Genomic DNA, 72,089 nt, shown 5'->3' with positions numbered 1-72,089 from the left:
GCCCCATAAACAATTTTGTAATAATAGATGTATTCGTATATAATTATTTTTCTTTTTGCATATTATAATATAAGTTTTAACCTCTCAGGCCTCTTGCATTTTCTTTCCGAGTGTATATGAATATATTTCTGTTTTGCAATAAAATCCTAATAATGAATAAAACATATTCGAAAACTGTTGAAAAGTGATGAAATGCACTTCCGAATTTTATAAGATTAGAAAACAATCAAAAAATTGAATTCATAAAATAAAACAGGACATCTTACATCAACATTGGTCATCTTACGTTTTTCATCTTAAAAACGTAAATCACTGACAACGAAAAACAAAAAACACTTATTCAGACAAATGTATTTTTTAACAAAATAGTCACAATCACTTTATTTCGTTTCATATAAAAATAATTAATAACAGTAAAGTTTTATATTTTTTTCTCAAATTGTGGTTGGAACCTTTGGTTTCATAGAGTTGTACATTCTAATTCGTCCCTGGTTAAGATTTTAATACAAAATGTAAATGTATTTACTGTTCTACATTTTAATTCGTGCACTATTCATATAAATACATTTTTTTATTAAAATATGTTGTTTTTGTCGTTTGTTCGTTTCAGTAATTTTAATTTAGTGTTTTGACGAAAAAACGTAAGATTGACCATGTTAATTTTTTTTCGTTTGTTTTCAAAAAGTATGTCTATTCCTAACTAGCCAACGTGTACCCGGCTTGCTGGGGGTTATCTTTAGGAGATAGACATAAACCAAAACGGACTTTTCTGTAGGCATTTTTAAGATATACAATTCCGCGGTACATTAATTTGTTATATTTCATAAGGTTTAGCCAGCGTTAACAATGTAAAATATATTTTTTACGACTTTTCTATACTTTTTTATAAATATAATACCCATGCATGTATTGTATATATAAACATTCCGGAAGAAATTCTCTAAATGTTAGTGAAAACCCTATAAAAATCCGTTGCGTAGTTTAGAAGAAATAAGCGCAGAAACAGACAGACGCGAATAGCGACTTTATTTTATACTATTTAGAGATAATAAAAATTAAACTCCTCTTTCATCACCTTTCAAAAACAGATTTTAGTTGTTGGATACGTTTAGAAATATTAAATTTATTTCGGTCTTTAGGAAATATAACGTTCAATATTCCAGAGGACTGAGGGGTTAACGAACATAAATAAGAATTCAAAACATACAAATCTACAGGAAAATGTATTTAGTTTAGTGTAACGGACGTAGTTGACCATATTATTTAATTTCATAAAATTGTTTTACTTTTATAAAATGTCCCTACTCCACGCCACTGGCAAAATCACCACTCCCCGCCACTGGTCATTTTGTCCAATTTTCGGCCCAAGCGGCTTGAAAACTTTGACTCCGAATGGCTTCGATACCACATCGCCGGCTTACCTGCCGCGTGGATCAATGTCCAGCATTTTTTCTATGTAAATTTTACATAGAAAAATCAATTTTTAAACATTGCAAATATGTATATTTTACTTGTTCATCCCCTCGGCGGTAGTCAAATAAACACTATTTTCGATATACTACCGCTGAGGAGATATTAAAAAAGCTGTTTTTCACCCATATGTAAACCCATTTTTGAACAATATTTTTTACCCTTTTTGCGTGTACAAAAATCCAGGAACCTCGTAGCATAGTGAATCTTATCTCTTTCTGAGCGCTATGTTACGGGGGACCTCGGAAAAATACTAACTTAACATGTTTTACAAATTTGATCGCTTGAGATCATTTTTACACATTTATTTTACAAACATTTCTTATTTTTTGTCGTATCTTGACAAACAAAAAATCTAGTTGTCAAGATACACATTCCTATAACTACTATGCATTTAAACTATGTAATTGTCATTCATGTAAGCGCTCAAAATCTTTTCTAACTCTCAAATTTAAGCGACTACTATCACCATTGCTACCGACAAAATGAATATGCAGCATTTTGTCGGAGGCTATAAACGCATTGTTGGCGCGGGTACAACCCCCCACCACTTTTGGGCTCCTAGCCCAATGTCGGGCGCGAGTCAGGCTAATTAAATATAAGCAGCCCCATAATTCAAAATAAATCAGTTCATCTTTACCACCAAAACCAAGCGTTTTATTTATCAACAAGTGACTCCTGCTCAACATCTGCCTCACCTCGCCGAGTCTTCTGCTCCAAGATCTTCTGGTGTTACCTCTTCGAGACCAGCCGGCCCTCCTTTGGAAAACCGCCAACACCAGAAGCGAGCAGAGACGAAAGCACACCCAGTGCCCACCATTCACCAAGCCTGGGTGCGGGAGGCAGATTTCATCACCAATATACAACTATCATCATCATCATCGGCCGTAAAGGAGTATTCTCATCGGTTGAAGACACGGTTTGGACCCGGCGCCTAAATCTACAGTCTTGTGCGGACTCCCGTCCAGTACAAGTGGTCCTCCGAGCCGGATTCTCACACGCCTTCAACCAGGATGTCTCCAACTTTACGGTCGAGCCGGATCCAAGACGATGGATCCTCAACACCATCTGCAGATGCCCTGGACGCTGGGTCTCAGGCCACGGCTGCGGTTCACGTCACGCCTGACGTAACCCCCATGCCCACGCCCAGCACTACTCCTGACATGGCACCACCCGCACATCATGACTCACCGCCCTCCACATCTCAAGAGGATGCGATGGAGTCATTGCGACAACAGCTTCGCAGTCAAACCGAGCACATTGAGAGACTTAAAGCAGCTCTTCAATCAGCTCCAACAGCAGCAGCCCCTGCCCCTCCTGGACCTTCGAAGCTCCTGGAGAGGTCACCACCATCATGGACGCAGCCCGGCCAATCGAGCCCGGTGCCTCTGGTGGACCAGAGGTACGAGGAACCAGCAGCAGCAGTGCCTGCCCGATCTGGACCCGTACTCCTGGAAGGGTATCCTGCCCAAGGAGGACCCTGGCGCTTCCAAGGGTACAGCCCTGGATGGGTGCAGCCCGGCCAACCGAACCTGGTGCCTCTGGTGGACCAGAGGTACTCAGCAGCGGCGCAGCCAAGGCCAGCCGGTCCCCCGCCCTCGTCACCCTGGCCCAATGCGGGGTGGCCAAACATGATGCAGCCCGGCCAACCGAGCCCGGTGCCTCTGGTGGACCAGAGGTACTCAGCAGCGGCGCAGCCCAGGCCAGCCGGTCCCCCACCCTCGTCACCCTGGCCCAATGCAGGGTGGCCAAACATGATGCAGCCTGGACCCTCTGGCCCCGTACCGCCCGCCCCTCTGATAGAACAGAGGCAAGCCGTACCTGAAGTGCCAGCCGGACCTGTACCTCTGGTGGACCAGAGGTACGCATCACGAGCGCAGCAAGAGCCAGCAGGCCCTGCGCAACCAGCACCCTGGACCATTCAGGGATGCCCAGTACTGGTGCAGCCTGGACCTCATGGCCCTGTGCTGCCCGTACCTCTGCCCCACCCGGGGTACCCAGCGCCGACGCCAGGATCACCTACCGGACTGCTGGAGCAGTGGGACGTGCCATGGACACAGCCTGGACCACCTGGACCCTCTGGACCATCTGGACATGTGCCGCCCGTACCACTGCGCGAATAGGAGTATGGCGTGCCGGCACGGCCAGATGGCCCGCCCACAGCCAGTACCAGCTCCATGCCGAGATTCCCGCCCCAACCTACGGCGGATGAGACGGCCCAACATACCAGAGCCTGGGTTCAGCATGATGGCAGTCCCATGGCTCAGCTGGCCTCCGCCCTGACAGAAGCCATCAGAGCTTCAAGGGCTCAGGACAGCCCCCGTCCCACAATCGAGGACGATCCACGAATGACGGCCCTTATTGCCAGACAATCTATGGCCAAGGACCTGCCCCCATTCTCTGGAGATCCACTGGAGTGGCCCACCTGGAGGGCACAGTTTAACCAGTCTACCTCCACATGTCGGATGACCTCCAGCGAAAACTTGATCCGCCTACAGCGGGCCCTCAAGGGGAAAGCCCGAGAAGCCGTCGGCCCCCTTCTGATGGACCCTGCTCAGGTTCCGGAGATCCTGGCAGTCCTGGAGCAGAGATTTGGAGGGACTACTTCACTCGCTGCTCTGATGCTGGACAAAGTGAAGAAGCTGCCCCACCTCACAATTGAGGCCTCTCTGGAGGACATCGCAGACTTCTCTGGCACAGTTCAAAACCTGGTGGCATCACTCCGCTCCCTCAACAATGATGGGGCTACCTGACGAATCCAGCGCTGCTCAGTGACATCGCGGGGAAGATGCCGCCCACCTTGCGGTTGGCGTGGCTGATGGAAGTGCGGCACTACGAGGCCTCCGCTACCATCTGCCAGTTTGCCGCCTTCCTGAAAACCGTCGCGAACGCCATCCCAAAGTCCGGTTTGGTTGACCCCGCGAGGTCCCGCCCACGCCGTGAACATTCGTTCTCAATAACGGAACAGTTTTCGCGAAAAAACAGTGCTCAAAATCGTGAAACATGTGACGAAAACCGTTTAGAGAACACGTCTGCCGCGTCAGAACAGTTTTGGCGAAAAAACAGTGCGCGCCAACGTGATACCCGTGAAAGTTTCATAAATACGTCTGCCGCGTCAGAAAAGTTTTCGCGAAAAAACAATTCGAACAAAAGTGACACTTGTGACAACAGTTTAAACACGTCTGCCGCGTCAGAACGGTTTTTATCGCGGGAAAACAATGTTTATAACAACAATTCTAGTGAAAAACAACAGTTCGCGAAAATTAATCGAAAGCCCCAAATTTTGTCTGGTAATAATCGAATACCCCAAATTTTGTCTGGTAATAATCGAGAAAATAATCGAAGCGGGGAAAAAGTGCAAAACAGTTACGGTGAAGTTCGCGAGTTCGATAACCGCGCCGGGTGTGTCGAGTGTGGTAAAAATGGCCACCAACTCAGCGAATGTCGCACTTTCGCCGCGAAAGACTTGAAATATCGTTTTGAAACAGTGAACGACGCCGGTTTGTGCCGATTGTGCCTCAATGGCAAACATTATACAAAACAGTGCAAAGTTAGTGAATGGTGCGGCGTGGGGGAGTGCAGATCCCCCCACCACCGACTTCTTCACAACTATAATAACAATCGTGATAATGACATTACTGTGGCAGATGTTCACAATATGTGACGCCACACCGAAAGTGCCGTGTTAAAAGTGGTGGGAGTCATATTGTCGGGCCCGAAGCGGCAGATTAAAACCTTTGCGCTTCTGGACGAGGGCTCAACAGTCACCCTTATTGACGCCACCACAGCACAAAAACTCGGCACAACCGGACCTACCCGTGAGCTACGACTACACGGAGCAAAAAACATGTGCTCAACAGACATGACGTCCCGCCGCGTGCCAATCACCCTACGCGGCGCCGGAATCTCTGATGAGTACGTCATCAAAGCCAATACCATCAAGCAGCTCAGCCTTCCTGTACAGAGGTACCACGGTCGCTTCATCACCCCCACACTTCTCATCGGGCAAGACAATGCTCACCTTATTGTCTCGAGGGAAGTGCGCGACGTTCGTGATTCTACGCGAATATTATCACGAACGGCGTTGGGGTGGACCACCCATGGCGGAGGGACCTCTGAACATGTGAATGAAGCTACCACATTGGCCATACGTGCCACAATGTCACCCAGGCGCACTGCCGGGAGGCATCATACAGTGCACCATGGACCATCTGGCCCCGTACCGCGAGCACCTCTGATACAGGCGGCCGTACGAGGAGTACCAGCTGGATCTGTGCCAGCACCTTTGCAGAGAAGACCACCCAGGCACCATGCCCGGTGGCATTCTACCATGCCCCATGGACCATCTGGCCCCGTACCGCGAGCACCTCTGATACAGGCGGCCGTACGAGGAGTACCAGCTGGATCTGTGCCAGCACCTATGCAGAGAAGACCACCCAGGCACCATGCCCGGTGGCATTCTACCATGCCCCATGGACCATCTGGACCCGTACCGCGAGCACCTCTGATACAGGCGGCCGTACGAGGAGTACCAGCTGGATCTGTGCCAGCATTTTTGCAGAGAAAGCCACCCAGGCACCATGCCCGGTGGCATTCTACCACGCCCCATGGACCATCTGGCCCCGTACCGCGAGCACCTCTGATACAGGCGGCCGTACGAGGAGTACCAGCTGGATCTGTGCCTGCAAATGGTACGAGAGAATCAGTCGGCCCCGCGAAAGGGTCTCCCAGGCACATTGAAGTAAGGCGCCAAAACGTTGGCTTTTCTTCAACTGTGGCAGAAACACTGCCCGACATCAAGAAATTCTCCTCATTTAATCATCTTATTCAAACTACCTGCCGAATACATCGTTCTATTAAAAGGTGTCGTGGAAAAAGCCACGAAAAACCTGATAATCATTTAAGAACCGATGAAATCAAGGAAGCAGAGGCCCGATGGGCAAGAAAATGTCAAGAAGAGACATTTTATCATGACATAAATGCGCTCCAGAAAGGAGATCCACTACCAAGTGACAGTAGGCTCAAAGCCTTGAGCCCCTTCCTTGGACCTGACGGCCTACTGAGGATGAACTCAAGAATACGAGCCTTCAGTAACGTGCCCCAAGCAGTGCGGACACCAATAATTTTGGATGGTGATCATGCATATGCACGACTTCTGGTGAGACGTCATCACCAGGAAGCCGATCATCCAAATAAGGAGAGAACAATGGCTGAGGTGCGAGGCAGCTACCATGTGCTGCGACTGCGAACAAATATTCGCAAGATCGCCCACAACTGCCCCACCTGCAAGATGCGCAGGAGCAAGCCAGCCCCCCCTCTGATGGGGCCCTTGCCGCCATCAAGGCTAGCCCACCATGTTCCTCCATTCACCCTTGCTGCAGACGGCCGAGTGAGGACCGCCCGGATCCAGACGAGCACCGGATTTTACGTCCACCCCGATGTGAAGCTCGCTGTAATCCTGCTGGCCCCGCCTACCGATGCAACATCAACAGTACCACCAGCCCAGCACCATCCCAGAGGGACTGGCCGCCGCGAGCTGCAACGTACCAACAAACGTCCTATTTTTTTAGTTCAGCATAGCTAAACGGGGGGAGTGTAACGGACGTAGTTGACCATATTATTTAATTTCATAAAATTGTTTTACTTTTATAAAATGTCCCTACTCCACGCCACTGGCAAAATCACCACTCCCCGCCACTGGTCATTTTGTCCAATTTTCGGCCCAAGCGGCTTGAAAACTTTGACTCCGAATGGCTTCGATACCACATCGCCGGCTTACCTGCCGCGTGGATCAATGTCCAGCATTTTTTCTATGTAAATTTTACATAGAAAAATCAATTTTTAAACATTGCAAATATGTATATTTTACTTGTTCATCCCCTCGGCGGTAGTCAAATAAACACTATTTTCGATATACTACCGCTGAGGAGATATTAAAAAAGCTGTTTTTCACCCATATGTAAACCCATTTTTGAACAATATTTTTTACCCTTTTTGCGTGTACAAAAATCCAGGAACCTCGTAGCATAGTGAATCTTATCTCTTTCTGAGCGCTATGTTACGGGGGACCTCGGAAAAATACTAACTTAACATGTTTTACAAATTTGATCGCTTGAGATCATTTTTACACATTTATTTTACAAACATTTCTTATTTTTTGTCGTATCTTGACAAACAAAAAATCTAGTTGTCAAGATACACATTCCTATAACTACTATGCATTTAAACTATGTAATTGTCATTCATGTAAGCGCTCAAAATCTTTTCTAACTCTCAAATTTAAGCGACTACTCTCACCATTGCTACCGACAAAATGAATATGCAGCATTTTGTCGGAGGCTATAAACGCATTGTTGGCGCGGGTACAACCCCCCACCACTTTTGGGCTCCTAGCCCAATGTCGGGCGCGAGTCAGGCTAATTAAATATAAGCAGCCCCATAATTCAAAATAAATCAGTTCATCTTTACCACCAAAACCAAGCGTTTTATTTATCAACAAGTGACTCCTGCTCAACATCTGCCTCACCTCGCCGAGTCTTCTGCTCCAAGATCTTCTGGTGTTACCTCTTCGAGACCAGCCGGCCCTCCTTTGGAAAACCGCCAACACCAGAAGCGAGCAGAGACGAAAGCACACCCAGTGCCCACCATTCACCAAGCCTGGGTGCGGGAGGCAGATTTCATCACCAATATACAACTATCATCATCATCATCGGCCGTAAAGGAGCATTCTCATCGGTTGAAGACACGGTTTGGACCCGGCGCCTAAATCTACAGTCTTGTGCGGACTCCCGTCCAGTACATTTAGTTTAGAATTATATTTTCGATTTGTTTATTTTTAATCTTCGTTTGCTTGTAGGGCAAGTAAAGTAATTGTGGAAGTGACTCATCCTAATATTGGATTTTCACAAAATAATTATGATTATGTAGTTCACATTAACAGTGGCCATTAAATTGCAGTAAAACCCATGGCTTTCGTTAAGTAGGTACCAACCTTTTGTGGGTTTTGTTATGGTTATAATATCTTTCGGCGAAATTTGGTTCCTACCTAATTAGTATTGGACGCATTGCAGTTACCGAGTACTTACGTGCATAAATAAAACCCACCATTTTATAATTACGCATGTATTTAAGGAAATTCAAAAAATTAAGTGCATTCGTTTGGTAAATCACTTTCATAAAAGTACCTATTTTAAGCCTACATTATTATTAAGTACTTACCTGAAATTAATATATTTTTAAGATTATTAGCATTAAGATGAAGCTTAATGCCAAATCACTATTTTGATTAATCTTTGTAACGAATTGGTGTACATTATGAATACCATACGTATTCAAACTACTAAAAAACATATTTTTTCAATAGAAATGTATGAACGCACAAAGGAAACAACTTTAAAAAATACAGTATTATAGCTAAGATTATCTGTGACAGTTTCACTTGATTAACTTTTTTTCTTTCTTATAAAATTATTTACAAAAAGAATTAAAACTAGTTTTGTGCTTGAAATCGAACGTTTCTAGACTCCTTTTGTCAAGCGATTGTGATGCCTTATTACCTACAATATAAGGTATACCAAGAATATACACATTTTTGCTTGTAGCTTCCTCTTAACTCCGCAAAGAAGACCCCGAGGAAAGTAATTTCCCTCAGGGCCTATGTCATCTCTGGGATGCTGTGTGGAGGGTGTTTTTAGGGGAAAGGACCCTTCCTTTAGAGAAAGGATTAAATTATTGTAAATAGCTGTCATCCCATACAACGAAATCGAATTTTCATTTTACTTAATTGAAAATTAAAATTAAAAATTCCCAAATGTATATAGTTGCCTTTTATAGTAATTACGGTGCATCATAAAGTTTTATTATTTATTATTTTATTAGGAGCCAGTGAGACTGTGACATTCCCAATTGGGGTATGTTTTGAAGGGTGATCGGGTATCTCATGAAAATGACAGTTCATCACTTTTAATGACTATATCACTTTTTAAAGGTGTGTTGTCATTCTGATGAAATATCATTGAACCCTTTTGAAGATGAGGGGGTAGGGATGGGAAGGAGTTAGAGAAGTGGAAGATTGTGAAGCATTTTGTTACTAAACATTGCTTAAGGCGATGCACTACGTCGTGTAATATTTTAAATTGAGCCACTATCAATAATAACCCCTAAGTAGATGGCGATAAAGTTTAAATTCCCGCTTAACACCATCCGCCTGTTTTGATTTATGCAAGAAAAAATATGGACAAAAAGTGCCTTTTATTTTATTTTGTGGATGTTCAGGCATAAATTTATTTTTTCCGATCATTTTATATAAATAACTTAATTCGCCACATTGTACAATAAAATCATAACCGAAAATGGGTTCGTAAGTAGGAGATTTTAACTTTAAAGCAGTTTTCAAAGGCCTTATACATTTTTTTTTCTGGACTTATAAAAAGACTTATCTAAAAAATACTCGACTGTTTCAAAGGCCAAGATGTATTTTACTCGCAGTATTTAATTAAAGCATCTGAAACATTTCTAGGCGACTAAATTTCCAAACAAAAAACATATGATTTTGCATTACTACGTATGGCATCTCCTTAAGTCATTGCCACTCACCAGGGGGATGCTAAGAGTATCACTCTGGAACTCGATACATAAATATTTCGTACACTATATTATTGATAATATAACAAAAACAAACACGAAAACAAAAACAAAAAAAATCTAACGCCGGGATTCGAACCCGTGACCTCTGGGTCAAAGACCAAGGAGCTATATCGGATAATATTTTCATCGGAATATATATTTTTTCATACGAATTATTTGAATACTACATTTTTGCAATTCCGATCGCAAATATGCGTGTTCGCCGTCAATGCGACATGTAACGTCATCAAAATGTAACATTTTTTACTAGCGATTTTATGGGCAAACATATAACTTTCAAAATCTCAATATAAAATATTATCAAACAATCAAATTCGTTGAATGTAGTTTACAAGTTTCACCGCCGCGGCGCTCGAAACGGGATTAGGGCTGTCATTGGCACACCTTTCCAGAAATATCATTAGGGCTGTCTCCTGAGTTTACCTCAGAAGGTTCGCGCCCTTACAAAATCAGATTGAACACAAAGCTCGTGTAGTGAACAACTAAACATCTCAGTCTTATATTCAGTGCTTAATATCACAATTTAATATCGTAAACACGTGTTGTTTGTTTTAAGAAACAAAATAATGGTAAGTCAAAATTATTATTTTCTAGTAATTATTTCAATCAGTGTTGTATATTTTTCGTAAATTCATTTCTCTTTTCTACCCTTTGAATAGAATCTATTACATTTATAAATACTTTGATGAATTATCTAGTATTTTGAGTTGTTTTGGTTTATTTTTTCGTTTAAAAATACGTATTATTATGATTTTATAATTTTTTTTATATATTTTTGAAATCCTTTGTTGCCGGTATAGATTTCCTTTCCGGTCAATTTCACATATTTTTAAAAGAAATTTACAGTTTTAGTTTAATTGTTTAAAATTGTGTTATTTCTTTTATCTAAAATCGTTATAATTAATCAAATTATTCCCTCAACGGAATATTTTAAGGAATAATTATTAGAACCAGGCTCTAATAAATTAAAAAATAAAATAAACTTTACTACCTTAAATAATTTGGCTAATTTGAATCACGGTGACATCTCATAATTTTATTTTATATATTATTACATAAAAAACAAAAATGTTTTCACTTACATGCATATATATGTATGTTAAGTTTTAATTTTTTTTCCCTTTACACTCGAGTGTTAGACTCTCGTAATGGTAAACATGTTTAATTAATATTTGAAATACATATATTCGTATTATGTAAAGTTAAATAATTATATTGTATTTTATAAAATAAATTTAAAAAAATCCAAAATTGTTAATTTGTTTACGTGGAAAAAAAAAATATTCAATTAATTGATGTAGTGATAAACTGAGAAGTAAATGATGAGATTAGTGTTCCAATTTTGTTTTTAAACATTTTGACACTTAAGTTTTAACGTATTTTAATCATTTAGACAAAATTGCCCCATAAACAATTTTGTAATAATAGATGTATTCGTATATAATTATTTTTCTTTTTGCATATTATAATATAAGTTTTAACCTCTCAGGCCTCTTGCATTTTCTTTCCGAGTGTATATGAATATATTTCTGTTTTGCAATAAAATCCTAATAATGAATAAAACATATTCGAAAACTGTTGAAAAGTGATGAAATGCACTTTCGAATTTTTAAGATTAGAAAACAATCAAAAAATTGAATTCATAAAATAAAACAGGACATCTTACATCAACATTGGTCATCTTACGTTTTTCATCTTAAAAACGTAAATCACTGACAACGAAAAACAAAAAACACTTATTCAGACAAATGTATTTTTTAACAAAATAGTCACAATCACTTTATTTCGTTTCATATAAAAATAATTAATAACAGTAAAGTTTTATATTTTTTTCTCAAATTGTGGTTGGAACCTTTGGTTTCATAGAGTTGTACATTCTAATTCGTCCCTGGTTAAGATTTTAATACAAAATGTAAATGTATTTACTGTTCTACATTTTAATTCGTGCACTATTCATATAAATACATTTTTTTATTAAAATATGTTGTTTTTGTCGTTTGTTCGTTTCAGTAATTTTAATTTAGTGTTTTGACGAAAAAACGTAAGATTGACCATGTTAATTTTTTTTCGTTTGTTTTCAAAAAGTATGTCTATTCCTAACTAGCCAACGTGTACCCGGCTTGCTGGGGGTTATCTTTAGGAGATAGACATAAACCAAAACGGACTTTTCTGTAGGCATTTTTAAGATATACAATTCCGCGGTACATTATTTTGTTATATTTCATAAGGTTTAGCCAGCGTTAACAATGTAAAATATATTTTTTACGACTTTTCTATACTTTTTTATAAATATAATACCCATGCATGTATTGTATATATAAACATTCCGGAAGAAATTCTCTAAATGTTAGTGAAAACCCTATAAAAATCCGTTGCGTAGTTTAGAAGAAATAAGCGCAGAAACAGACAGACGCGAATAGCGACTTTATTTTATACTATTTAGAGATAATAAAAATTAAACTCCTCTTTCATCACCTTTCAAAAACAGATTTTAGTTGTTGGATACGTTTAGAAATATTAAATTTATTTCGGTCTTTAGGAAATATAACGTTCAATATTCCAGAGGACTGAGGGGTTAACGAACATAAATAAGAATTCAAAACATACAAATCTACAGGAAAATGTATTTAGTTTAGTTTAGAATTATATTTTCGATTTGTTTATTTTTAATCTTCGTTTGCTTGTAGGGCAGGTAAAGTAATTGTGGAAGTGACTCATCCTAATATTGGATTTTCACAAAATAATTATGATTATGTAGTTCACATTAACAGTGGCCATTAAATTGCAGTAAAACCCATGGCTTTCGTTAAGTAGGTACCAACCTTTTGTGGGTTTTGTTATGGTTATAATATCTTTCGGCGAAATTTGGTTCCTACCTAATTAGTATTGGACGCATTGCAGTTACCGAGTACTTACGTGCATAAATAAAACCCACCATTTTATAATTACGCATGTATTTAAGGAAATTCAAAAAATTAAGTGCATTCGTTTGGTAAATCACTTTCATAAAAGTACCTATTTTAAGCCTACATTATTATTAAGTACTTACCTGAAATTAATATATTTTTAAGATTATTAGCATTAAGATGAAGCTTAATGCCAAATCACTATTTTGATTAATCTTTGTAACGAATTGGTGTACATTATGAATACCATACGTATTCAAACTACTAAAAAACATATTTTTTCAATAGAAATGTATGAACGCACAAAGGAAACAACTTTAAAAAATACAGTATTATAGCTAAGATTATCTGTGACAGTTTCACTTGATTAACTTTTTTTCTTTCTTATAAAATTATTTACAAAAAGAATTAAAACTAGTTTTGTGCTTGAAATCGAACGTTTCTAGACTCCTTTTGTCAAGCGATTGTGATGCCTTATTACCTACGATATAAGGTATACCAAGAATATACACATTTTTGCTTGTAGCTTCCTCTTAACTCCGCAAAGAAGACCCCGAGGAAAGTAATTTCCCTCAGGGCCTATGTCATCTCTGGGATGCTGTGTGGAGGGTGTTTTTAGTGGAAAGGACCCTTCCTTTAGAGAAAGGATTAAATTATTGTAAATAGCTGTCATCCCATACAACGAAATCGAATTTTCATTTTACTTAATTGAAAATTAAAATTAAAAATTCCCAAATGTATTGTAAAGTGCGCAATTTCCCTGTGAGAGGTCCATTGCAAAAAGGGTGCCTTAGTACATATCGGCGTTAGCTCAGGTGGTAGAGGTTGAGGTCATGATCATCAGGCGTCAGGTCAGCTACGGCTTTTACGCGGGGAACTGATTGCCAAACAAACCACTTCGAATTCGTCAAAGGAAACGCATTAATGGGGTATGATAGTATATTCACAAAGCACAATTACAAACAGGTACACAAATGAGATGGGTCAATTACATCCTAAATATTCCTAGCGTTTCGTTAGGAACAATCTCTCTTGATAATTTAGGTTCTGGCTGGCAAGCGTGTGTGTAGGCATAATTCAAGTCACAAAAGGCACATAAAAGGTAAAGATAGTTAATCCGCTTACATGAATTAGTAGTAGGTTTCGCGTACATGTTGAACCACAAAAGGAGGGTTATCTTCCGTTCTGTACGCGCTATTACGCGTACATTGCTCCATGGTGAGTAGGCACAGCAATTAGGTACAGGCTTCAATAATACTTGTACAAAGCGGCCGTTAATTTAGGCGCGCAAACATGGCGTCCTGGTTGATAGCGGAACAGACATGTTGACAGGGCCCAGGCTAGATTGTGAGTGTGCGCGGTTGGTGATTTGAATGGCCGGCGTGTTGTGCGTAGAGCAGTTTTACCAACTGGGCCGTGCAAGGCAGGCGCGCGCGCATAGCGACAATGGTAACAACTCACCGCTTACTTATTTGAATTCGCGGGAGTTTTGAACGTGTCCGATTTGTTACGTGACACATCCCCGCCCGCCCGAGAAAAAGCGACGTGGCAATGAAGCAATAGGCTTAAGAATCCTCTTTTACTTTAAACATGCCACTGGCTTGCGAGAGAGAGAGAGAGAGAGATTGTTGGGTGTGCTAGCTAATTGATGACAACCATAAAACACATAGTGACATGACAAGACAAGACAAAATACAGTGACATGACAAGACAAGACAGAACACAATAACATATGACATGACATGACAAGACAAGACAAAACATAGTAACATATGACATGACATGACAAGACAAGACAAAACACAGTGACATATGACATGACAAGACAAGACAGAACATAGTAACATATGACATGACATGACAAGACAAGACAAAACACAGTGACATTTTGAAAGAGAGAAAAAAAATAAATGACTCTAAGTTTATCATTGGTCCGGGAAGCTAAGATTTGCGAAGCGTAGTTTGTTTGCGTAGTGGGTCGGAGTTTGCGTAGCACTTGTTATTTTCACTTACACATGACCCTTTGAGATTACACTCAAATGGACACTAGGGTCTTGGAAAAGAACACGGTGTGGAGCTTTGTTGTTGCGGAGGGGTTCTACTATCACAGAGGTCAAAATAGGTGCTTCAGGTTTGTAGAGATGCCAGAGTGGATTCATGCTGGTAGTAAGCAAGGTTGTACTGGTTATTAAAGCGTGCAGGGCTGCGAGTAACATGGGTTGGTGCCAAATGGAGGTTGGTGGTGAGTATGCACAAACGGCATTTGGTGAGTCTGCATGAACGGCGACTGGTTGGTCTGCGAGTTTTAGTATTTGCAAGACAGTGCTTGTGTCAGTGCTTGGTGGAGCAAAAGACAACTGTTGATTTGGCAGGAACGGACAACTAACCTGGAGCTGACATGCTCGGAGGTTGTTGTTTGGGAAGTGTCATTATATTGTGAGACAACTTGTTCGCAACTGCACAAACGGCTCACACTTGATTGAGTTGAGTGTGTTCGGGTGCTTTTTATATAACGAGGCTGAAGAGAGGGGACCTCCGTGATAATAGTGAAGGCGGCAATGAAGAGGGCTCAGCTGGTGATGAGAGAGGCTGCTGCTTTTAGTCCAGGGGTGAATTATTATTAGAACAAAATTCTTGAAGTTTACCTGCCTGGTAGACCAATGATACAAAAATGGTTGGAGAGAAACAAATGTGCCTTGGGTAGAAGAAAGAGATTTGCTTGCCAGAAACCAGAGAAAGAGAAAGATAGAGATGTTCCTAACTAGTTGATATTTTACAAATGTGAAAAAAAAAATGTTTTCGTATCAAGAGGTGACTCTGTATAGTCCATTCAGTGCAATAGTACTGAATACAAATCCACTGATACAAGAACATGTTTGTGCAGTGAGACAAAAAAATAACTTCTTTGAAAGCAATTGACCTTTCATGGTCAATGTCATCGCTAAAGCGGTAACAATGTAAGGCTTTCAAGGAAGAAAACATAGTGAATATATTTCATTGAAGGGTGAAGGGATGATGGAAGAAGGGGTGAGAAAAAAGGATTCGTGGATGAGGTTTGTCCTATTTGACAGACGATAAGCCAATGCTTATCGTACTATTTCCAAATCCGTGAATAATTTTTAACAATATGTACATGGTGAAAGTGATGACGAAAGAAGATGTTTGAGTACAGAAATCTGCTGAAAACTGGCTAGAGTCCGGATTCGATCTTCAGGAGAGAGCGAAATATATTTGACAGCAGGTTTCCCGACTCATTACATTTACAAGAAGGTGTGATGAAACATAACATACAACATAATACAATTCTAGTCTTTCATGTGTATTGGATGAAAGACTAGGGGTCGATTTAATCTTCTGCAAATTTGTGAGAAAATGACAGACCCTTGTTCAAATTTCACAAACCTGGGAGTTTTCTTATTCGTTTCCCAGCCGACGAGTTAGGTGTTTTTGTGTCATGTCCCGATTGACCTCCTACGACACGATACCTCATAATCAAAAGTGAAGCCGATGATTAGTCCATGGTCAATGGATAGTAGATAGTTCTTGGGTTTAGTTACAAGAAGTCTACAGGCATCAGTTCAACCAAAATTTTGCTGAATGCACAGCTTCAATGTTATTTAAAAAAAAAAAAAATTGTTCCAAGAGGGAAATTTCCTGCTGTTTGGCAAGTTAAACAAAAGTGTCAAATGTTTTTAAAATGACAAGACACATCCGGGTAAAATGATCTACGTCAGGTAGTTCAAGTATAAACAGGTGGCAATCTTAATTAAGAAAGACCAATTGATATTATATCGTTCACACGAATCACGGTAAGTATTATGACGTCTTCACGTATCATGTAAGAATTTGAACGATTTTGAAAAAAAAGGTCGAGCCTAGTATTGCAAGGGTGTACGACAGTAGGTATTTATATCAAAACATTGAGACAAATTACCTATTCGCTGCATTGGCGAAAAAATTAAGTGATTATGACGAGCTTCTCGTATAGCGTTGGATTTTATAACGTTCGCACGTATCATGGTGGATTTTATAACGATCTCTCGTATCATGGTGGATTTTATAACGATCTCTCGTATCATGGTGGATTTTATAACGATCTCTCGTATCATGGTGGGAGACAAATTTACGTTTAAGTTGATAAAGAAGTTTCCCTTTCAATACAGACGGCATATGAACAAGATACACAATAAACATACTCGGTGATGTCGATAGTTATTGGTAACAGCATAATACAAAAGTAACATGACAAGCAGATACAATTGTACAAGACATGTGGTGTGATGGTAGTAATTACTTACACAGCGCACAAATATAGCGAAAGAGACCTATTGGTTTTACTTACTCTTTGCTTACAATATACTGTGATGACACAACCAAAAGTTGAGTTTACACGGTAAGTGATGACATAATACAAGACATGTGTCAACAAGAATTTTTTATACAAGACAAAAAAAAAATATATATATAGCAAAGGAGGCCTATTTGGCTTTACATATTCTTTGCTTATAATATAAAGGTTTGTAGTGGTTTATTTAAGACCTGATTGGGTTTTACTTACTTAAAATGACCAAACAAAATGAGTAAGGAAACACGCTTGGTGTTGCCAATTGCCACAAACACGAATGTTGTGAACTTTACATGTTATACATTTTTATATACAAAAAGGAGGGCACCTTGAGACACAGGATAACTTAATATGAGTGACCTGGCTTGGTGTATTTTAACAAGGCAAATTAATGTCATTCAAGACAAAATAAAGTGCGAAAAAATAACAGATTTGGGTCAGGAAGTTGAGATCCTATGATTTTACATACTCAATGTGACCGAAAGGTGTTATGCATGGTACAATGTTATTGATTAGGAAGACAAATTGCAATTTGTTTTTCTTTACAACAACTATTTTCAGAAATGACGTGTCAATATCAAATTCTGAAAAAAGACAAGAGCAAATGGGATAGTTGAGCGCCATTCAATTTTGGGAAAACTGAAAAAACTTTAACAGGTAATTGTAACTTATATTTGTTACACCTGTGTAACTTGAATCAAATGACGATACCGCACTGGAATTACACACGCATTTTGATTACAAATTACAGGGGTAGAACATTCACCTCAATTGGGTGTATGTTGCAAAAGGGTCATTGTTTTTATACGATGGAACCCATTAGAACAAATATGAAGGACAATAGGAAGAACAAGAGCAAAAAAAAATAAAATGATATGTCAAGAAAACTTGGTGTGTTGGGAACAGGGAATGGAGAACATTTTCGAGTATCGCGCGTACCCAAAAATACAAACCGACATTGAGGAGGTGTCTCTTTTCTGAAATGATCAGTTTCAAAAAAGGTGTGTACATGAGAAAAAGTGAAACGTGAGAAAAAGAATAGTAACAAAAGTTTATATACAAAGAAATAGTGTATCGAGGTCAAGGTTACAATTGACACTTATTGTACCTTGTCGTGTAAGATTTACTTACAACAAACCATAGTGGATGATTAACTTATGAAAATCAATAACATTATGGTTAAAAAGGCTAATGATTTCAACAAAAAACGAATAACACTATGGTAGACGGCTTGTGAGATCAATAGTAGAAGTCATAGATAGTTGTTTAAGCAAAGTTTGTAGTGTATGGCAGTGGTTGTTTCTGCCAATGAGGTACAAACGTAGGGACAGGAGTGATGGTTTCTATTGTTTCCACATTTCCAGCCTTGACAATGTCCTTTATGTGGTAGTTGCCTATGTGTTTACCAGAAATGTTGGACAGGGTGTACACCAAATCTGAGATTTTTCTCAGTACTTTAGCCTTGATAAAGCGGGGTGCCAATTTGGCAGAGAAGTACATGGCACCTTGTGACAATGTGTTATTTCTTCTCCAGACAATATCCTCTTTATTAAAAGTGACATGTTTCCTGCGTAAGTTGTATCTGTCCGCACTTTTTTGGTGGGCCAGTAATAAAGCGTCTGTTACTTCGCTGTAGATAGCAGAGAGTTCTTCTAAACGGTGGGCATATGTTTCTACAGGGTCTTCAGAAGAGGGGACCGATGATGGAAAATCAATATTCCGATGTAGAGAGCCGTGAACAATTTGTTCCATGCCGTGTTTGAGGAAGAATGGGGTGTAACCGGTTGTAAGATTTACCGTGTTGTTTATAGCTGCTTGAATTTTTTCCAAGTTTTTACACCAAGTGCGTTGGTCTTTATCAACTAGGATAGCCAGGGCAGTATTGATGTTTTGGTTATAACGCTCTACAGTGTTGTTCTGTGGTGTGTAGAGAGTATTATAAAAAATGTCCTTTATGCCGTATTTGGACAGGAACTCCTTAAATTCAGTTGCGATGAACTGTTTTCCGTTATCCACAATAATTGTACGGGGGGTTCCGTAAGGTATAAATATGTGTTTTTCCAAAAGGCTTACGACTGCAGATGCGGTGGCTCTTTTTAAAGGGAAAATCCAACAATATTTGGTGAAAATGTCCACTACACTGAGTATATGCATGTGTCCAGCATAACTTCTGGGGAAAGGTCCAATAAGATCCATTGACAGTGATTGCAGTGGTCTATCGGCGCGTTTGGGTTTACCCATAAGACCAGCAGGGGGTGCAGTGCTGTGTTTATAAGCTTTGCAAGTGTCGCATTTAGAAATATAATTTTGCACTTGTTTGAAAAGACCGGGCCAATAATATTTCAAGGATATTTTCTTATATGTCTTGAAGGTTCCGGGGTGTATGGATTCCGGGGCACTGTGGTTGTTGAATATTATTTGTTCTCTTTCTTCAGGAGGAACAACCAGTTTCCAGGCATGGTCTTCGAGAATAGACAAAGGAGGTTTGCAATTACGGTACAATTGTCTTTCTTTTATGATAAAATTGGGAAACTGTTGAGGAGAGTTAATGCAACCGTTGAATATCTTTAGATACCAGGTGTCCTTAGTGGAAGAAATGGGAGCAGTTGGTTCGGTGTTTAGGAGAGCAAGCTCGATTCTTGAGAGTGCATCAGGTACAATGTTGTCGGCGCCTTTGCGGTGTATGACATCGAAAGTGTATTGAGACAAACGTGATGACCAACGAGCGAGTCTACCGGATGGATTGTTCAAGGAGATTAGCCATTTTAGGCTGCTGTGGTCAGTAATTACGGTCTATGTATCCTCGAAAGTGGTGAATAGAATCCATTACTGCCAGTAACTCTTTTTCCGTTAATCCGTAGTTCTTTTCGTGTTTGTTTAAGCTTCGGGAAAAGTAAGCTACAGGGTGTTCACCATCGGGAAATTCCTGAGTTAGTACTCCGCCGATTCCAACATTAGAAGCGTCAGTATGGAGCGTAAAAAGAAGTGTGAAATCAGGGCTGTTCAGCACGGGTGCTGTTTGTAGAGCAGATTTCAAAGTGATGAAGGCTTTTTCGGTTTCAGGAGACCATAAGAAATTACTGATGCCTTTGCGTGTACCAGGGATTTTGTTGAGGGGTGCTGCAATGTTGGAGAAGTCTTTGATGAACCTTCTATAATAACCGGCCAGTCCTAGAAAACCTTTGACTTCTTTTGCGTTTTTGGGTCTGGGAAAATTTGCCATGGCTTCGACTTTAGCTGGGTCCGTTCTCAGACCTTTTTCGTCGATAATAAAGCCTAAATAACGCAAGCGGGACTTGCAGAATTCTGATTTCTTCAAGTTGATGGTGAGACCGGCGAGCTTGAGTTGTTGAAAGACTTTTTCCAGCATTTCAATGTGTTTTTCGAAAGTGTCAGTTATGATGATGAGATCGTCTAGGTAACAGAATAAGTTATTATCCGATTCTGGGCCGAATAACTTGTCCATTAACCTTTGTAGTTCGGCAGGGCTGTTTTTGAGGCCGAATGGTAACCTTTTGAAGTGGAACATACCTCTACCTGGTATGACAAACGCAGTTTTTTCACAAGATGCAGCATCTAATGGTATTTGCCAAAAAGCTTTGCTTAGATCAACTGAGGATATAAACTTGGCGTTTCGTAGTTTGTCGAGGATAGCGTGAACAAATGGAAGTGGATAGGCGTCAGCCTCAGTGCAAGCATTAAGCCTTCTACTGTCGACGCAGAATCGTGCAGAGCCGTCCTTTTTTGATACAAGTAGAATTGGGTTGGTCCAGGCGCTTCTACTAGGAACTACAACGCCTAAACTCAACATTTCGTCTAACTCTTTTTCCAATTGTTTAAGTTTCTGGGGAGCTAGGTTATAGTACCTTTGCTTGATGGGTGGTCCATTGGTTTTGATGTGGTGTTCGACTAGGTTAGTTAGACCTAAACCGCATTTTTCGAAGGATATTGATTCGAATTTGTTGGTCATCCTTTTTAATTGTTGTGACTGAGCAGAACTTAGATTTTCGTAAGGTATTACTGTACGAATTTCACTGACTTGTGTGGAGTGAGAGGTGTTGTTGCAAGTGTTAAATACCTGGGGGGCGACATTAAAGGCCTTCCAGAAGTCTACACCGAGGATAAAGTTCTGGGTTATTGAAGGAATCACTAAGAAGTTGATTGTGATTGTTTTGTTTCCGCAACTGACAGGTAGTGCTAGAGAACCTGTGACAGTTTGTGCCGTGTTGTCTGCGGTTGTGACGTGTGTAGAATGCATCTTGATTCTAAATCCGCAATTGACGAAAGGTATGTGTGCATTATTGCCGAGGCAACTAATAGATGCGCCACTATCCATAAGTCCCGAAAAGGTGACATTATTGACGGAGAATTGAGCATAGGGTCTTCCGTCTTGAGCTTCTTTGCAACTAACCGTTGAAAGATGTAAGGCCTGGTTGAAGTATTTTACGTGTCTCAACCACTCTATCCATTCCTTAGGCCTTGGAGTGAAATGGATTCCCGAGAGGTTGGGTATTAGTTTTTTTGCTTCTTGTTTGCCCAATTTGGAGGGGGTTTCGAAAAGTCCGGTGGAGGTTTGACAACTTTATTGGGAGCATGTAATCTCTCGTAATTGTGTCTTGATTTTTTGAAAATTTCTCGTAGATTGTCACGAGGTGGAGAGCGGTTATGGGAAGAATGCCTCTTAGGTGCTCTGGTGTCTCGGGGTTCTTGGAGGTTAGCTTGCTTAAAGCAAGTAGTTTGAGAATGACCGGTTTTCTTGCAGAATGAGCAGGTTTTTCTTTCATTATATTCTGGTTTGATACCAGAGGATCTGCTTGGTTTGGTGATTTCGTTTGCATCGTTAGAGTCTTTTCTTCTGTTTTGGTATGTTTCCAATAGAAGGCAAACGTCGTTAAGTTGGTTTATGCTGAGGATTTTTTGTGAAGTAATGATGTTCTCATATTTATGGAGGAGACCATCGATTATAATCGGCAGCAGTTCGTTGTCCGAAACAGGTGAAGAGAGCCTGGCGTTTATGAATTCAGCTCTTTGCATGTAGTTGGCAGCTGATTCATTTGAAAGTTGCTTGATTGCAAACAGCGATAGTTTTATTTTGTGTTGGGCTTCCTTTTTTCCAAAACTGCTGATGAGGGCTGATTTTAGTTTGGGCCAAGAATCTGACTTTTTTTCTGTGATTTATGCCACGAGAGCAATTCGGGTGCAATGAGATCGATAAAGTTGCGATGTAGGATCTCTATGGGAATTCCTCTGACTTGGGCAGTTTCTTCTATTCTGTCAATAAAATTTTCCACATCGGTGCGACCGTTGAATTTAATTTTCCAGGATGATAGGTCGTAACTTTTATTTTGTGGAATGACCGGTGCTGGTATGTTTTTTGACTCAGGTGGTACTGGTGTAATTATTTTTGCTTCCACTGGTTCGGGGCAATTAAAACGTAAATTCCTGATGTATTTCTTGTTGAAGTACAAGGCGTAATTTATAAGCGACTTCCTTGATTTGTCAGTTGGCGACAGGTCCCTTTTACGAAGAGCTTGTAGTAATATTTCTCTTTTTGATTGGAAAATGTTGGTGATTACACCAAATGTAATTTCTGTAGGTACAGTGGGTGAGTCCATTTTGAAGGTTTGCTTGATGTTTGAAGAAGGAAGATGATTGTGTTCCGGAATTTTTGAAGTGTTTTGAAATTTTGAAAATTTGGCCAGGACTTTGCTTTGTAAAACTGTGTTTTTTAGTTTCACTAGTCACTTTCACTTGTTGAGAAGAAAAATTGGCCAGGACTTTGCTTTGTAAAACTGTGTTTTTTAGTTTCACTAGTCACTTTCACTTGTTGAGAAGAAAAATTGGCCAGGACTTTGTTTTGTAAAACTGTGTTTTTTAGTTTCACTAGTCACTTTCACTTGTTGAGAAAAAATTGACCACAGATTTACTGATTTGAAATTGAGGATGTTGAAGAAAAGGAATGAATTTAATTTCACTTTTCACGTCACTTGTTGTAAGGTTAAAACTTGTCGAAGGCACTTGGAGGGTTAACACTCGTCGAAGGCACTTGGAAGGTTAACACTCGTATTTGCACAATAGAGGAAAAGACAGTTGTACCTATAATTTATTAGGAATAAATGTATAATTAGTGTTGAGACAAACCCGTGTTTTTATTTACACTAGTTGAAGGAAGGTGATTTGTTGGTAATGTTCGCTATGTGAAAGGAGACATTACGGTTTTGAAATGGGCGTTGAAAAAAAATAAACACACACGAATTCGTGATGTTTATTGCTTGTTGAGAAACAAAAACAACTCTGTTGTGTTTGTTTGTAGTTGTCGTGAGTGTTCACGATACGCGGCAAGGTGTGAGCACGCGTGGCCGCCATTTTGTGGACCGAGTTTTTTGCGAGCGCGCCAAAAAAAACGGTTTGTGGACATTTGCTAAGGAAATCACATGTTGTTACAAGAATTATGTACATGAATAGAATTTCAATTGACGAACACGAGGTAGTCTATTGTTGGCTTATGAAGGGATGACAAAAAAAAAATTTGCCTTACGTTAGGCGACAGTGTAAAGGGCGCAATTTCCCTGTGAGAGGTCCATTGCAAAAAGGGTACCTTAGTACATATCGGCGTTAGCTCAGGTGGTAGAGGTTGAGGTCATGATCATCAGGCGTCAGGTCAGCTACGGCTTTTACGCGGGGAACTGATTGCCAAACAAACCACTTCGAATTCGTCAAAGGAAACGCATTAATGGGGTATGATAGTATATTCACAAAGCACAATTACAAACAGGTACACAAATGAGATGGGTCAATTACATCCTAAATATTCCTAGCGTTTCGTTAGGAACAATCTCTCTTGATAATTTAGGTTCTGGCTGGCAAGCGTGTGTGTAGGCATAATTCAAGTCACAAAAGGCACATAAAAGGTAAAGATAGTTAATACGCTTACATGAATTGGTAGTAGGTTTCGCGTACATGTTGAACCACAAAAGGAGGGTTATCTTCCGTTCTGTACGCGCTATTACGCGTACATTGCTCCATGGTGAGTAGGCACAGCAATTAGGTACAGGCTTCAATAATACTTGTACAAAGCGGCCGTTAATTTAGGCGCGCAAACATGGCGTCCTGGTTGATAGCGGAACAGACATGTTGACAGGGCCCAGGCTAGATTGTGAGTGTGCGCGGTTGGTGATTTGAATGGCCGGCGTGTTGTGCGTAGAGCAGTTTTACCAACTGGGCCGTGCAAGGCAGGCGCGCGCGCATAGCGACAATGGTAACAACTCACCGCTTACTTATTTGAATTCGCGGGAGTTTTGAACGTGTCCGATTTGTTACGTGACAGTATATAGTTGCCTTTTATAGTAATTACGGTGCATCATAAAGTTTTATTATTTATTATTTTATTAGGAGCCAGTGAGACTGTGACATTCCCAATTGGGGTATGTTTTGAAGGGTGATCGGGTATCTCATGAAAATGACAGTTCATCACTTTTAATGACTATATCACTTTTTAAAGGTGTGTTGTCATTCTGATGAAATATCATTGAACCCTTTTGAAGATGAGGGGGTAGGGATGGGAAGGAGTTAGAGAAGTGGAAGATTGTGAAGCATTTTGTTACTAAACATTGCTTAAGGCGATGCACTACGTCGTGTAATATTTTAAATTGAGCCACTATCAATAATAACCCCTACGTAGATGGCTATAAAGTTTAAATTCCCGCTTAACACCATCCGCCTGTTTTGATTTATGCAAGAAAAAATATGGACAAAAAGTGCCTTTTATTTTATTTTGTGGATGTTCAGGCATAAATATATTTTTTCCGATCATTTTATATAAATAACTTAATTCGCCACATTATACAATAAAATCATAACCGAAAATGGGTTCGTAAGTAGGAGATTTTGAACTTTAAAGCAGTTTTCATAGGCCTTATACATTTTTTTTTCTGGACTTATAAAAAGACTTATCTAAAAAATACTCGACTGTTTCAAAGGCCAAGATGTATTTTACTCGCAGTATTTAATTAAAGCATCTGAAACATTTCTAGGCGACCTAATATTGGATTTTCACAAAATAATTATGATTATGTACTTCACATTAACAGTAGCCATTAAATTGCAGTAAAACCCATGGCTTTCGTTAAGTAGGTACCAACCTTTTGTGGGTTTTGTTATGGTTATAATATCTTTCAGCGAAATTTGGTTCCTACCTAATTAGTATTGGACGCATTGCAGTTACCGAGTACTTACGTGCATAAATAAAACCCACCATATAATAATTACGCATGTATTTAAGGAAATTCAAAAAATTAAGTGCATTCGTTTGGTAAATCACTTTCATAAAAGTACCTATTTTAAGCCTACATTATTATTAAGTACTTACCTGAAATTAATATATTTTTAAGATTATTAGAATTAAGATGAAGCTTAATGCCAAATCACTATTTTGATTAATCTTTGTAACGAATTGGTGTACATTATGAATACCATACGTATTCAAACTACTAAAAAACATATTTTTTCAATAGAAATGTATGAACGCACAAAGGAAACAACTTTAAAAAATACAGTATTATAGCTAAGATTATCTGTGACAGTTTCACTTGATTAACTTTTTTTCTTTCTTATAAAATTATTTACAAAAAGAATTAAAACTAGTTTTGTGCTTGAAATCGAACGTTTCTAGACTCCTTTTGTCAAGCGATTGTGATGCCTTATTACCTACGATATAAGGTATACCAAGAATATACACATTTTTGCATGTAGCTTCCCCTTAACTCCGCAAAGAAGACCCCGAGGAAAGTAATTTCCCTCAGGGCCTATGTCATCTCTGGAATGCTGTGTGGGGGGGTTTTTTTAGTGGAAAGGACCCTTCCTTTAGAGAAAGGATTAAATTATTGTAAATAGCTGTCATCCCATACAACGAAATCGAATTTTCATTTTACTTAATTGAAAATTAAAATTAAAAATTCCCAAATGTATATAGTTGCCTTTTATAGTAATTACGGTGCATCATAAAGTTTTATTATTTATTATTTTATTAGGAGCCAGTGAGACTGTGACATTCCCAATTGGGGTATGTTTTGAAGGGTGATCGGGTATCTCATGAAAATGACAGTTCATCACTTTTAATGACTATATCACTTTTTAAAGGTGTGTTGTCATTCTGATGAAATATCATTGAACCCTTTTGAAGATGAGGGGGTAGGGATGGGAAGGAGTTAGAGAAGTGGAAGATTGTGAAGCATTTTGTTACTAAACATTGCTTAAGGCGATGCACTACGTCGTGTAATATTTTAAATTGAGCCACTATCAATAATAACCCCTACGTAGATGGCTATAAAGTTTAAATTCCCGCTTAACACCATCCGCCTGTTTTGATTTATGCAAGAAAAAATATGGACAAAAAGTGCCTTTTATTTTATTTTGTGGATGTTCAGGCATAAATATATTTTTTCCGATCATTTTATATAAATAACTTAATTCGCCACATTATACAATAAAATCATAACCGAAAATGGGTTCGTAAGTAGGAGATTTTGAACTTTAAAGCAGTTTTCATAGGCCTTATACATTTTTTTTTCTGGACTTATAAAAAGACTTATCTAAAAAATACTCGACTGTTTCAAAGGCCAAGATGTATTTTACTCGCAGTATTTAATTAAAGCATCTGAAACATTTCTAGGCGACTAAATTTCCAAACAAAAAACATATGATTTTGCATTACTACGTATGGCATCTCCTTAAGTCATTGCCACTCACCAGGGGGATGCTAAGAGTATCACTCTGGAACTCGATACATAAATATTTCGTACACTATATTATTGATAATATAACAAAAACAAACACGAACACAAAAACAAAAAAAATCTAACGCCGGGATTCGAACCCGTGACCTCTGGGTCAAAGACCAAGGAGCTATATCGGATAATATTTTCATCGGAATATATATTTTTTCATACGAATTATTTGAATACTACATTTTTGCAATTCCGATCGCAAATATGCGTGTTCGCCGTCAATGCGACATGTAACGTCATCAAAATGTAACATTTTTTTACTAGCGATTTTATGGGCAAACATATAACTTTCAAAATCTCAATATAAAATATTATCAAACAATCAAATTCGTTGAATGTAGCTTACAAGTTTCACCGCCGCGGCGCTCGAAACGGGATTAGGGCTGTCATTGGCACACCTTTCCAGAAATATCATTAGGGCTGTCTCCTGAGTTTACCTTAGAAGGTTCGCGCCCTTACAAAATCAGATTGAACACAAAGCTCGTGTAGTGAACAACTAAACATCTCAGTCTTATATTCAGTGCTTAATATCACAATTTAATATCGTAAACACGTGTTGTTTGTTTTAAGAAACAAAATAATGGTAAGTCAAAATTATTATTTTCTAGTAATTATTTCAATCAGTGTTGTATATTTTTCGTAAATTCATTTCTCTTTTCTACCCTTTGAATAGAATCTATTACATTTATAAATACTTTGATGAATTATCTAGTATTTTGCGTTGTTTTGGTTTATTTTTTCGTTTAAAAATACGTATTATTATGATTTTATAATTTTTTTATATATTTTTGAAATCCTTTGTTGCCGGTATAGATTTCCTTTCCGGTCAATTTCACATATTTTTAAAAGAAATTTACAGTTTTAGTTTAATTGTTTAAAATTGTGTTATTTCTTTTATCTAAAATCGTTATAATTAATCAAATTATTCCCTCAACGGAATATTTTAAGGAATAATTATTAGAACCAGGCTCTAATAAATTAAAAAATAAAATAAACTTTACTACCTTAAATAATTTGGCTAATTTGAATCACGGTGACATCTCATAATTTTATTTTATATATTATTACATAAAAAACAAAAATCTTTTCACTTACATACATATATATGTATGTTAAGTTTTAATTTTTTTTCCCTTTACACTCGAGTGTTAGACTCTCGTAATGGTAAACATGTTTAATTAATATTTGAAATACATATATTCGTATTATGTAAAGTTAAATAATTATATTGTATTTTATAAAATAAATTTAAAAAAATCCAAAATTGTTAATTTGTTTACGTGGAAAAAAAATATATTCAATTAATTGATTTAGTGATAAACTGACAAGTAAATGACGAGATTAGTGTTCCAATTTTGTTTTTAAACATTTTGACACTTAAGTTTTAACGTATTTTAATCATTTAGACAAAATTGCCCCATAAACAATTTTGTAATAATAGATGTATTCGTTTATAATTATTTTTCTTTTTGCATATTATAATATAAGTTTTAACCTCTCAGGCCTCTTGCATTTTCTTTCCGAGTGTATATGAATATATTTCTGTTTTGCAATAAAATCCTAATAATGAATAAAACATATTCGAAAACTGTTGAAAAGTGATGAAATGCACTTTCGAATTTTTTAAGATTAGAAAACAATCAAAAAATTGAATTCATAAAATAAAACAGGACATCTTACATCAACATTGGTCATCTTACGTTTTTCATCTTAAAAACGTAAATCACTGACAACGAAAAACAAAAAACACTTATTCAGACAAATGTATTTTTTAACAAAATAGTCACAATCACTTTATTTCGTTTCATATAAAAATAATTAATAACAGTAAAGTTTTATATTTTTTTCTCAAATTGTGGTTGGAACCTTTGGTTTCATAGAGTTGTACATTCTAATTCGTCCCTGGTTAAGATTTTAATACAAAATGTAAATGTATTTACTGTTCTACATTTTAATTCGTGCACTATTCATATAAATAAATTTTTTTATTAAAATATGTTGTTTTTGTCGTTTGTTCGTTTCAGTAATTTTAATTTAGTGTTTTGACGAAAAAACGTAAGATTGACCATGTTAATTTTTTTTCGTTTGTTTTCAAAAAGTATGTCTATTCCTAACTAGCCAACGTGTACCCGGCTTGCTGGGGGTTATCTTTAGGAGATAGACATAAACCAAAACGGACTTTTCTGTAGGCATTTTTAAGATATACAATTCCGCGGTACATTATTTTGTTATATTTCATAAGGTTTAGCCAGCGTTAACAATGTAAAATATATTTTTTACGACTTTTCTATACTTTTTTATAAATATAATACCCATGCATGTATTGTATATATAAACATTCCGGAAGAAATTCTCTAAATGTTAGTGAAAACCCTATAAAAATCCGTTGCGTAGTTTAGAAGAAATAAGCGCAGAAACAGACAGACGCGAATAGCGACTTTATTTTATACTATTTAGAGATAATAAAAATTAAACTCCTCTTTCATCACCTTTCAAAAACAGATTTTAGTTGTTGGATACGTTTAGAAATATTAAATTTATTTCGGTCTTTAGGAAATATAACGTTCAATATTCCAGAGGACTGAGGGGTTAACGAACATAAATAAGAATTCAAAACATACAAATCTACAGGAAAATGTATTTAGTTTAGTTTAGAATTATATTTTCGATTTGTTTATTTTTAATCTTCGTTTGCTTGTAGGGCAGGTAAAGTAATTGTGGAAGTGACTCATCCTAATATTGGATTTTCACAAAATAATTATGATTATGTAGTTCACATTAACAGTGGCCATTAAATTGCAGTAAAACCCATGGCTTTCGTTAAGTAGGTACCAACCTTTTGTGGGTTTTGTTATGGTTATAATATCCTTCGGCAAAATTTGGTTCCTACCTAATTAGTATTGGACGCATTGCAGTTACCGAGTACTTACGTGCATAAATAAAACCCACCATATTATAATTACGCATGTATTTAAGGAAATTCAAAAAATTAAGTGCATTCGTTTGGTAAATCACTTTCATAAAAGTACCTATTTTAAGCCTACATTATTATTAAGTACTTACCTGAAATTAATATATTTTTAAGATTATTAGCATTAAGATGAAGCTTAATGCCAAATCACTATTTTGATTAATCTTTGTAACAAATTGGTGTACATTATGAATACCATACGTATTCAAACTACTAAAAAACATATTTTTTTCAAAAGAAATGTATGAACGCACAAAGGAAACACCTTTAAAAAATACAGTATTATAGCTAAGATTATCTGTGACAGTTTCACTTCATTAACTTTTTTTCTTTCTTATAAAATTATTTACAAAAAGAATTAAAACTAGTTTTGTGCTTGAAATCGAACGTTTCTAGACTCCTTTTGTCAAGCGATTGTGATGCCTTATTACCTACGATATAAGGTATACCAAGAATATACACATTTTTGCTTGTAGCTTCCTCTTAACTCCGCAAAGAAGACCCCGAGGAAAGTAATTTCCCTCAGGGCCTATGTCATCTCTGGGATGCTGTGTGGAGGGTGTTTTTAGTGGAAAGGACCCTTCCTTTAGAGAAAGGATTAAATTATTGTAAATAGCTGTCATCCCATACAACGAAATCGAATTTTCATTTAACTTAATTTAAAATTAAAATTAAAAATTCCCAAATGTATATAGTTGCCTTTTATAGTAATTACGGTGCATCATAAAGTTTTATTATTTATTATTTTATTAGGAGCCAGTGAGACTGTGACATTCCCAATTGGGGTATGTTTTGAAGGGTGATCGGGTATCTCATGAAAATGACAGTTCATCACTTTTAATGACTATATCACTTTTTAAAGGTGTGTTGTCATTCTGATGAAATATCATTGAACCCTTTTGAAGATGAGGGGGTAGGGATGGGAAGGAGTTAGAGAAGTGGAAGATTGTGAAGCATTTTGTTACTAAACATTGCTTAAGGCGATGCACTACGTCGTGTAATATTTTAAATTGAGCCACTATCAATAATAACCCCTACGTAGATGGCGATAAAGTTTAAATTCCCGCTTAAGACGAAATAAGATCCTAAAAAAATATCAGTTATGGGCGTGAACGCGCTTAAGTGGGCGAAGCCAAAAAAGTTTCACTTGCGCTCCGCGGCATCGAAACAAATATTATAATGTTTCGGGGTGTGGAGGAATGAAGTAAGTTGGGACGGGGAACACGACACGTTGAGTTGACCAAGCGCGGTCATCTCGGTTCGAAGTAAGAGCAGAGATGAAATCCACTAGATGGTACCCATGAGTAAGGTTTGAACATGAAATGCTTAATAATGGGCGTCTTTCAAACTATGTGAATAGTAATATTAAGTTGAATGTGCATGTTTTAGGTAAATTTCGATAGAAACGTTACCTATTACAGAAGGAGCTCATGATTTTATGATTCTTATCGACTAATTCATCAAACTTGTTTGATACCATCAACCATACTGCTAGACGGTAGGCAGTAACTTATGACTCGTAACCGACGTGTTCTTCATTGACAGATGTCAAAGCAATACGGTATTCAATCACGAATCATTTTCATAATATCTGATCATAATTATATCTGAATATAATGACAAGATAAATAAAATATCAGTAATTTTCAATATTTATTATTATCGTTTACAAAAAGTTACATAAAACAAATAATTATGTAATGTAAAAAGCATAAGATGCAACTTTTTGTATAAAGGCCATAATTTATTATAATATAAGTTAGAAATAGTAAAAATAATTTTATATAAAAAACGAAAATAATTATTCAATAAACTAGCATTTCGTCGAAATCTAAATGACGCTTTCCAAATTGACGTTCTTTACATACAATATCTAAAATATGTAGAGGATCACGAACATTCATAGACCTTGTGACTCCAGGATCGATAAGCTCGACAAGAATGCAATCCATTTAAAAATTAGTTAATTTATTAAGCATTTTTTCTTCCCAGAACTTGTCATCTCGAAGTATACGCTCAACTATCTCTAAGTTAGATAATTACAATCATAAAAAGAGTCGTGCTGCGAAATTCTATTTAATACATTTAAAGAAAAAATATGTCTAATTTCGCATGTTTTTAATTATTAATGATTTTTTAATTATTTCTTGCTAAAGCAATCCCGATGAGTTACAAAACTCACTGAAAGACGGGAGGAACTTACAATACATAGGTGGGAGTTAATAATTACAATTTTACATTGATATTTTGATGTCAAAATTACAAGTTGCACATACGAAACAGTACGAAAATAGAAAAATATAATATATTTACTAATAAAACTTTTACACAAAAAATAGTTTTTACATTACAGTTATTTTACATGTCAGATTGTCGCCATAGATATCATGTCTCAGCGATCACTGTACGAGTCGGTCGAGCGTGCGAGCCCACATACAATTTAATACTTAATGACATTTTTCCTATTTACAGAATAAGGAAATCTATTTTTAAATCAATATTTAGCTTCTAAATACCTAATGTATTTTATTATAATATGTATGTTTTATTGTAACAGTTAGTTTTAATGGTTAAAATAATTTTTCTAGTCTCGGCAAAACGCACCAAATCGTCACAAGTAACAAGGAGCTTACCTTTATTTTCGACAGGGTAAATTTAGTAACTAAATAACTGTTATTACTCAGAACCGATACGCTTTTTTATTAATTAAATAAATCGATTTTAATTGACTAATGCGTTGTAAAATATCGGCATCTCGTCACAATTTTTATTAAATGATGGCAGTATGTAAAAATTCAACTTTTACGCAATATATTGAATTTTTCCTTTTTTTTAACCACTCTGCTATTTTTGTGTACTTTACAGACAGCTCAAACTGCGATCGATTCATCAACGTCGTTCTATCTCCTTTTGTATTACGGTAAGATATATGTGATTTAAGCAGTATTCGAAAGAGGAAACATTTATTTTAAAAAAATGTTCATCTTTGCAGATTTAGCAGATTTCTGCCTAAAAACTGCTAGTAATTATTAAAATCGACGATTGAATCAATTGTACCGAGATCGTTATAATATGGACTAATAGGCAATGCTTGTAAATCTTCTACATTATGTACAGTACCAGTAGACAATGCTGCTTCTGCTTCGTTTGGAAAGATCAAATGTTCTGCGTTGACAAATAGCTTTTCAGAGTCATTTGGTTGGCATTGTGTTTGTTTCGTAGTGGAAGTCAATTTACATGTCTTCGTATTTATCCTACTTTTTTTAAGTTGGCGCAATTGCATAGCTTCAACTATAAACTGAGGTTCTTTGATTGGCATATTTCGCATTAAACGGGAATCAAGGAGTTCCGGTAGTAGACAATCCATGAAAAATCTTATCAACTTTGTTTCCATACATTGTTTCCAAAATGCATCGTCCTTTCTGATATATTCTACTTTCATTGTATTTTCTTTTCCAGTCCAAAGGCCGAACAAACACTTTTCTTTGCCTGTGACACGGAGTTGTCCTTGTATTTGGTAATACCACGAGTGTTGTTTATTGATGACCAGCTGGCCTTTAATTAATTTCCAAAAAGTTAGTTTTCTTTTACGTATAGCTTCGTCTAATCCCATTTTAAATGCTGTTATTGGACATTTTACTTCTACAACCATATCCTCGGTAACGCCGTCCGGCGAAGCGCCTAAAAACGGGTACTCCAAATCAATGTACAGTCCACAAGGACTAATTGTCACATTTTCTTGAACGGACAGTTGTTGAAGAGCCACCTTTTCACTGTCGATTCCATGCCGAATGGCTGCTACATTTAACAGACTTTTTGGATTTAACAAGTTTTTCACTAGCGGTCCGCAGTTAATATCTTCCCTTCTTTTGACTACAGTTCCGAATAAGGAAGCCGTTAACATATTCCGCCTTAGTTGCAACCATTCACCAGAATCTCTCTGCAAAATGGTTTCTTTTTGGATTTTGTCCCGGTTTATAATATTTTCTCTTAAATTCAAAAGAAATTCTTCTTTGCTCTTCTGGAAACATTCTGGTAGTATATCTGGTTGCTTGACATTGACACCATGAATTTCTTCATTTTTAGACATTTGTTGAAGAACACGATTCTTTTTCCTCATATACCGTTGTGTATTCAATACTCTTTTTTGACGTTTGGCTTCAAGAATTTTCACACGTGTGCTAGGATTATGATAAAAAGATTTTTGTAAATTGCACAGTGGGGCTCTTGTATTAAAAGAAACCACAGCACCATGGCATCGTGCCTCATAGGACTGCCTCATTGCAAAATTTATCCTCTTTCCACCTATGAACTTGGCGATTATGCCATTAAATCGTTCAACGACATTGCTATCCACATCGTGTATGAGACTGCGTGCATGTGCACCGACAGCAGATGTTATCAAAACGATTCTTAGCCACAGCGGGCTTCCTTTAAGCATCTTCAATAAACTGGAGTCACCCGTCTTTTCCGCAGAACAAAAATAATTTCTACACTTGTCATGGTTTCCGAAAACGTGATAGGGTGAATTTATAATGTCTTTATGCAAATTTTCGATTTTTTTCGACAAGGGAATGTTAGAAATTTTATTGTATTTGATTGAACAGGTAACAGCCTTACGGAGAGACATAATATTACTAATGCTCAATAATTTTCTCAAATTCTTGGGATATTTTGTGTCAGTGACAAGAGAGCGTAGTTTTGTACAAAAGTTACGTAACACGTGATTTCTGCATTCGATCTTTTCCACTGTATTGTCCAAGTAAGGTCGGGCCTGCAATATTTTGGAATACGTGCTGGAGTCTCCATCTGATACTAGCCGAGCATAAATTAAGTTGTATTCTTTAATCGATTCCCTAAAACCCTTGAGAAGAATATCTGACTCCATGCCGCTTGAAGAGCCGGTGTAATTTTTAAAACATACATGTCCTTTAGGTTCAGTGGCTTTTTTTTCTGCTCGAGCGCAAATACAACAATATTTGTTACGAACTGACATAAACAATACCTTTCCAAACTTCTTTCCAATAATTGCCGCTGCTCCTGACAAAGAGGAATAGTTTGTTCGGTATGATCTCTTACCCCAGGATCCATCTGCAATCACGTCAATCATGGCGGTTCCATTTTTGTTGACTCTTCCTTCTTTTAATGCTGCATCCCTTTCTTCAGCAGCTGCCAACGCCATACAATCGATAGAAGTTTCCTGCCATTTTTCAGATACTTCTGAATGTATTTTCGTATACAGTTTTGGAGACATTGTTGGTATGTCTACTGCTGCTAAAAACTCCTCCAACTGGTACTGTCCCCCACCAATTGCCATAATCCCAGACACCGCACATCTATTAAGATCCAAAGATGCACAATCATCATCGGTCGAAAGAAAGCTTTGATAATTGCAAAAATTGCATTTTATTGTAAATTTAGAAATAAGACCAGTTCTTTTTTCGCTTACTATTTCCAAATTTCTTAGACTACATCCAAAATTTTCGCAATGTTGACTAAATATTTTGAGTTTTTTTAGAAACATATCAACGTTAACCAATCTACGGCCTTCAATCAACATCTCAGTCTTGAACGGTTGACAAACTTCCACCTAAAAGAAAAAAAAGTATATTTTCACATTACTTCTTCAGCGTAAAATGATTCATCATTCAAACATATAAAATAGAATTTTCTATTCAATTATGTTTCTCTTTATATTGCTTTTACATACCTCGTATGAAATTGGGAAGGAATCAACTTCAATATCATGAGTGCTAAGCCCGAAAGTTGAGGAATCCCAGGCGTTTGTATCTGGTGTAGTCTCTTGTACATCCTGTAAGAAGACTATTTGTTGGAAGCTTTGCATGTAAATATGTACGGTCATTATATTATATTTGGCAAAACAAACAAATGGCTGCCTTCAAGGTAAATCTGCGGTGGCTGGTTTCTACAAACTGAGCTAGTCTTGTTTTAAAATAAAGTGTTCTTACTTTAAGGTTTGGGCTGGAAACGGCATGCACGTTAGTGTCATAAGAACTAGAGCCAGCAAATAGTGAAAACTTTTCAGGTTCATTCATCTCTGGTCCGTGCTGAAAAATAATGTCAGTTTTTGTTAATTTTTTTAGAGCGCTTATTTAATCATATAAAATTAATATTATTTACTTTATATTTACAGAAATTGTGAAAAAATTACCATGTTGAGTGTCGGTATAGCGTTTAACACAATACTCGTATTTTCTTTATTATTTGCAATATTATCTGGATGAAGTCTTGCGGAATTTTTCCTAAAATGAGAAATACTTGTTAATTATTTAAACTGTCTCTATTCCCTAATTATTTAGAGATGTATTAAGACATGCCCGACAAACTTTCACCAACGATTCCTGAGCTTATTTGGTGTAAAAACTGCATTTCGGTAAAAATAAAAATATGTCACCGGAAATCAAAATTAATTTACTTCTTATACTCCAAATTCAATATGCTCAGAAGTTTATCGACTGCGTATATATGTATATATCTACATATATAAAATTATTTAAGCTGACATTGTACAATTATGTTCTGTAAAAAATGTATCCCAAAGATCTACTTTTATGTGTGTATTTAAGTAGTACCTTCTCCATTCCGCTAAACATTTTCCTTGGTGCCGTAATTTTGTTCGGGATAAAACTCCTTTTGTCTTCTGTTTTCCCATATTTAACTGAAACGTAAGTATATATTAGCCAAGAGATTTATTATAAATTGGTTCAATTTTACCTTAAATTTGAAAATCATTTCAACGTAAGTAAGTGCAGTAACTTGGGGAGATAATTGCACAATTCTATCTACAACAAATGATCTAACAATCTAAACAAAGATTAATGACTCTTTTTAATATTCGAATGACTTTAGGTACTTTATAGGTGACATATGTCTAATTTTCTGTATGGAGAAAAACTTTCGATGTAGAGTTTTTGTTTTATGGAAAAAAAACTTTCGAATTTCAAAAATTTGTTGTTGGGTAATTTAACTGGTTTTGGTGGATTAGAGCTTGGATACGTATTAGAGTTAAAACACATAAATTAAATACCTATTTATTTTATGAAATTTTATTTTCTACAAAATTAGTATCAATAATTTTTTTCACAAAATTGTACTGGAAACGAGATATTTACAAAAAACCAAAGCTAGTCGCGCAAAAAACTTGTTTTTTTCAAAAATATACGCACCTTTATGACTTTCTACCTCGGTACCTATTAGAGATTGAAGAAAATTGTTTTCTCAAAAGTTGTAAGTAATTTTATTTTCTACTTTAATTGTCTAGCTAATTTGGCCGAAATTTGCATTGGGAATGAGATATTTTGGAAAAACTAGATTTTGGAGCGATTTCGGCCGGTTTTTTTCAAAATGGCGGCGCGAGCACAGGTGTGCCAAGGTCGGAAATTCATATTTTACATCAGGGGACCAGTTTATAAAATATATAAAAAAAAATTGGGACTACCGTAATAATTACGATCGCGAATCGTTAATTGCCCTGGAGTATTAGTAATGAAACGAACTCTTCACAAACACTTAATTGAAATATAAGAGAATACCACTCCTTAGTAAAAAACTCCTTTTATTTTACCGTAATTTATTAGATATACCATTGTTACAACTAAGATGACTGTATAATTAGAAATTTATGTAAAAGCCCAGTAGGGCGTAAATAAAGGAAAACGATTCTAGTGAAGGGGCCACTCTATAACATTCTGTGCCGCTGATTGCCAGCCAGCTCGCCAAGTGTCGTAAAAAACGGATTAATAGTAAAAAAGTCTACTTGGGCTAGAAATGATACATAATAACATAACGACAATACTTTAGTGTCATCTTTTTTCTCAAGTGCCTACACATTTACGCATTTAATTTTTGTTAAAATATTATATTAGGTATTTATAGCATGTCTGAGTTCTTCACAATCAGTTCCAATTTTTCCGTGCCCAAAAATTGGTGTGACTGAAAGCCAAATAATATAATTTATATGTAAAAAGAAACTACACTGTTTATAATTATTATATTTGAAATACTTTTTACGAAAATAAATATTTAAGGTAATATTTAACTATTAAAATAAAGAAACTTAAGAATTAAAAAACTTCTACTAAATAAACTGTTTTCATATTTTTTTAACAATGTCCAAATTTATCTGAAACATAACCACTGTACACATTTTAAGAATAAACAATTGAAAAAAATATAATGTATTCTTTTATATTGGTGAAACATATACTCACTTGAGGAAGAAGTTAAATTATAAAAAACAGAAAATTTCACTAATAGATTTCAAAGTAATAGTTTGATTAAATAAAAAAATACGTAAAAGAAATGACCGAAGCGACGGGCCGGGCGACACACAACCTTACAGGCCGGAACTTTGACGGCGTCTGAATCAATACGTAGTAACTCCTTGTCAACGCGCACACAAATATACTACGCATAATCCAGAGTTTTGAAGTTCTGGCGGTTGATTTTTGTGTATCTGGCCAGAAATTGAATTTTCGCGCGTGTTTTTATTTTAATTAATTCGTATGAATACATTAATAAAATCTCTAATCTTTTTTGAGGGATTCGTCGGGAAGTTACTAATTCATCGTCTAGAAAAATAAAATCTGGTACTTGCCGCTTATCTTACAACATTTTACATTTAATATAATGTACTTATCGTTTTACATAATATATTTAATGGTAAGGTCCTGTTTTTATTCATCTTAAATATAAATAACTTGCATCCCTTCGAATCCCTCGAGAAACATTTAAGATTTTAGTAATAAGCTCATCAGAAATAATTAAAATGTGAGCGTCGGGGCAAATCCCCGTTATCAGGGTATTGTGTCGCCTTAACACCATCCGCCTGTTTTGATTTATGCAAGAAAAAATATGGACAAAAAGTGCCTTTTATTTTATTTTGTCGATGTTCAGGCATAAATATATTTTTTCCGATCATTTTATATAAATAACTTAATTCGCCACATTATACAATAAAATCATAACCGAAAATGGGTTCGTAAGTAGGAGATTTTGAACTTTAAAGCAGTTTTCATAGGCCTTATACATTTTTTTTTCTGGACTTATAAAAAGACTTATCTAAAAAATACTCGACTGTTTCAAAGGCCAAGATGTATTTTACTCGCAGTATTTAATTAAAGCATTTGAAACATTTCTAGGCGACTAAATTTCCAAACAAAAAACATATGATTTTGCATTACTACGTATGGCATCTCCTTAAGTCATTGCCACTCACCAGGGGGATGCTAAGAGTATCACTCTGGAACTCGATACATAAATATTTCGTACACTATATTATTGATAATATAACAAAAACAAACACGAAAACAAAAACAAAAAAAATCTAACGCCGGGATTCGAACCCGTGACCTCTGGGTCAAAGACCAAGGAGCTATATCGGATAATATTTTCATCGGAATATATATTTTTTCATACGAATTATTTGAATACTACATTTTTGCAATTCCGATCGCAAATATGCGTGTTCGCCGTCAATGCGACATGTAACGTCATCAAAATGTAACATTTTTTACTAGCGATTTTATGGGCAAACATATAACTTTCAAAATCTCAATATAAAATATTATCAAACAATCAAATTCGTTGAATGTAGCTTACAAGTTTCACCGCCGCGGCGCTCGAAACGGGATTAGGGCTGTCATTGGCACACCTTTCCAGAAATATCATTAGGGCTGTCTCCTGAGTTTACCTTAGAAGGTTCGCGCCCTTACAAAATCAGATTGAACACAAAGCTCGTGTAGTGAACAACTAAACATCTCAGTCTTATATTCAGTGCTTAATATCACAATTTAATATCGTAAACACGTGTTGTTTGTTTTAAGAAACAAAATAATGGTAAGTCAAAATTATTATTTTCTAGTAATTATTTCAATCAGTGTTGTATATTTTTCGTAAATTCATTTCTCTTTTCTACCCTTTGAATAGAATCTATTACATTTATAAATACTTTGATGAATTATCTAGTATTTTGCGTTGTTTTGGTTTATTTTTTCGTTTAAAAATACGTATTATTATGATTTTATAATTTTTTTATATATTTTTGAAATCCTTTGTTGCCGGTATAGATTTCCTTTCCGGTCAATTTCACATATTTTTAAAAGAAATTTACAGTTTTAGTTTAATTGTTTAAAATTGTGTTATTTCTTTTATCTAAAATCGTTATAATTAATCAAATTATTCCCTCAACGGAATATTTTAAGGAATAATTATTAGAACCAGGCTCTAATAAATTAAAAAATAAAATAAACTTTACTACCTTAAATAATTTGGCTAATTTGAATCACGGTGACATCTCATAATTTTATTTTATATATTATTACATAAAAAACAAAAATCTTTTCACTTACATACATATATATGTATGTTAAGTTTTAATTTTTTTCCCTTTACACTCGAGTGTTAGACTCTCGTAATGGTAAACATGTTTAATTAATATTTGAAATACATATATTCGTATTATGTAAAGTTAAATAATTATATTGTATTTTATAAAATAAATTTAAAAAAATCCAAAATTGTTAATTTGTTTACGTGGAAAAAAAATATATTCAATTAATTGATTTAGTGATAAACTGACAAGTAAATGACGAGATTAGTGTTCCAATTTTGTTTTTAAACATTTTGACACTTAAGTTTTAACGTATTTTAATCATTTAGACAAAATTGCCCCATAAACAATTTTGTAATAATAGATGTATTCGTATATAATTATTTTTCTTTTGCATATTATAATATAAGTTTTAACCTCTCAGGCCTCTTGCATTTTCTTTCCGAGTGTATATGAATATATTTCTGTTTTGCAATAAAATCCTAATAATGAATAAAACATATTCGAAAACTGTTGAAAAGTGATGAAATGCACTTCCGAATTTTATAAGATTAGAAAACAATCGAAAAATTGAATTCATAAAATAAAACAGGACATCTTACATCAACATTGGTCATCTTACGTTTTTCATCTTAAAAACGTAAATCACTGACAACGAAAAACAAAAAACACTTATTCAGACAAATGTATTTTTTAACAAAATAGTCACAATCACTTTATTTCGTTTCATATAAAAATAATTAATAACAGTAAAGTTTTATATTTTTTTCTCAAATTGTGGTTGGAACCTTTGGTTTCATAGAGTTGTACATTCTAATTCGTCCCTGGTTAAGATTTTAATACAAAATGTAAATGTATTTACTGTTCTACATTTTAATTCGTGCACTATTCATATAAATACATTTTTTTATTAAAATATGTTGTTTTGTCGTTTGTTCGTTTCAGTAATTTTAATTTAGTGTTTTGACGAAAAAACGTAAGATTGACCATGTTAATTTTTTTTCGTTTGTTTTCAAAAAGTATGTCTATTCCTAACTAGCCAACGTGTACCCGGCTTGCTGGGGGTTATCTTTAGGAGATAGACATAAACCAAAACGGACTTTTCTGTAGGCATTTTTAAGATATACAATTCCGCGGTACATTATTTTGTTATATTTCATAAGGTTTAGCCAGCGTTAACAATGTAAAATATATTTTTTACGACTTTTCTATACTTTTTTATAAATATAATACCCATGCATGTATTGTATATATAAACATTCCGGAAGAAATTCTCTAAATGTTGGTGAAAACCCTATAAAAATCCGTTGCGTAGTTTAGAAGAAATAAGCGCAGAAACAGACAGACGCGAATAGCGACTTTATTTTATACTATTTAGAGATAATAAAAATTAAACTCCTCTTTCATCACCTTTCAAAAACAGATTTTAGTTGTTGGATACGTTTAGAAATATTAAATTTATTTCGGTCTTTAGGAAATATAACGTTCAATATTCCAGAGGACTGAGGGGTTAACGAACATAAATAAGAATTCAAAACATACAAATCTACAGGAAAATGTATTTAGTTTAGTTTAGAATTATATTTTCGATTTGTTTATTTTTAATCTTCGTTTGCTTGTAGGGCAGGTAAAGTAATTGTGGAAGTGACTCATCCTAATATTGGATTTTCACAAAATAATTATGATTATGTAGTTCACATTAACAGTGGCCATTAAATTGCAGTAAAACCCATGGCTTTCGTTAAGTAGGTACCAACCTTTTGTGGGTTTTGTTATGGTTATAATATCCTTCGGCGAAATTTGGTTCCTACCTAATTAGTATTGGACGCATTGCAGTTACCGAGTACTTACGTGCATAAATAAAACCCACCATATTATAATTACGCATGTATTTAAGGAAATTCAAAAAATTAAGTGCATTCGTTTGGTAAATCACTTTCATAAAAGTACCTATTTTAAGCCTACATTATTATTAAGTACTTACCTGAAATTAATATATTTTTAAGATTATTAGCATTAAGATGAAGCTTAATGCCAAATCACTATTTTGATTAATCTTTGTAACAAATTGGTGTACATTATGAATACCATACGTATTCAAACTACTAAAAAACATATTTTTTTCAAAAGAAATGTATGAACGCACAAAGGAAACAACTTAAAAAAATACAGTATTATAGCTAAGATTATCTGTGACAGTTTCACTTGATTAACTTTTTTTCTTTCTTTTAAAATTATTTACAAAAAGAATTAAAACTAGTTTTGTGCTTGAAATCGAACGTTTCTAGACTCCTTTTGTCAAGCGATTGTGATGCCTTATTACCTACGATATAAGGTATACCAAGAATATACACATTTTTGCTTGTAGCTTCCTCTTAACTCCGCAAAGAAGACCCCGAGGAAAGTAATTTCCCTCAGGGCCTATGTCATCTCTGGGATGCTGTGTGGAGGGTGTTTTTAGTGGAAAGGACCCTTCCTTTAGAGAAAGGATTAAATTATTGTAAATAGCTGTCATCCCATACAACGAAATCGAATTTAATTTTACTTAATTGAAAATTAAAATTAAAAATTCCCAAATGTATATAGTTGCCTTTTATAGTAATTACGGTGCATCATAAAGTTTTATTATTTATTATTTTATTAGGAGCCAGTGAGACTGTGACATTCCCAATTGGGGTATGTTTTGAAGGGTGATCGGGTATCTCATGAAAATGACAGTTCATCACTTTTAATGACTATATCACTTTTTAAAGGTGTGTTGTCATTCTGATGAAATATCATTGAACCCTTTTGAAGATGAGGGGAAGGAGTTAGAGAAGTGGAAGATTGTGAAGCATTTTGTTACTAAACATTGCTTAAGGCGATGCACTACGTCGTGTAATATTTTAAATTGAGCCACTATCAATAATAACCCCTACGTAGATGGCGATAAAGTTTAAATTCCCGCTTAACACCATCCGCCTGTTTTGATTTATGCAAGAAAAAATATGGACAAAAAGTGCCTTTTATTTTATTTTGTGGATGTTCAGGCATAAATATATTTTTTCCGATCATTTTATATAAATAACTTAATTCGCCACATTATACAATAAAATCATAACCGAAAATGGGTTCGTAAGTAGGAGATTTTGAACTTTAAAGCAGTTTTCATAGGCCTTATACATTTTTTTTTCTGGACTTATAAAAAGACTTATCTAAAAAATACTCGACTGTTTCAAAGGCCAAGATGTATTTTACTCGCAGTATTTAATTAAAGCATCTGAAACATTTCTAGGCGACTAAATTTCCAAACAAAAAACATATGATTTTGCATTACTACGTATGGCATCTCCTTAAGTCATTGCCACTCACCAGGGGGATGCTAAGAGTATCACTCTGGAACTCGATACATAAATATTTCGTACACTATATTATTGATAATATAACAAAAACAAACACGAAAACAAAAACAAAAAAAATCTAACGCCGGGATTCGAACCCGTGACCTCTGGGTCAAAGACCAAGGAGCTATATCGGATAATATTTTCATCGGAATATATATTTTTTCATACGAATTATTTGAATACTACATTTTTGCAATTCCGATCGCAAATATGCGTGTTCGCCGTCAATGCGACATGTAACGTCATCAAAATGTAACATTTTTTACTAGCGATTTTATGGGCAAACATATAACTTTCAAAATCTCAATATAAAATATTATCAAACAATCAAATTCGTTGAATGTAGCTTACAAGTTTCACCGCCGCGGCGCTCGAAACGGGATTAGGGCTGTCATTGGCACACCTTTCCAGAAATATCATTAGGGCTGTCTCCTGAGTTTACCTTAGAAGGTTCGCGCCCTTACAAAATCAGATTGAACACAAAGCTCGTGTAGTGAACAACTAAACATCTCAGTCTTATATTCAGTGCTTAATATCACAATTTAATATCGTAAACACGTGTTGTTTGTTTTAAGAAACAAAATAATGGTAAGTCAAAATTATTATTTTCTAGTAATTATTTCAATCAGTGTTGTATATTTTTCGTAAATTCATTTCTCTTTTCTACCCTTTGAATAGAATCTATTACATTTATAAATACTTTGATGAATTATCTAGTATTTTGCGTTGTTTTGGTTTATTTTTTCGTTTAAAAATACGTATTATTATGATTTTATAATTTTTTTATATATTTTTGAAATCCTTTGTTGCCGGTATAGATTTCCTTTCCGGTCAATTTCACATATTTTTAAAAGAAATTTACAGTTTTAGTTTAATTGTTTAAAATTGTGTTATTTCTTTTATCTAAAATCGTTATAATTAATCAAATTATTCCCTCAACGGAATATTTTAAGGAATAATTATTAGAACCAGGCTCTAATAAATTAAAAAATAAAATAAACTTTACTACCTTAAATAATTTGGCTAATTTGAATCACGGTGACATCTCATAATTTTATTTTATATATTATTACATAAAAAACAAAAATCTTTTTACTTACATACATATATATGTATGTTAAGTTTTAATTTTTTTCCCTTTACACTCGAGTGTTAGACTCTCGTAATGGTAAACATGTTTAATTAATATTTGAAATACATATATTCGTATTATGTAAAGTTAAATAATTATATTGTATTTTATAAAATAAATTTAAAAAAATCCAAAATTGTTAATTTGTTTACGTGGAAAAAAAATATATTCAATTAATTGATGTAGTGATAAACTGACAAGTAAATGATGAGATTAGTGTTCCAATTTTGTTTTTAAACATTTTGACACTTAAGTTTTAACGTATTTTAATCATTTAGACAAAATTGCCCCATAAACAATTTTGTAATAATAGATGTATTCGTTTATAATTATTTTTCTTTTTGCATATTATAATATAAGTTTTAACCTCTCAGGCCTCTTGCATTTTCTTTCGGAGTGTATATGAATATATTTCTGTTTTGCAATAAAATCCTAATAATGAATAAAACATATTCGAAAACTGTTGAAAAGTGATGAAATGCACTCAAAAAATTGAATTCATAAAATAAAACAGGACATCTTACATCAACATTGGTCATCTTACGTTTTTCATCTTAAAAACGTAAATCACTGACAACGAAAAACAAAAAAACACTTATTCAGACAAATGTATTTTTTAACAAAATAGTCACAATCACTTTATTTCGTTTCATATAAAAATAATTAATAACAGTAAAGTTTTATATTTTTTTCTCAAATTGTGGTTGGAACCTTTGGTTTCATAGAGTTGTACATTCTAATTCGTCCCTGGTTAAGATTTTAATACAAAATGTAAATGTATTTACTGTTCTACATTTTAATTCGTGCACTATTCATATAAATACATTTTTTTATTAAAATATGTTGTTTTGTCGTTTGTTCGTTTCAGTAATTTTAATTTAGTGTTTTGACGAAAAAACGTAAGATTGACCATGTTAATTTTTTTTCGTTTGTTTTCAAAAAGTATGTCTATTCCTAACTAGCCAACGTGTACCCGGCTTGCTGGGGGTTATCTTTAGGAGATAGACATAAACCAAAACGGACTTTTCTGTAGGCATTTTTAAGATATACAATTCCGCGGTACATTATTTTGTTATATTTCATAAGGTTTAGCCAGCGTTAACAATGTAAAATATATTTTTTACGACTTTTCTATACTTTTTTATAAATATAATACCCATGCATGTATTGTATATATAAACATTCCGGAAGAAATTCTCTAAATGTTAGTGAAAACCCTATAAAAATCCGTTGCGTAGTTTAGAAGAAATAAGCGCAGAAACAGACAGACGCGAATAGCGACTTTATTTTATACTATTTAGGGATAATAAAAATTAAACTCCTCTTTCATCACCTTTCAAAAACAGATTTTAGTTGTTGGATACGTTTAGAAATATTAAATTTATTTCGGTCTTTAGGAAATATAACGTTCAATATTCCAGAGGACTGAGGGGTTAACGAACATAAATAAGAATTCAAAACATACAAATCTACAGGAAAATGTATTTAGTTTAGTTTAGAATTATATTTTCGATTTGTTTATTTTTAATCTTCGTTTGCTTGTAGGGCAGGTAAAGTAATTGTGGAAGTGACTCATCCTAATATTGGATTTTCACAAAAAAATTATGATTATGTAGTTCACATTAACAGTGGCCATTAAATTGCAGTAAAACCCATGGCTTTCGTTAAGTAGGTACCAACCTTTTGTGGGTTTTGTTATGGTTATAATATCCTTCGGCGAAATTTGGTTCCTACCTAATTAGTATTGGACGCATTGCAGTTACCGAGTACTTACGTGCATAAATAAAACCCACCATATTATAATTACGCATGTATTTAAGGAAATTCAAAAAATTAAGTGCATTCGTTTGGTAAATCACTTTCATAAAAGTACCTATTTTAAGCCTACATTATTATTAAGTACTTACCTGAAATTAATATATTTTTAAGATTATTAGCATTAAGATGAAGCTTAATGCCAAATCACTATTTTGATTAATCTTTGTAACGAATTGGTGTACATTATGAATACCATACGTATTCAAACTACTAAAAAACATATTTTTTTCAATAGAAATGTATGAACGCACAAAGGAAACAACTTAAAAAAATACAGTATTATAGCTAAGATTATCTGTGACAGTTTCACTTGATTAACTTTTTTTCTTTCTTTTAAAATTATTTACAAAAAGAATTAAAACTAGTTTTGTGCTTGAAATCGAACGTTTCTAGACTCCTTTTGTCAAGCGATTGTGATGCCTTATTACCTACGATATAAGGTATACCAAGAATATACACATTTTTGCTTGTAGCTTCCTCTTAACTCCGCAAAGAAGACCCCGAGGAAAGTAATTTCCCTCAGGGCCTATGTCATCTCTGGGATGCTGTGTGGAGGGTGTTTTTAGTGGAAAGGACCCTTCCTTTAGAGAAAGGATTAAATTATTGTAAATAGCTGTCATCCCATACAACGAAATCGAATTTTAATTTTACTTAATTGAAAATTAAAATTAAAAATTCCCAAATGTATATAGTTGCCTTTTATAGTAATTACGGTGCATCATAAAGTTTTATTATTTATTATTTTATTAGGAGCCAGTGAGACTGTGACATTCCCAATTGGGGTATGTTTTGAAGGGTGATCGGGTATCTCATGAAAATGACAGTTCATCACTTTTAATGACTATATCACTTTTTAAAGGTGTGTTGTCATTCTGATGAAATATCATTGAACCCTTTTGAAGATGAGGGGAAGGAGTTAGAGAAGTGGAAGATTGTGAAGCATTTTGTTACTAAACATTGCTTAAGGCGATGCACTACGTCGTGTAATATTTTAAATTGAGCCACTATCAATAATAACCCCTACGTAGATGGCGATAAAGTTTAAATTCCCGCTTAACACCATCCGCCTGTTTTGATTTATGCAAGAAAAAATATGGACAAAAAGTGCCTTTTATTTTATTTTGTGGATGTTCAGGCATAAATATATTTTTTCCGATCATTTTATATAAATAACTTAATTCGCCACATTATACAATAAAATCATAACCGAAAATGGGTTCGTAAGTAGGAGATTTTGAACTTTAAAGCAGTTTTCATAGGCCTTATACATTTTTTTTTCTGGACTTATAAAAAGACTTATCTAAAAAATACTCGACTGTTTCAAAGGCCAAGATGTATTTTACTCGCAGTATTTAATTAAAGCATCTGAAACATTTCTAGGCGACTAAATTTCCAAACAAAAAACATATGATTTTGCATTACTACGTATGGCATCTCCTTAAGTCATTGCCACTCACCAGGGGGATGCTAAGAGTATCACTCTGGAACTCGATACATAAATATTTCGTACACTATATTATTGATAATATAACAAAAACAAACACGAAAACAAAAACAAAAAAAATCTAACGCCGGGATTCGAACCCGTGACCTCTGGGTCAAAGACCAAGGAGCTATATCGGATAATATTTTCATCGGAATATATATTTTTTCATACGAATTATTTGAATACTACATTTTTGCAATTCCGATCGCAAATATGCGTGTTCGCCGTCAATGCGACATGTAACGTCATCAAAATGTAACATTTTTTACTAGCGATTTTATGGGCAAACATATAACTTTCAAAATCTCAATATAAAATATTATCAAACAATCAAATTCGTTGAATGTAGCTTACAAGTTTCACCGCCGCGGCGCTCGAAACGGGATTAGGGCTGTCATTGGCACACCTTTCCAGAAATATCATTAGGGCTGTCTCCTGAGTTTACCTTAGAAGGTTCGCGCCCTTACAAAATCAGATTGAACACAAAGCTCGTGTAGTGAACAACTAAACATCTCAGTCTTATATTCAGTGCTTAATATCACAATTTAATATCGTAAACACGTGTTGTTTGTTTTAAGAAACAAAATAATGGTAAGTCAAAATTATTATTTTCTAGTAATTATTTCAATCAGTGTTGTATATTTTTCGTAAATTCATTTCTCTTTTCTACCCTTTGAATAGAATCTATTACATTTATAAATACTTTGATGAATTATCTAGTATTTTGCGTTGTTTTGGTTTATTTTTTCGTTAAAAATACGTATTATTATGATTTTATAATTTTTTTATATATTTTTGAAATCCTTTGTTGCCGGTATAGATTTCTTTTCCGGTCAATTTCACATATTTTTAAAAGAAATTTACAGTTTTAGTTTAATTGTTTAAAATTGTGTTTTTTCTTTTATCTAAAATCGTTATAATTAATCAAATTATTCCCTCAACGGAATATTTTAAGGAATAATTATTAGAACCAGGCTCTAATAAATTAAAAAATAAAATAAACTTTACTACCTTAAATAATTTGGCTAATTTGAATCACGGTGACATCTCATAATTTTATTTTATATATTATTACATAAAAAACAAAAATCTTTTCACTTACATACATATATATGTATGTTAAGTTTTAATTTTTTTTTCCCTTTACACTCGAGTGTTAGACTCTCGTAATGGTAAACATGTTTAATTAATATTTGAAATACATATATTCGTACTATGTAAAGTTAAATAATTATATTGTATTTTATAAAATAAATTTAAAAAAATCCAAAATTGTTAATTTGTTTACGTGGAAAAAAAATATATTCAATTAATTGATGTAGTGATAAACTGAGAAGTAAATGATGAGATTAGTGTTCCAATTTTGTTTTTAAACATTTTGACACTTAAGTTTTAACGTATTTTAATCATTTAGACAAAATTGCCCCATAAACAATTTTGTAATAATAGATGTATTCGTATATAATTATTTTTCTTTTGCATATTATAATATAAGTTTTAACCTCTTAGGCCTCTTGCATTTTCTTTCCGAGTGTATATGAATATATTTCTGTTTTGCAATAAAATCCTAATAATGAATAAAACATATTCGAAAACTGTTGAAAAGTGATGAAATGCACTTCCGAATTTTATAAGATTAGAAAACAATCAAAAAATTGAATTCATAAAATAAAACAGGACATCTTACATCAACATTGGTCATCTTACGTTTTTCATCTTAAAAACGTAAATCACTGACAACGAAAAACAAAAAACACTTATTCAGACAAATGTATTTTTTAACAAAATAGTCACAATCACTTTATTTCGTTTCATATAAAAATAATTAATAACAGTAAAGTTTTATATTTTTTTCTCAAATTGTGGTTGGAACCTTTGGTTTCATAGAGTTGTACATTCTAATTCGTCCCTGGTTAAGATTTTAATACAAAATGTAAATGTATTTACTGTTCTACATTTTAATTCGTGCACTATTCATATAAATACATTTTTTTATTAAAATATGTTGTTTTTGTCGTTTGTTCGTTTCAGTAATTTTAATTTAGTGTTTTGACGAAAAAACGTAAGATTGACCATGTTAATTTTTTTTCGTTTGTTTTCAAAAAGTATGTCTATTCCTAACTAGCCAACGTGTACCCGGCTTGCTGGGGGTTATCTTTAGGAGATAGACATAAACCAAAACGGACTTTTCTGTAGGCATTTTTAAGATATACAATTCCGCGGTACATTATTTTGTTATATTTCATAAGGTTTAGCCAGCGTTAACAATGTAAAATATATTTTTTACGACTTTTCTATACTTTTTTATAAATATAATACCCATGCATGTATTGTATATATAAACATTCCGGAAGAAATTCTCTAAATGTTAGTGAAAACCCTATAAAAATCCGTTGCGTAGTTTAGAAGAAATAAGCGCAGAAACAGACAGACGCGAATAGCGACTTTATTTTATACTATTTAGAGATAATAAAAATTAAACTCCTCTTTCATCACCTTTCAAAAACAGATTTTAGTTGTTGGATACGTTTAGAAATATTAAATTTATTTCGGTCTTTAGGAAATATAACGTTCAATATTCCAGAGGACTGAGGGGTTAACGAACATAAATAAGAATTCAAAACATACAAATCTACAGGAAAATGTATTTAGTTTAGTTTAGAATTATATTTTCGATTTGTTTATTTTTAATCTTCGTTTGCTTGTAGGGCAGGTAAAGTAATTGTGGAAGTGACTCATCCTAATATTGGATTTTCACAAAATAATTATGATTATGTAGTTCACATTAACAGTGGCCATTAAATTGCAGTAAAACCCATGGCTTTCGTTAAGTAGGTACCAACCTTTTGTGGGTTTTGTTATGGTTATAATATCCTTCGGCGAAATTTGGTTCCTACCTAATTAGTATTGGACGCATTGCAGTTACCGAGTACTTACGTGCATAAATAAAACCCACCATATTATAATTACGCATGTATTTAAGGAAATTCAAAAAATTAAGTGCATTCGTTTGGTAAATCACTTTCATAAAAGTACCTATTTTAAGCCTACATTATTATTAAGTACTTACCTGAAATTAATATATTTTTAAGATTATTAGCATTAAGATGAAGCTTAATGCCAAATCACTATTTTGATTAATCTTTGTAACGAATTGGTGTACATTATGAATACCATACGTATTCAAACTACTAAAAAACATATTTTTTTCAATAGAAATGTATGAACGCACAAAGGAAACAACTTAAAAAAATACAGTATTATAGCTAAGATTATCTGTGACAGTTTCACTTGATTAACTTTTTTTCTTTCTTTTAAAATTATTTACAAAAAGAATTAAAACTAGTTTTGTGCTTGAAATCGAACGTTTCTAGACTCCTTTTGTCAAGCGATTGTGATGCCTTATTACCTACGATATAAGGTATACCAAGAATATACACATTTTTGCTTGTAGCTTCCTCTTAACTCCGCAAAGAAGACCCCGAGGAAAGTAATTTCCCTCAGGGCCTATGTCATCTCTGGGATGCTGTGTGGAGGGTGTTTTTAGTGGAAAGGACCCTTCCTTTAGAGAAAGGATTAAATTATTGTAAATAGCTGTCATCCCATACAACGAAATCGAATTTTAATTTTACTTAATTGAAAATTAAAATTAAAAATTCCCAAATGTATATAGTTGCCTTTTATAGTAATTACGGTGCATCATAAAGTTTTATTATTTATTATTTTATTAGGAGCCAGTGAGACTGTGACATTCCCAATTGGGGTATGTTTTGAAGGGTGATCGGGTATCTCATGAAAATGACAGTTCATCACTTTAAATGACTATATCACTTTTTAAAGGTGTGTTGTCATTCTGATGAAATATCATTGAACCCTTTTGAAGATGAGGGGAAGGAGTTAGAGAAGTGGAAGATTGTGAAGCATTTTGTTACTAAACATTGCTTAAGGCGATGCACTACGTCGTGTAATATTTTAAATTGAGCCACTATCAATAATAACCCCTACGTAGATGGCGATAAAGTTTAAATTCCCGCTTAACACCATCCGCCTGTTTTGATTTATGCAAGAAAAAATATGGACAAAAAGTGCCTTTTATTTTATTTTGTGGATGTTCAGGCATAAATATATTTTTTCCGATCATTTTATATAAATAACTTAATTCGCCACATTATACAATAAAATCATAACCGAAAATGGGTTCGTAAGTAGGAGATTTTGAACTTTAAAGCAGTTTTCATAGGCCTTATACATTTTTTTTTCTGGACTTATAAAAAGACTTATCTAAAAAATACTCGACTGTTTCAAAGGCCAAGATGTATTTTACTCGCAGTATTTAATTAAAGCATCTGAAACATTTCTAGGCGACTAAATTTCCAAACAAAAAACATATGATTTTGCATTACTACGTATGGCATCTCCTTAAGTCATTGCCACTCACCAGGGGGATGCTAAGAGTATCACTCTGGAACTCGATACATAAATATTTCGTACACTATATTATTGATAATATAACAAAAACAAACACGAAAACAAAAACAAAAAAAATCTAACGCCGGGATTCGAACCCGTGACCTCTGGGTCAAAGACCAAGGAGCTATATCGGATAATATTTTCATCGGAATATATATTTTTTCATACGAATTATTTGAATACTACATTTTTGCAATTCCGATCGCAAATATGCGTGTTCGCCGTCAATGCGACATGTAACGTCATCAAAATGTAACATTTTTTACTAGCGATTTTATGGGCAAACATATAACTTTCAAAATCTCAATATAAAATATTATCAAACAATCAAATTCGTTGAATGTAGCTTACAAGTTTCACCGCCGCGGCGCTCGAAACGGGATTAGGGCTGTCATTGGCACACCTTTCCAGAAATATCATTAGGGCTGTCTCCTGAGTTTACCTTAGAAGGTTCGCGCCCTTACAAAATCAGATTGAACACAAAGCTCGTGTAGTGAACAACTAAACATCTCAGTCTTATATTCAGTGCTTAATATCACAATTTAATATCGTAAACACGTGTTGTTTGTTTTAAGAAACAAAATAATGGTAAGTCAAAATTATTATTTTCTAGTAATTATTTCAATCAGTGTTGTATATTTTTCGTAAATTCATTTCTCTTTTCTACCCTTTGAATAGAATCTATTACATTTATAAATACTTTGATGAATTATCTAGTATTTTGCGTTGTTTTGGTTTATTTTTTCGTTTAAAAATACGTATTATTATGATTTTATAATTTTTTTATATATTTTTGAAATCCTTTGTTGCCGGTATAGATTTCCTTTCCGGTCAATTTCACATATTTTTAAAAGAAATTTACAGTTTTAGTTTAATTGTTTAAAATTGTGTTATTTCTTTTATCTAAAATCGTTATAATTAATCAAATTATTCCCTCAACGGAATATTTTAAGGAATAATTATTAGAACCAGGCTCTAATAAATTAAAAAATAAAATAAACTTTACTACCTTAAATAATTTGGCTAATTTGAATCACGGTGACATCTCATAATTTTATTTTATATATTATTACATAAAAAACAAAAATCTTTTTACTTACATACATATATATGTATGTTAAGTTTTAATTTTTTTCCCTTTACACTCGAGTGTTAGACTCTCGTAATGGTAAACATGTTTAATTAATATTTGAAATACATATATTCGTATTATGTAAAGTTAAATAATTATATTGTATTTTATAAAATAAATTTAAAAAAATCCAAAATTGTTAATTTGTTTACGTGGAAAAAAAATATATTCAATTAATTGATGTAGTGATAAACTGACAAGTAAATGATGAGATTAGTGTTCCAATTTTGTTTTTAAACATTTTGACACTTAAGTTTTAACGTATTTTAATCATTTAGACAAAATTGCCCCATAAACAATTTTGTAATAATAGATGTATTCGTTTATAATTATTTTTCTTTTTGCATATTATAATATAAGTTTTAACCTCTCAGGCCTCTTGCATTTTCTTTCCGAGTGTATATGAATATATTTCTGTTTTGCAATAAAATCCTAATAATGAATAAAACATATTCGAAAACTGTTGAAAAGTGATGAAATGCACTCAAAAAATTGAATTCATAAAATAAAACAGGACATCTTACATCAACATTGGTCATCTTACGTTTTTCATCTTAAAAACGTAAATCACTGACAACGAAAAACAAAAAACACTTATTCAGACAAATGTATTTTTTAACAAAATAGTCACAATCACTTTATTTCGTTTCATATAAAAATAATTAATAACAGTAAAGTTTTATATTTTTTTCTCAAATTGTGGTTGGAACCTTTGGTTTCATAGAGTTGTACATTCTAATTCGTCCCTGGTTAAGATTTTAATACAAAATGTAAATGTATTTACTGTTCTACATTTTAATTCGTGCACTATTCATATAAATACATTTTTTTATTAAAATATGTTGTTTTTGTCGTTTGTTCGTTTCAGTAATTTTAATTTAGTGTTTTGACGAAAAAACGTAAGATTGACCATGTTAATTTTTTTTCGTTTGTTTTCAAAAAGTATGTCTATTCCTAACTAGCCAACGTGTACCCGGCTTGCTGGGGGTTATCTTTAGGAGATAGACATAAACCAAAACGGACTTTTCTGTAGGCATTTTTAAGATATACAATTCCGCGGTACATTATTTTGTTATATTTCATAAGGTTTAGCCAGCGTTAACAATGTAAAATATATTTTTTACGACTTTTCTATACTTTTTTATAAATATAATACCCATGCATGTATTGTATATATAAACATTCCGGAAGAAATTCTCTAAATGTTAGTGAAAACCCTATAAAAATCCGTTGCGTAGTTTAGAAGAAATAAGCGCAGAAACAGACAGACGCGAATAGCGACTTTATTTTATACTATTTAGAGATAATAAAAATTAAACTCCTCTTTCATCACCTTTCAAAAACAGATTTTAGTTGTTGGATACGTTTAGAAATATTAAATTTATTTCGGTCTTTAGGAAATATAACGTTCAATATTCCAGAGGACTGAGGGGTTAACGAACATAAATAAGAATTCAAAACATACAAATCTACAGGAAAATGTATTTAGTTTAGTTTAGAATTATATTTTCGATTTGTTTATTTTTAATCTTCGTTTGCTTGTAGGGCAGGTAAAGTAATTGTGGAAGTGACTCATCCTAATATTGGATTTTCACAAAATAATTATGATTATTTAGTTCACATTAACAGTGGCCATTAAATTGCAGTAAAACCCATGGCTTTCGTTAAGTAGGTACCAACCTTTTGTGGGTTTTGTTATGGTTATAATATCCTTCGGCGAAATTTGGTTCCTACCTAATTAGTATTGGACGCATTGCAGTTACCGAGTACTTACGTGCATAAATAAAACCCACCATATTATAATTACGCATGTATTTAAGGAAATTCAAAAAATTAAGTGCATTCGTTTGGTAAATCACTTTCATAAAAGTACCTATTTTAAGCCTACATTATTATTAAGTACTTACCTGAAATTAATATATTTTTAAGATTATTAGCATTAAGATGAAGCTTAATGCCAAATCACTATTTTGATTAATCTTTGTAACGAATTGGTGTACATTATGAATACCATACGTATTCAAACTACTAAAAAACATATTTTTTTCAATAGAAATGTATGAACGCACAAAGGAAACAACTTAAAAAAATACAGTATTATAGCTAAGATTATCTGTGACAGTTTCACTTGATTAACTTTTTTTCTTTCTTTTAAAATTATTTACAAAAAGAATTAAAACTAGTTTTGTGCTTGAAATCGAACGTTTCTAGACTCCTTTTGTCAAGCGATTGTGATGCCTTATTACCTACGATATAAGGTATACCAAGAATATACACATTTTTGCTTGTAGCTTCCTCTTAACTCCGCAAAGAAGACCCCGAGGAAAGTAATTTCCCTCAGGGCCTATGTCATCTCTGGGATGCTGTGTGGAGGGTGTTTTTAGTGGAAAGGACCCTTCCTTTAGAGAAAGGATTAAATTATTGTAAATAGCTGTCATCCCATACAACGAAATCGAATTTTAATTTTACTTAATTGAAAATTAAAATTAAAAATTCCCAAATGTATATAGTTGCCTTTTATAGTAATTACGGTGCATCATAAAGTTTTATTATTTATTATTTTATTAGGAGCCAGTGAGACTGTGACATTCCCAATTGGGGTATGTTTTGAAGAGTGATCGGGTATCTCATGAAAATGACAGTTCATCACTTTAAATGACTATATCACTTTTTAAAGGTGTGTTGTCATTCTGATGAAATATCATTGAACCCTTTTGAAGATGAGGGGGTAGGGATGGGAAGGAGTTAGAGAAGTGGAAGATTGTGAAGCATTTTGTTACTAAACATTGCTTAAGGCGATGCACTACGTCGTGTAATATTTTAAATTGAGCCACTATCAATAATAACCCTTACGTAGATGGCGATAAAGTTTAAATTCCCGCTTAACACCATCCGCCTGTTTTGATTTATGAAAGAAAAAATATGGACAAAAAGTGCCTTTTATTTTATTTTGTGGATGTTCAGGCATAAATATATTTTTTCCGATCATTTTATATAAATAACTTAATTCGCCACATTATACAATAAAATCATAACCGAAAATGGGTTCGTAAGTAGGAGATTTTGAACTTTAAAGCAGTTTTCATAGGCCTTATACATTTTTTTTTCTGGACTTATAAAAAGACTTATCTTAAAAATACTCGACTGTTTCAAAGGCCAAGATGTATTTTACTCGCAGTATTTAATTAAAGCATCTGAAACATTTCTAGGCGACTAAATTTCCAAACAAAAAACATATGATTTTGCATTACTACGTATGGCATCTCCTTAAGTCATTGCCACTCACCAGGGGGATGCTAAGAGTATCACTCTGGAACTCGATACATAAATATTTCGTACACTATATTATTGATAATATAACAAAAACAAACACGAAAACAAAAACAAAAAAAATCTAACGCCGGGATTCGAACCCGTGACCTCTGGGTCAAAGACCAAGGAGCTATATCGGATAATATTTTCATCGGAATATATATTTTTTCATACGAATTATTTGAATACTACATTTTTGCAATTCCGATCGCAAATATGCGTGTTCGCCGTCAATGCGACATGTAACGTCATCAAAATGTAACATTTTTTACTAGCGATTTTATGGGCAAACATATAACTTTCAAAATCTCAATATAAAATATTATCAAACAATCAAATTCGTTGAATGTAGCTTACAAGTTTCACCGCCGCGGCGCTCGAAACGGGATTAGGGCTGTCATTGGCACACCTTTCCAGAAATATCATTAGGGCTGTCTCCTGAGTTTACCTTAGAAGGTTCGCGCCCTTACAAAATCAGATTGAACACAAAGCTCGTGTAGTGAACAACTAAACATCTCAGTCTTATATTCAGTGCTTAATATCACAATTTAATATCGTAAACACGTGTTGTTTGTTTTAAGAAACAAAATAATGGTAAGTCAAAATTATTATTTTCTAGTAATTATTTCAATCAGTGTTGTATATTTTTCGTAAATTCATTTCTCTTTTCTACCCTTTGAATAGAATCTATTACATTTATAAATACTTTGATGAATTATCTAGTATTTTGCGTTGTTTTGGTTTATTTTTTCGTTTAAAAATACGTATTATTATGATTTTATAATTTTTTTATATATTTTTGAAATCTTTTGTTGCCGGTATAGATTTCCTTTCCGGTCAATTTCACATATTTTTAAAAGAAATTTACAGTTTTAGTTTAATTGTTTAAAATTGTGTTATTTCTTTTATCTAAAATCGTTATAATTAATCAAATTATTCCCTCAACGGAATATTTTAAGGAATAATTATTAGAACCAGGCTCTAATAAATTAAAAAATAAAATAAACTTTACTACCTTAAATAATTTGGCTAATTTGAATCACGGTGACATCTCATAATTTTATTTTATATATTATTACCATAGACATATGAATATTAGTAGACCTGCCCTAAGTGATTAAAAGCGTATTATCCCCACTCCCCATACCGGTTCCATTGAGCCGGCTGGGCTCGCGTACGGCCTCAAGTGATATTTGAAAACGTGACGTCATCATTCTTGTGCGAACTATGGTCGAGGCATCATCGGTTCATTTTACGAAATAACACGGCAAAATGTTTACTTGTACTATGAAAACTGGTAAAAATAGATGCGAAAAAAGAGAATAAACCCAATTGTCGTATTACATTCCATATATAAGCATTATTTTATTTTATTTTAAGCATATTCACATCGTATAATATGAATCAGTTGTTACTATCACATCGAGAAACGTCTGGACGCGAAACACAAAGCTGGTTGGTTGCCGGGAAGTAAATTATGAACATTTATAAAAGTGTCTTAACTAAATACTCTGAAACTAACTACGAATCTGAATATAGAAGCTGCCTTACTTTGCCGAATTTGGACTTCGCAAATTTGTTCATAACGTGGCGAGTAATTTGCGCTCCCATGTAAAAATGTCTATTCATTCAAAGCAGATTTTACTTTTAAGAAGTAAATGGTGATATTATAATGCGAGATGCCTATTTACTGTCAGATTGATTTATTGACGAATCACAGTCATCTTCACTCCCTTCGTTCTTCAACAGTTGATTTTACCCCTCGCCTTTATCTTCTCGTCTATTAATTCCTATGTCTGTGATTATTACATAAAAAACAAAAATCTTTTCACTTACATACATATATATGTATGTTAAGTTTTAATTTTTTTTCCCTTTACACTCGAGTGTTAGACTCTCGTAATGGTAAACATGTTTAATTAATATTTGAAATACATATATTCGTATTATGTAAAGTTAAATAATTATATTGTATTTTATAAAATAAATTTAAAAAAATCCAAAATTGTTAATTTGTTTACGTGGAAAAAAAATATATTCAATTAATTGATGTAGTGATAAACTGACAAGTAAATGATGAGATTAGTGTTCCAATTTTGTTTTTAAACATTTTGACACTTAAGTTTTAACGTATTTTAATCATTTAGACAAAATTGCCCCATAAACAATTTTGTAATAATAGATGTATTCGTATATAATTATTTTTCTTTTGCATATTATAATATAAGTTTTAACCTCTTAGGCCTCTTGCATTTTCTTTCCGAGTGTATATGAATATATTTCTGTTTTGCAATAAAATCCTAATAATGAATAAAACATATTCGAAAACTGTTGAAAAGTGATGAAATGCACTTCCGAATTTTATAAGATTAGAAAACAATCAAAAAATTGAATTCATAAAATAAAACAGGACATCTTACATCAACATTGGTCATCTTACGTTTTTCATCTTAAAAACGTAAATCACTGACAACGAAAAACAAAAAACACTTATTCAGACAAATGTATTTTTTAACAAAATAGTCACAATCACTTTATTTCGTTTCATATAAAAATAATTAATAACAGTAAAGTTTTATATTTTTTTCTCAAATTGTGGTTGGAACCTTTGGTTTCATAGAGTTGTACATTCTAATTCGTCCCTGGTTAAGATTTTAATACAAAATGTAAATGTATTTACTGTTCTACATTTTAATTCGTGCACTATTCATATAAATACATTTTTTTATTAAAATATGTTGTTTTTGTCGTTTGTTCGTTTCAGTAATTTTAATTGAGTGTTTTGACGAAAAAACGTAAGATTGACCATGTTAATTTTTTTTCGTTTGTTTTCAAAAAGTATGTCTATTCCTAACTAGCCAACGTGTACCCGGCTTGCTGGGGGTTATCTTTAGGAGATAGACATAAACCAAAACGGACTTTTCTGTAGGCATTTTTAAGATATACAATTCCGCGGTACATTATTTTGTTATATTTCATAAGGTTTAGCCAGCGTTAACAATGTAAAATATATTTTTTACGACTTTTCTATACTTTTTTATAAATATAATACCCATGCATGTATTGTATATATAAACATTCCGGAAGAAATTCTCTAAATGTTAGTGAAAACCCTATAAAAATCCGTTGCGTAGTTTAGAAGAAATAAGCGCAGAAACAGACAGACGCGAATAGCGACTTTATTTTATACTATTTAGAGATAATAAAAATTAAACTCCTCTTTCATCACCTTTCAAAAACAGATTTTAGTTGTTGGATACGTTTAGAAATATTAAATTTATTTCGGTCTTTAGGAAATATAACGTTCAATATTCCAGAGGACTGAGGGGTTAACGAACATAAATAAGAATTCAAAACATACAAATCTACAGGAAAATGTATTTAGTTTAGTTTAGAATTATATTTTCGATTTGTTTATTTTTAATCTTCGTTTGCTTGTAGGGCAGGTAAAGTAATTGTGGAAGTGACTCATCCTAATATTGGATTTTCACAAAATAATTATGATTATGTAGTTCACATTAACAGTGGCCATTAAATTGCAGTAAAACCCATGGCTTTCGTTAAGTAGGTACCAACCTTCTGTGGGTTTTGTTATGGTTATAATATCCTTCGGCGAAATTTGGTTCCTACCTAATTAGTATTGGACGCATTGCAGTTACCGAGTACTTACGTGCATAAATAAAACCCACCATATTATAATTACGCATGTATTTAAGGAAATTCAAAAAATTAAGTGCATTCGTTTGGTAAATCACTTTCATAAAAGTACCTATTTTAAGCCTACATTATTATTAAGTACTTACCTGAAATTAATATATTTTTAAGATTATTAGCATTAAGATGAAGCTTAATGCCAAATCACTATTTTGATTAATCTTTGTAACGAATTGGTGTACATTATGAATACCATACGTATTCAAACTACTAAAAAACATATTTTTTTCAATAGAAATGTATGAACGCACAAAGGAAACAACTTAAAAAAATACAGTATTATAGCTAAGATTATCTGTGACAGTTTCACTTGATTAACTTTTTTTCTTTCTTTTAAAATTATTTACAAAAAGAATTAAAACTAGTTTTGTGCTTGAAATCGAACGTTTCTAGACTCCTTTTGTCAAGCGATTGTGATGCCTTATTACCTACGATATAAGGTATACCAAGAATATACACATTTTTGCTTGTAGCTTCCTCTTAACTCCGCAAAGAAGACCCCGAGGAAAGTAATTTCCCTCAGGGCCTATGTCATCTCTGGGATGCTGTGTGGAGGGTGTTTTTAGTGGAAAGGACCCTTCCTTTAGAGAAAGGATTAAATTATTGTAAATAGCTGTCATCCCATACAACGAAATCGAATTTTAATTTTACTTAATTGAAAATTAAAATTAAAAATTCCCAAATGTATATAGTTGCCTTTTATAGTAATTACGGTGCATCATAAAGTTTTATTATTTATTATTTTATTAGGAGCCAGTGAGACTGTGACATTCCCAATTGGGGTATGTTTTGAAGGGTGATCGGGTATCTCATGAAAATGACAGTTCATCACTTTAAATGACTATATCACTTTTTAAAGGTGTGTTGTCATTCTGATGAAATATCATTGAACCCTTTTGAAGATGAGGGGGTAGGGATGGGAAGGAGTTAGAGAAGTGGAAGATTGTGAAGCATTTTGTTACTAAACATTGCTTAAGGCGATGCACTACGTCGTGTAATATTTTAAATTGAGCCACTATCAATAATAACCCCTACGTAGATGGCGATAAAGTTTAAATTCCCGCTTAACACCATCCGCCTGTTTTGATTTATGAAAGAAAAAATATGGACAAAAAGTGCCTTTTATTTTATTTTGTGGATGTTCAGGCATAAATATATTTTTTCCGATCATTTTATATAAATAACTTAATTCGCCACATTATACAATAAAATCATAACCGAAAATGGGTTCGTAAGTAGGAGATTTTGAACTTTAAAGCAGTTTTCATAGGCCTTATACATTTTTTTTTCTGGACTTATAAAAAGACTTATCTTAAAAATACTCGACTGTTTCAAAGGCCAAGATGTATTTTACTCGCAGTATTTAATTAAAGCATCTGAAACATTTCTAGGCGACTAAATTTCCAAACAAAAAACATATGATTTTGCATTACTACGTATGGCATCTCCTTAAGTCATTGCCACTCACCAGGGGGATGCTAAGAGTATCACTCTGGAACTCGATACATAAATATTTCGTACACTATATTATTGATAATATAACAAAAACAAACACGAAAACAAAAACAAAAAAAATCTAACGCCGGGATTCGAACCCGTGACCTCTGGGTCAAAGACCAAGGAGCTATATCGGATAATATTTTCATCGGAATATATATTTTTTCATACGAATTATTTGAATACTACATTTTTGCAATTCCGATCGCAAATATGCGTGTTCGCCGTCAATGCGACATGTAACGTCATCAAAATGTAACATTTTTTACTAGCGATTTTATGGGCAAACATATACCTTTCAAAATCTCAATATAAAATATTATCAAACAATCAAATTCGTTGAATGTAGCTTACAAGTTTCACCGCCGCGGCGCTCGAAACGGGATTAGGGCTGTCATTGGCACACCTTTCCAGAAATATCATTAGGGCTGTCTCCTGAGTTTACCTTAGAAGGTTCGCGCCCTTACAAAATCAGATTGAACACAAAGCTCGTGTAGTGAACAACTAAACATCTCAGTCTTATATTCAGTGCTTAATATCACAATTTAATATCGTAAACACGTGTTGTTTGTTTTAAGAAACAAAATAATGGTAAGTCAAAATTATTATTTTCTAGTAATTATTTCAATCAGTGTTGTATATTTTTCGTAAATTCATTTCTCTTTTCTACCCTTTGAATAGAATCTATTACATTTATAAATACTTTGATGAATTATCTAGTATTTTGCGTTGTTTTGGTTTATTTTTTCGTTTAAAAATACGTATTATTATGATTTTATAATTTTTTTATATATTTTTGAAATCCTTTGTTGCCGGTATAGATTTCCTTTCCGGTCAATTTCACATATTTTTAAAAGAAATTTACAGTTTTAGTTTAATTGTTTAAAATTGTGTTATTTCTTTTATCTAAAATCGTTATAATTAATCAAATTATTCCCTCAACGGAATATTTTAAGGAATAATTATTAGAACCAGGCTCTAATAAATTAAAAAATAAAATAAACTTTACTACCTTAAATAATTTGGCTAATTTGAATCACGGTGACATCTCATAATTTTATTTTATGTATTATTACATAAAAAACAAAAATGTTTTCACTTACATGCATATATATGTATGTTAAGTTTTAATTTTTTTTCCCTTTACACTCGAGTGTTAGACTCTCGTAATGGTAAACATGTTTAATTAATATTTGAAATACATATATTCGTATTATGTAAAGTTAAATAATTATATTGTATTTTATAAAATAAATTTAAAAAAATCCAAAATTGTTAATTTGTTTACGTGGAAAAAAAATATATTCAATTAATTGATGTAGTGATAAACTGAGAAGTAAATGATGAGATTAGTGTTCCAATTTTGTTTTTAAACATTTTGACACTTAATTTTTAACGTATTTTAATCATTTAGACAAAATTGCCCCATAAACAATTTTGTCATAATAGATGTATTCGTATATAATTATTTTTCTTTTTGCATATTATAATATAAGTTTTAACCTCTCAGGCCTCTTGCATTTTCTTTCCGAGTGTATATGAATATATTTCTGTTTTGCAATAAAATCCTAATAATGAATAAAACATATTCGAAAAGTGATGAAATGCACTTTCGAATTTTTTAAGATTAGAAAACAATCAAAAAATTGAATTCATAAAATAAAACAGGACATCTTACATCAACATTGGTCATCTTACGTTTTTCATCTTAAAAACGTAAATCACTGACGAAAAACAAAAAAACACTTATTTAGACAAATGTATTTTTTTACAAAATAGTCACAATCACTTTATTTCGTTTCATATAAAAAATAATTAATAATAGTAAAATATGATTTAAGATTTTCACGGCCAAAAGTATTTTTGTTATCGAAGAAAGCAAACACTTTGTGGCTTGACATTATACAAAATGAAACAAACACTTAGTTTTAAACCACTTTAATTTCGAGTTATATTAGTCGACCGGTTTCGATTGGACTCAATCTTCATCAGGACAATAAAATATAATACTGAAATATAATACTACTAAATATAATACTACTATCGAAACCGGTCGACTAATATAACTCGAAATTAAAGTGGTTTAAAACTAAGTGTTTGTTTCATTTAGTATTTTTGTTATTTGTTTTTGGGGTATTATGCCGTGTTGCGCTAACTCCTTCTTTAGCCAACGTTTCGGACAGCATTGCAGTGTCCATCATCAGGGCAGATGTCTTATTTGAGGTTGTGTTAAAATGTGAGCTTAAGTATGAGGTTGTGATACCGTGTTGCCAGCTCCAACCCTCTGAGCTAACATTTACGTATCATTTTTTATTTAAAATGGTTTTCTTCGTTTAGCTCTGGTGTATCCGTCAATTACCGGATACCAAGAACTATTAAGCTTAGCTCCATCGTCTCTATTAATGTTTACGGGATTTTTATGAATTTCAATGGCCTCCGTAATCAGCCGTGCTCTATAAATTTTCGGTCTCCCCAGGATTTCAGGAACAAATCCAAAGTAATGCCCGGTGTCAATCAAATGCTCGGCAATTGCCGATTTGTCAGGGTGGCCGAGTTTACAAGCTCTGAAGTGTTCTGAAATTCATTTGGAGATAGTCCGCTCTGTCTGGCCTACATAGACCTTGTCACATCCGGAACAGCTGAGTTTATACACTCCATCTGTTTCCAGAGGAAACTTAGTCTTTGCAGACCTCAGTAAGTCCTGTATCTTTGTTGTTGTTCCGAAGACAGTCTTGATATTTTCCTTTCTCAAAAGCCTGGCAATTTTGTCTGTCACATTGTGCACATAAGGCAGGAAGGCACAGCCTTTCGACTCTTGTTCAACTCTGTCTTCGTTTGGTGCAGATTTGGCTCTTATGATTTGCCTTGTCTGACTTGCTGGGTAGCCGTTACGCTCCAGTGCATCGGTCAGCTTCGTAAGTTCTGCTCCGATTTTATGTTCTTCGCATATTCTGGTCGCTCGGGTCACCAATGTATGGATAAGTCCTCTCTTCTGCGCTGGGTGGTGGTGCGAATCAGCGTGTAAGTACCGATTCGCATGGGTTGGTTTCCTATATACAGTATGCCCTAGGCTACCATCGTGTTTCCGCATCACCTCCACATCTAGAAAGGGCAGGATTTTATCTTCGTTTTCCAGTTCCATTGTGAATTTAATTTTGCTGTGGAGAGAATTAAGATGGTCCAGGAATTCGTTTAGTTTCTCCGTTCCATGAGGCCAAATGGCGAAGACATCGTCGACGTAGCGCCACCATACTTTAGGGACAGCCGAAGCTGTGTCGAGTGCCACTTCTTCAAACTTCTCCATAAAAAAGTTGGCTAGTACTGGCGATAACGGACTGCCCATCGCAACTCCCTCCAATTGCTCAAATAGTTCACCCTGAAACGCAAAGTATCCCGTTTTGAGGCAGTGTTCAAAAAGTTTGCAAATGTCTTCCTCATATATCTCCCTGAGCATTGTCATGGAGTCTTCTAGAGGCACATTTGTGAAAAGTGACACGACGTCAAAGCTGACCAGAATATCTCCTTTCTCAGTCTTAACTTTCTTGAGCTTACTTATCAGATCTGTTGAATCCTTAATCCACGATTCAGTTTTACCAGTTTGCATCTGCAGTAATCTTGAGAGGTATTGGGAAAGTTTGTATGTAGGAGCGCCAATAGCGCTAACAATTGGTCTCATTGGGATTTCCTTTTTATGTATTTTTGGGAGACCATACAGGGCAGGAGTTCTAGAGGCTTTTACAAAAAGCTTAGAAAATTCCTCTTTCCTGATGCTAGAAGCTTTCACTAGTTCCCTTGTCTTTATGTCAATCTTGTTGGTGGGGTTGTTTTTAATCTTCTTATAGGTGCCTGAATCGGCCAAGAGGTCTTCCATCTTCTTTGTGTAGTCTGCCGTATTAATCACGACAGTGGCATTTCCTTTATCGGCTGGCAGAACCAAGATTTCCTCATTGGCGCGTAATTCTTTTAGGGCCGTAAACTCTCCTTTCGTGATATTGGGGCGGGGTATTTCAGCCCTTTTCAAAATATGGCAAGTCTCTTGCCGGATGTCCTCTGCTTGCACCTCTGACATTTTGTGTACTTTCATCATTGTATGTAGTGCAGTCTCTACACCACATACGATGGATTCCACAGGTATCTTTTTGGGGGCCACTGCAAAATTCATCCCCTTTGCCAGTACAGAAGTTGCGTCTGGGCTCAACGCAAGGGTCGAAATGTTGATGACAACTTTATTTTGATCGAGTTGTTTTTGATCACCTTTTTTGTCTCGGTTGAGCCTTTAAAACTTTTGTTTCTGTCTCGCATCTGTTGACTGCTTAGATCTTACTGCTTGTTGGTAAGTCATGTTGTCAACTTTTCTCCAGTCTTCTTCGGTAAGGGTTGCACTAAGGTGCAGATGTGAGCGAAAAAGTCCCGAGATACTCCATCCAGCTCGCCTCGCACATTGTGGATCCTCTCCCTTAATAGTGCAGCCTCCGCTCTTTGGAATACTCTATCTGCTTTCCGGGATGTGATGTGTCTTTTTATTTAGATGTGTACTGGTACAATCGATTCTTCTTTACACCTCTTGAGAAAAGCAAGGCTACCCAAAAAATGGTTTCTTTTCTTTCTCAGATTCTCCAATCGTCTTAATCTTAAATCATATTTGACGAACCTCTATGGGGAGGAAGTTCACACACTGGTACGACGATTGGAGAATCTGAGAAAGAAAAGAAACCATTTTTTGGGCAGCCTTGTTTTTCTCAAGAGGTGTAAAGAAGAATCGATTGTACCAGTACACATCTAAATAAAAAGACACATCACATCCCGGAAAGCAGATAGAGTATTCCAAAGAGCGGAGGCTGCACTATTAAGGGAGAGGATCCACAATGTACGAGGCGAGCTGGATGGAGTATCTCGGGACTTTTTCACTCTACATCTGCACCTTAGTGCAACCCTTACCGAAGAAGACTGGAGAAAAGTTGACAACATGACTTACCAACAAGCAGTAAGATCTAAGCAGTCAACAGATGCGAGACAGAAACAAAAGTTTGAAAGGCTCAACCGAGACAAAAAAGGTGATCAAAAACAACTCGATCAAAATAATGTTGTCATCAACATTTCGACCCTTGCGTTGAGCCCAGACGCAACTTCTGTACTGGCAAAGGGGATGAATTTTGCAGTGGCCCCCAAAACGATACCTGTGGAATCCATCGTATGTGGTGTAGAGACTGCACTACATACAATGATGAAAGTACACAAAATGTCAGAGGTGCAAGCAGAGGACATCCGGCAAGAGACTTGCCATATTTTGAAAAGGGCTGAAATACCCCGCCCCAATATCACGAAAGGAGAGTTTACGGCCCTAAAAGAATTACGCGCCAATGAGGAAATCTTGGTTCTGCCAGCCGATAAAGGAAATGCCACTGTCGTGATTAATACGGCAGACTACACAAAGAAGATGGAAGACCTCTTGGCCGATTCAGGCACCTATAAGAAGATTAAAAACAACCCCACCAACAAGATTGACATAAAGACAAGGGAACTAGTGAAAGCTTCTAGCATCAGGAAAGAGGAATTTTCTAAGCTTTTTGTAAAAGCCTCTAGAACTCCTGCCCTGTATGGTCTCCCAAAAATACATAAAAAGGAAATCCCAATGAGACCAATTGTTAGCGCTATTGGCGCTCCTACATACAAACTTTCCCAATACCTCTCAAGATTACTGCAGATGCAAACTGGTAAAACTGAATCGTGGATTAAGGATTCAACAGATCTGATAAGTAAGCTCAAGAAAGTTAAGACTGAGAAAGGAGATATTCTGGTCAGCTTTGACGTCGTGTCACTTTTCACAAATGTGCCTCTAGAAGACTCCATGACAATGCTCAGGGAGATATATGAGGAAGACATTTGCAAACTTTTTGAACACTGCCTCAAAACGGGATACTTTGCGTTTCAGGGTGAACTATTTGAGCAATTGGAGGGAGTTGCGATGGGCAGTCCGTTATCGCCAGTACTAGCCAACTTTTTTATGGAGAAGTTTGAAGAAGTGGCACTCGACACAGCTTCGGCTGTCCCTAAAGTATGGTGGCGCTACGTCGACGATGTCTTCGCCATTTGGCCTCATGGAACGGAGAAACTAAACGAATTCCTGGACCATCTTAATTCTCTCCACAGCAAAATTAAATTCACAATGGAACTGGAAAACGAAGATAAAATCCTGCCCTTTCTAGATGTGGAGGTGATGCGGAAACACGATGGTAGCCTAGGGCATACTGTATATAGGAAACCAACCCATACGAATCGGTACTTACACGCTGATTCGCACCACCACCCAGCGCAGAAGAGAGGACTTATCCATACATTGGTGACCCGAGCGACCAGAATATGCGAAGAACATAAAATCGGAGCAGAACTTACGAAGCTGACCGATGCACTGGAGCGTAACGGCTACCCAGCAAGTCAGACAAGGCAAATCATAAGAGCCAAATCTGCACCAAACGAAGACAGAGTTGAACAAGAGTCGAAAGGCTGTGCCTTCCTGCCTTATGTGCACAATGTGACAGACAAAATTGCCAGGCTTTTGAGAAAGGAAAATATCAAGACTGTCTTCGGAACAACAACAAAGATACAGGACTTACTGAGGTCTGCAAAGACTAAGTTTCCTCTGGAAACAGATGGAGTGTATAAACTCAGCTGTTCCGGATGTGACAAGGTCTATGTAGGCCAGACAGAGCGGACTATCTCCAAATGAATTTCAGAACACTTCAGAGCTTGTAAACTCGGCCACCCTGACAAATCGGCAATTGCCGAGCATTTGATTGACACCGGGCATTACTTTGGATTTGTTCCTGAAATCCTGGGGAGACCGAAAATTTATAGAGCACGGCTGATTACGGAGGCCATTGAAATTCATAAAAATCCCGTAAACATTAATAGAGACGATGGAGCTAAGCTTAATAGTTCTTGGTATCCGGTAATTGACGGATACACCAGAGCTAAACGAAGAAAACCATTTTAAATAAAAAATGATACGTAAATGTTAGCTCAGAGGGTTGGAGCTGGCAACACGGTATCACAACCTCATACTTAAGCTCACATTTTAACACAACCTCAAATAAGACATCTGCCCTGATGATGGACACTGCAATGCTGTCCGAAACGTTGGCTAAAGAAGGAGTTAGCGCAACACGGCATAATACCCCAAAAACAAATAACAAAAATAACAGTAAAGTTTTATATTTTTTTCACAAATTGTGGTTGGAACCTTTGGTTTCATAGAGTTGTACATTCTAATTCGTCCCTGGTTAAGATTTGAATACAGAGCATGGTATTTTTCTTTTCTACATTATAATTTGTCCCTGGTTAAGATTTTAATACAAAATGTAAATGTATTTACTGTTCTACATTTCTATTTTCCACTTCCATTATATAATTTTTATAACAATTTTTAGACAAATTTTTGCAAGCTTTCCTGACACTTTTAGATTTAATATAATTAGGTACAGATTGTAATGTTTCCAACGTAAAATCTAATGATTCTAAAGTAAAATCTAATCTTAACGAATTAATATTTTGCTCGTTTGATTTGGAACTTCTTCTCGCGGTTTATCAACCCTTCAATCTTAACGAATTAATATGTCACGTTGTGTCAATTTTTTGTTTCGACAGGGATTAATTCATTGAAGGATCCTTTCAATTGGTTGTGGTAACTTTGGTTCTTTTTAGATGAGGCGTGTTACATTTTGTATGGTTTGAAAATAAGACAATGACCGACTACCCTGATTTTAACTACCTTTTCCTACCTTGTTTGCTCGTCCAAACGTTTCCGGTTGCTGCAGTCGATAAAGTGCTAATATAATGAGACAATTAATTACAAGTACATGAAATTCGCTATAGACAATTCAATTCAAGATGCACAAAATTCTAAGTTAATGATTTGACTATGGATTGTTAGTTTTGTGAGTTATTTCTAAGAGTAGGTATTTTCGGGAATAGCTAGAGACAAAACATGTGTTGCTTTCGATTGTTTTCCGTCCAAATCCCATCCATCAACGTGACCAGCTCGAGAGCAGCCAAGTTGATGGTCCAATCCCAACACCTCCAGAAATGAATTGAATATCGCTCAGCGACAGATGAAATAATGACATGTTTTGCCTCCTGCCGGAGGGTGATGAAGGTGAAATGTGGGTCCTTGGTGGTAACTGTTGATGTTGATGTTGATGATGAATGATGAAGATTCATCTTATACCGTTAGGTACAAGGGGCTGCTCCGGTCCGGTGGCATGATAGCCTGGTGTTAGGAACCATTTGGGTCACGTGGGTAGCGCGAGGTTTAGGTCGCGTCAACCTCCCCCAAATCGATGATGAGTTGAGCTTCGCCAGCATGCCGAAAATTAGGAGTCCACTCTACTAACCTCAAACATAAACATATACTGAAGTGGTTTGCATCAGCAACGTCAGGAGTTCGGGAGTCCCGTGAACACCCCTCTGGTTTACGCTCGTAAGGATAATGATGAATTTAGCTTCAGTTTGTTCGACTTCGCCTCTGCAGTCACGCTACTCCAAATAGCTCCTGGCTCCAGTCTATACAGCTTCTCGTTCCAGTAGAGGTAATGACACATATTTATCATATGTACAATACAGAACATACTTCAAGTCTTTCGTCCACACTCAAAATAGTCATGTCAATATTTAATTTGAATGGGGCGTCCATCCGACATAACGAATGTTTCCTAGACGGGAGATTTTACCCCACTTCAAAGTCATGGTCATTCGCTCTATCGTTTGTTACCCTCCGTTCGCTTCAAATATCAAAGAATGGTAGAAATTGATATCCTCGACTTCCGGCGCTAAGGATCAGGGATACTGGAATCATCAGGTCGTGAATCTGAAATCATCCGATCTCCGTCAGCTCAAACGGTTTCAGTCGGAGTCAATTTCCAACCTAATTCTGGATGACTTCTCCTCCTATAGTGGGGTAAGTACTTATTGAATTTGACAGGAAGGACGTCAGAAAGCGCCGAAACAACTTCATATTCGTCACGATCCCTTCGTTCTGTCAGCGAGAAAATCCTCCCCATACGCCAGACAAGAATAGCATAGCCATTACCCGCTTCGTTCCTTCGTCTACCAGCTAACTCAAGTAGGAAAGCCCATTAGCAATTTTCGTTCCCTTCGATTTGAACTCCGTGAAAGCGTCCTCTCACCAGCTGAAAATACTCGAAACAGGGGTCCATTCAGGGTGACTATCTAAGGCTGGTCCGCCAACACCTTCGACAGAAACCGGTGCTTTTACGGGAATAACTCAACCACACCAATAGCAGGGGAAAAAGCCGGCGCTGCTATACTAAAATAGACGTTATCTCGGTATCCAGGGTTATCGACTTTGCTAACATAAAAGTCCCTATTAGGCAAGCCAATTACAAATTTCGTTCCCTTCGCTTTTGTCGCTTTGATAAGATAGGACAGCCTACGGAAAATTCGTACACTCCGTCCCCGCCAAACTCATGAAAAATTAAAATCTCGCTTGATAGAATAGGAATGCCAGACAGATGCATTCTCTCGGCGGCTAGATTCAATCCGCTGCGTTATTCCGATTCAAAAATGAATTAAAATTATATGCTAACAGAGAAACCCCTGTAATAACTACAATAGACCGCAGCCTTCACAAAGTTCGTAAAACGGACTTGGAAGTA

The 72,089-nt window shown here is 34.8% G+C and overlaps 1 protein-coding gene across 1 annotated transcript; it reads right to left on the bottom strand.

The window, feature by feature from the left end:
* Positions 1-23,982: 23,982 nt before the first annotated feature.
* Positions 23,983-36,895, bottom strand: LOC149413455 (uncharacterized). Its single transcript, XM_089644999.1, has 6 exons — positions 36,717-36,895; positions 36,296-36,386; positions 36,093-36,191; positions 35,834-35,935; positions 34,840-35,713; positions 23,983-24,053 (listed from the first exon to the last, which is right to left on the bottom strand). The coding sequence occupies exons 1-6, from the start codon at positions 36,794-36,796 to the stop codon at positions 23,983-23,985; spliced, it is 1,317 nt and encodes a 438-aa protein (XP_089501125.1). The 5' UTR covers positions 36,797-36,895.
* Positions 36,896-72,089: the final 35,194 nt, after the last annotated feature.

The sequence above is a fragment of the Hesperophylax consimilis genome, chromosome 22 (assembly GCF_061612785.1).
Source record: "Hesperophylax consimilis isolate HC1 chromosome 22, BYU_Hcon_1.0, whole genome shotgun sequence".
Lineage (NCBI taxonomy): Eukaryota > Metazoa > Arthropoda > Insecta > Trichoptera > Limnephilidae > Hesperophylax > Hesperophylax consimilis.
The sequence above is the reverse complement of the archived record's forward strand: the minus strand, read 5'-3'. Positions and strand labels throughout refer to the sequence as shown.

Excerpts from the sequence above, each read along its gene's own strand:
- LOC149413455 (XM_089644999.1), bottom strand. The coding sequence starts at position 36,796 with ATGGGAAAACAGAAGACAAAAGGAGTTTTATCCCGAACAAAATTACGG. Across the intron at positions 36,387-36,716 it reads TGTTTAGCGGAATGGAGAAG|GAAAAATTCCGCAAGACTTC; the intron begins GTACTACTTAAA and ends TTCTCATTTTAG. Across the intron at positions 24,054-34,839 it reads ATGCAGAAATCACGTGTTAC|TTCCCCGCGTAAAAGCCGTA; the intron begins GTAACTTTTGTA and ends TTTGGCAATCAG.